The following is a 72,089-nucleotide window of genomic DNA, read 5'->3' as shown; positions in this document are numbered from 1 at the left end:
GTGAAAACAGGCTGCCTGGACAATGACTGATGGGAGAGAAGCGAACAGTCTCAAAACAGGAAACAGAGGCCCAGGCCGTTATTTGCAGTCATTGAGTGTGAAAATTATACTGAGGACAGAGGGTTTCAGCAGTCGCTTACTGAAGGAGAGTTAAAGAAAAAGAACTGTCCATGCCTGGGAGCTGACTCAAATATACTGCAGTGACACAGTAAGCGAATCATTTATTCCTCTCTGAGAGTGGGTTTGTCGATGGGCGAATTGTGGGAGCAGTGGGCGGGATATTGTTTCTCGGTTGGGGACATTGCTGAAGCTGCGTGTTTGCACGCAGTACAATGAGGTGGAGGAGAATAGTATGTTATAAAGCAGGAATAAGGGCAGGAATGTGATAGATTGGGAGAGATCACAAGAGGAAGTGAATTGAATGTGGTGTTACAGAGTAGAAGAGGTGGTGATTGAGAGAAGGGAGATATCTGTGCCTGGATTGCACTGCCATGAATTTACACAGTATATTATGTCTGATTTATTATTTCATAGGATGTGGGCATCACTGCCAAGGACAGCATTTGCTGCCCCCTTCCTCATTGCTCATGACCTGAGTGGCTTGTTTATCCATTTCACATCAGAATCAGTCACATTGCTGTGGATGTGGAGTCACATGTAGGCAAGAGCAGGTAAAGAGAGCAGATTCCCTTCCCTGAAGGGAAGTTGTGAACAAGATGGGTTTTTACAACTGTACAACAAAACCGTAACCAGCTTTTAATTCCAGATTTAACTCACTGAATTTGAGTTCCATCAGGTGCTGCAGTGCAATTTGGAGTCCATGTCCCCAGAGAATTAAAAACAGAAAATGCTGGAGAGACTCTGTATCTCAGATTTTAGATGTAAACTCTGTTCATCTTCCACAGATGCTGCCAGACCTACTGAGTTTCTTCAACACTTGCTGTTTTATTTCAGATTCCTGGCGTCTGTATTATTTTACTTTTCCTGCCCCAGCGAATTAGTCTGGACATCTAGATTACTAGTCAAGTGACATTATCACTCTGCCACTCTACCGGATGAGTTCAGGTGCTAGGAATCTCTCCTGGCTCCCCAAGGCCTGTCCACAATCGACATTGTTGATAAAGCGTGGTGCTAGAAAAGGCACAGCAGCTCAGGCAGCGTCCGAGGAGCAAGAGAGTCGACATTTTAAGCAGGACCCTTCTTCAGGACATAGCATAAGAACAAAGAACAGTGCAGCACAGGAACAGCCCCTTTGGCCCTCTAAGCCTGCTCTGACACACTTTGCCCTTTCACATTGAAACTATTTTCCCTTACAGGATCCATATTTCTCTACTCCCTTCCTATTCATGTATTTGTCCAGGTATTTCTTGAACGCTGCTGTTGTGTCTGCTTCCACCTCCTCCACTGGCAGTGCATGCCAAGCACTCACCACACTTTGTGTGAAAAATGTGCTTCACACATCTCTTTGAACCTTTCCCCACCCCCCCTGCCCCCAGCACCTTGAACCTTGTAATTGATCCCTCCACCTGGGAAAACGCCTCATGCTTTCCACTCTATCCATGCCATTCACAATCTTATAAACTTCTTTCAGGTCGCCTCTGAACTTCCTGCATTCCAGTGAAAACAAACCTTGTCATCCTTTCTTCATCGCTAAAATCCTCCATACGAGGCGACATCCTGTTAAGTCTTTTCTGTACCCTCTCTAAAGCATCCACATTCTTCTGGTAGTGTGGTGACCAGAACTGCACACAATATTCCAATTGTGTCCCAACTAAAGTTCAATAAAGCTACAGCCTGACTTGTCTATCCTGATACTCGATGCCCCTTCCAATGAAGGCACGAATGCCAATGGTCTTTTTAGCTACCTTGTCTACCTGCACTGCCACCTTTAGTGATTTGTGGACCTGTACACCCAGATCTCTCTGCATATCAATACTTCGAAGGGTTCTGCCATTCACTGTATAATTTCTACCTGTACGTGACCTTCCAAAATGTATCACCTCACATTTGTCTGGATTAAACTCCACCTGCCATTTTCTGCCCATGCCTCCAATTGATCTGTGTCCTGCTGTATCCTCTGACATATAAGAATGTGATAGAATACTTCCCATTGTCTGATAAGTGCAACTCTAGTGGCACTGAAAAAGCTCGACAGCATCCACGACAAAGCAAAATACTTAGCTGACACCACATTGCACCCTCTGCCTATGATGCACAATCGCAGCATCTACCACTGACAGGATGTACTGCAGAAATTCACCAAATGCTCCCTACGCAGCACATTCCAGATTCCACTTACTATCCTGGCTTAGGATTATATCCATTTTCCTTCAGTGTTGCTGGATCGGAATCCTAGAATTCCCTCATTAACACCATTATGGCTGCTGTATACCCAGAAATATCACCCTCTTTTTCTGGGCTATGGGAATGTTTCACTCATGACCGGACTTGAGAAATGGATAGAAATGGAATGCAATCATAAGAGAAAAGACAGGAGAGTAGCTGAAGACTTGTGCTCCAGAACTTGCCATTCCCCTAGCCAGGTTCTTCCAGTACAATTACATCACAAGAAGCTAGGTCAAAGTCAACCCAGCCCCAGCCTAATACTGCCCCATTAGTCTCCCCAATCATCAGTAAAATGATGGAAGTGTCACCAGTAGTGCTATCAAACAGTACCTTTGTAGCAATAACCTGCTCAGTGATGTCCAGTTTGGGTTTTGCCAGGGTCACTCAGCTCCTATCCTCGTTCATGTCTTGGCTCAAACACGGACAAAGGAACTGAATTCCAGAGGTGAGGTGAGAGTGGCAGCTGTTGCCATCAAGGCTGCATTTGACAGAGTGTGGCATCAAGGAGCCCGAGCAAAATTGGTATTAATGGGAATGAGGGGGTTAAATTCTCCACTGGTTGGAGTCATACTTGGCAGGTAAGAAGATGGTTGTGGTTGTTGGAGATCAATCATCTCAGCTCCAGGACATGTCAGCAGGACTTCCTCAAGATCGTGTCCTAACTCCAACCATCTTCAACTGCTTTATCAATGACTTCCCTCCATCATAAGGTCAGAAGTGAGGATGTTTGCCGATAATTGTACAATGTTCATTACCCCTCATAACTTCTCAGGCCCGCACCCCCCAGCAGCCCACACCCCACTCCTGGCACCTTTCCCTACCACCGGAGGAAGTACAAAATCTGTGCCCACACCACTCGCCTCACCTCCTTCCAAGGCCCCACGCTATCCTTCCACATCTATCAGAAATTTATCTGTACCTCTTCAATGTCATTTACTGCATCCGTTGCACCCGGTGTGGTCTTCTATATACTGGGGAGACAGGATGCTTTCTTGTAGATCGTTTCAGATACCCACACCCACCAACCCCACTGCCCTGTGGTTGAACACTTCAACACCCCCTTCCACTCCATCAAGGACATGCAGGTCCTGGGTCTCCTCCACCACCAAACCGTTACCACCCGACGCCTCATATTCCATCTTGGGACCCTGCAACCACACAGGGATAAATGTGGATTTCATCACCTTTGTCATTTCCCCTCCCCCCACATTATCCCAGTCCGAAGCTTCCAACTCGGCACCGCCCACCAGACCTGTCCATCACTCCCCCCTCTGACCTATCACCTTCTCCCTCTCCTTCATCCACCTATCACTTTTTCAGCTCCCTTCCCCCAAACCCCATCCCCTCCCATTTATCTCTCAGCCCTTACCCACAAGCCTCTTTCCTGATGAAGGGCTTCTGACCAAAACGCAATTCTCCTGCTCCTCAGATGCTGCCTGACCTGCTGGGCTTTTCCAGTACTCCACTCTTGACTCTGATCTCCAACATCTGCAGTCCTCACTTCCCTCTTGTTTAACAGCTCCAGACAGGGAACTGATATACTATGAGTTCCAGCTGACTGACCTCATTTTAAATCACAACATCCCTCCCCTTCTGAGTGCGAGGACATAAGTCAGTCTTTTTTTTTGTCGTGCCTCCTTGGGTGTTTGAGCACCGGGTTCAGTTCCTCCAACTCTGTATCAGATCTGAGTGCAGTGTGTAATGTTCAGGAACTCGCCTTTTTGCCCAGAGCACCTCGAGAGAATTCACTCTCTTCTTCTGACAGCAAAGTATTGATGGGGTGAGATCCACCGTGTCATCTCAGATTCAGAGGTCTCTTCAACATTCTCCTCATGGAGAGGGGGAATCTAAGGTTTCTGACAGTCTTCCTAACTGTTCTGAGGGAGTTCGTGGCTCAGATCCGTCACTCCTGCCTGAACTTTCTACATCATTGGTCCTGACCTTGTGGTTCCTACACTGAACTTCATCTCCTGTGGTAAACTATCTCTCTCACTTATTGGAGTCTGGCCCAGGATACTTGCATTCCTCCTGCTGCTTCACCATCCCCTACTAGTCCGGGAAGATCAGATTTAACCTGTTGTGGAGTCTTCTCCCTATTAGCAACTTTGCTGGTGTTATCCCTGTAGCTGCATGAGGGATGGTCCAGTAATAGGAACGGGGACAGTTTGGTATCCAGTGAAGCTGTAGGCTGTTTACTTAAGCCTGTATTCAAAGCTTGGACTGCTCTGTCCACCAGACCATTTGATGATCGATGGTATAGAGCTGTATGCCGAATGCCTTTCAACTTGAGGAAATACTTGAATTCCCTGCTGGTGAATGACAGCCCATTGTCTGTGATCAATACTTCGGGGAGCCTGTGTATTGCAAAAGCTGCTTGTGACATTTCAATCCTCTTCCCCATGGTTGACGAATGAACTCTGTTCACATCCAATCACTTTGAATGGGGCATTCACAATGATGAAGAACGTTGAGCCCATGAAAGGCATTGTTGACATGTAACTGAATTCAGAGTTTACCCGGCCATTCACATGAATGTGGGGGAGCTTCTGGGTGTAAACTTTGTCCTTGTTGGCATTCAAGGCACTGCCCACCAATTCAGCTATGTCTGCATCCATTCCTGGCCAGCAGATTCACCAACATCTTCATTGTAGACACCTCTGGAAGACCTTAGGGTTCAGCCAGCATTTGATGTTCCCTTTGCTCAGGACAATCACTGATGCTATCCATAATACAATGCTGTTCCCCATTATGATCTGGTCTCACCCCATATCTTGAAAGGTTTCAATGTTCGTTGTGTTTCCCCCATTTTCATCAGAAGTTTTAGCTTTGCCAGGAATGAATCTGTTTGAATCTACAGTCTAATATTGTCAGCGTTGACCAGACTGATATCCAGAAAGTCGGGGGCTCAAGGCATCTGTATTTGCTACTTGGCCTCCCAGTTGGTGTCCCAAATTTTAACTGTATACATTTAGAATGAAAACCCAGTACTGAATTCAACCTGAAGCAATGGGGAGCACAGCCTGGTCCCCACAAAAGTGAACCGATCCATTGGGTTTCATAATCGATATGACCGGTGCTGCCCATTCCACAAACTGGACTGGTTTGATGATTCCTTCGCTTTCCAACCTCCTGATTGTTGCACGTAAGGCAAATGGCACTGGCTAGGCCTTGCAAGTTTATGGGATTGCTTTTTGGTCAATATGCAAGATGGCCTTGGCTCCTTTCATAGTCCCTAGACAATCCTGAATTGTCTAGGGTATTAGAAGGGTTTCACGCAGGCAGCCATATTCTAATCAAAAAATATTGAATCAATCTGGGTGAATCTTTCTCAACCAATTTCACCCCATCAAGCTTGGGGACTGAGCTTTTTACTACAATCATCAGGAACTGAAGCAGCTGCTTCTCATAAGACACCGGAATGTAAGATATCCCCTTAATCTATAACGGTTCCCTTCTGCAGGTTCTCTGTATCACCGAGGTCATACATAACCTTAAGGGATGGAGGAGAGAGTGAATTTTGTTAAAGACTGCTTCTGCAATCACTGACACGGCTGTGCCAGTATCAACCTGCATTAGAACTGGGTGACCACTTCACCAGATGTTCATTTTGGTGAATCCTGATTTGGATGTTCCGAAGCAATTTAATTGTTCCAAGCCAGATGTAGGTGGACTTTCCAGGGTGTGCACTCTCCCAGGTATCATACAATGATTTCTCTTATTCAGTTCAGGCCATGTGGGACTCTTTTGCTGTCTTGAGTCTGTATGTTGGCAGCAAGGACAATAGCTTGCTAGCCCAGAATCTGAAGAAATCCACTTTCCAGTAAATATATTACTCAAGCAGCAAATTATACTTGCTTAAACAGGTCCTTGACCTGACTCACATGTATCACTTTATACCACAATATCATTTAAGGATGGCACGGTGACTCAGTGGTGAGCACAGCTGCCTCACAGTGCTGGGGACCCCGGATTCGATTCCATCCTCAGGTGACAGTCTGTGTGGAGTTTGCACATTCTCCGTGCGTCAACATGGATTTTCTCCACAGGATGTGTTTTCCTTCCATAGCAGGTTTGGGGTGGATTGTCTATGGGAAATGTTGGGTTACAGGGATAGTGTAAGTGGTTAGGTCTGGGTGGGAGATGCACTTGGAGGGTTGGTGTGGACTCAATGGGCCAAATGGACTGCTTCCACATTGTAGGGGTTCCATAATTCTAAATCTGGAGTTATGAACTTTAGCTCCAATTTGCTTCACGTGCCTCAGCAATGTAAACAGGGCATTAGATAAATCTTCAAGAGGACTGAGGGACTGTCAGTCTAATCAATGCAGGCTTCCAACCATAGACTTTGGTGTGAATCTGTCCTTGTGACAGCATTCACATTTCTATAATCTATCCACAAAGTCTAGCTAATCCATCCAGTTCAGGAAAGAACACTACTGGTTTGCTCTGATTCAGTTCAATCATGGGTTTTCCAGCATGTACTGAATCTCTGTTTCCATGTGAGCTTCTTTTTCTTGGTTCAAGGATGTAGTTTCACCAGTCCTGAATTTCCTGCACATCCATGTCATATCCAGCTATTGTGGTACATCTGGGTTGATCTCTACAAATTACCTCACACGTCATTAGCAATCTTAAAAGATTTCCCTGTTGTCTTGTCTGAAAATGTGATAATAAGCTCGTTCATTTGCAGGAGGTTTGATTTGAGAAATATCTCCTACTAATTTTATCATCTTCCACTATCCTTATTATCTGATACACTTGTTCCTCCTGTTTACATGTGGAGGTATGTCATCTACATAGAAAAATTCAGCGCAGTACAGGCCCTTCGGCCCTCGATGTTGCGCCGACCGAAGCCTACCTACCTAACTAGCTCAATAACCTCCATATGCTTGTCCAATGCCCGCTGAAATGACCATAAAGAGGGAGAGTCCACCACTGCTACTGGCAGGGCATTCCATGAACTCACAACCCGCTGAGTAAAAAATCTACCCCTAACACCTGTCCTATACCTACCACCCCTTAATTTAAAGCTGTGTCCCCTAGTAACAGCTGACTCCATACGCGGAAAAAGGTTCTCACTGTCAACCCTATCTAAACCCCTAATCATCTTGTACACCTCTATCAAATCTCCCCTAAACCTTCTTTTCTCCAATGAGAAAAGTCCCAAGTGCCTCAGCCTTTCCTCATACGATCTTCCTACCATGCCAGGCAACATCCTGGTAAACCTCCTCTGCACTCGTTCCAATGCCTCCACATCCTTCCTATAGTATGGCGACCAAAACTGCACACAATACTCCAGATGAGGCCGCACCAGAGTCTTATACAACTGCAACATGACCTCAGGACTCCGGAACTCAATTCCTCTACCAATAAAGCCCAGTACACCATATGCCTTCTTCACAGCACTATTTACCTGGGTGGCAACTTTCAAAGATCTGTGTACATGGAGATCCCTCTGCTCATCCACACTACCAAGTAGTCTACCATTAGCCCAAGTAATCTATCTTCTTGTTACTCCTACCAAAGTGAATGACTTCACACTTAGCTACATTGAATTCCATTTGCCATCTTACTGCCCAGCTCTGCAACTTATGTATATCCCGCTGTAACCTGCCACATCCTTCTTCGCTGCCCACAACTCCACCGACTTTCGTGTCATCCGCAAACTTGCTCACCCAGCCTTCAAGCCCCTCCTCCAGGTCATTTATAAAAATGACAAACAGCAATGGTCCCAAAACAGATCCTTGTGGAACACCGCTAGTAACTGCGCTCCAAGATGAACCTATACCATCAACTACTACCCTCTGTCTCCTTCCAGCCAGCCAATTCCTAATCCAAACCTCTAATGCACCCTCAATGCCATACCTCCGTATTTTGTGCAGTAGCCTACCATGGGGTACCTTATCGAACGCCTTGCTAAAATCCATATACACCACATCTACTGCTTTACCCTCGTCCACTTCCTTGGTCACCTTCTCAAAGAATTCAATAAGGCTTGTGAGGCACGACCTGCCCTTCACAAAACCATGCTGACTATCCTTGATCACATTATTCCTATCCAGATGTTCATAAATCCTATCCCTTACAATTCTCTCTAAGACTTTGCCCACAACAGAAGTGAGACTCACTGGCCTATAGTTACTCGGGCTATCCCTGCTCCCCTTCTTGAACAAGGGGATCACATTCGCTATCCTCCAGTCTTCTGGCACTATTCCCGTAGACAACGACGACATAAAAATCAAGGCCAATGGCTCCACTATCTCCTCCCTAGCTTCCCAGAGAATCCTAGGATAAATGCCATCAGGTCCAGGGGAGTTATCTATTTTCATCCTTTCCAGTATTCCCCAGGCCTGTTCCCTACGTACCTCAAGGCCATCCATTCTAATCACTAGTGACTCAATATTCACATCAGCAACAGTGTCCTGTTCCTGAGTGAATACTGCCGAGAAGTATTGATTTAGCGTCACACCAATCTCCTCCGCCTCCACACACAACTTCCCACTACTATCCTTGACTGGACCGATACCTACCACAGTCATCCTTTTATTCCTGACATACCTATAGAAAGCCTTTGGGTTTTCCCTAATCCTACCAACTAAGGACTTTTCATGTCCCCTTCTCGCTGCTCTTAGCTCTCTCTTTAGATCCTTCCTGGCTACCTTATAACACTCAATCGCCCCAACTGAACCTTCACGCCTCATCTTTACATAGGCCGCCCTCTTCCCTTTCACAAGGGATTCCAATTCCTTATTAAACCACGGCTCCCTCACAAGACCCTTTACTCCCTGCCTGACTGGTACATACTTATCAAGGACACCCATTAGCTGTTCCTTGAACAATCTCCACATATCATTTGTGTTCTTCCCTTGAAGCCTATTTTTCCAATCCACACATCCTAAGTCATGCCTCACCGCATCATAATTTCCCTGCCCCCAGCTATAACTGTTGCCCTGCAGTGCACACTTATCCCTCTCCATCACTAGAGTAAAAGTCACCGAGTTGTGATCACTGTCCCCGAAGTGCTCACCTACCTCCAAGTCTAACACCTGGCCTGGTTCATTACCTAGAACCAAATCCAGTATGGCCTCACCTCTTGTTGGCCTGTCTACATATTGTGTCAGGAAACCCTCCTGCACACATTGGACAAACACCGACCCATCTAACGAACTCGTGTTATAGCTTTCCCAGTCAATATCTGGGAAGTTAAAGTCCCCCACAACAACCACCCTGCTACTTTCACTCTTCCCCTGAACCATCCTCGCAATACTTTCCTCTACTTCTCTCGGACTATTAGGAGGCCTGTAGAAAACTCCTAACAGGGTGACCTCACCTTTCCTATTTCTAACCTCCGCCCACACTACCTCAGATGGCAAGTCTTCCTCCATCACCCTTTCTACTGCTGTAATACTATCCTTGACAAGCAATGCCACACCTCCCCCTCTTTTACCCCCTGACCCTACTAAAACATTTAAACCCTGGAACCTGCAACAGCCATTCCTGTCCCTGTTCTACCCACGTCTCTGTAATGGCCACAACATTGAAGTCCCAGGTACCAACCCATGCTGCAAGCTCACCTACCTTATTTCCTATACTTCTGGCATTGAAGTATGCACACTTCAAACCACCTTCCTGTTTACAGGCACCCTCCTTCGAGATCGATGCCATGTTCCTAATCTTCCTACACTCTAGGTCCTGTACCCTAAAGCTACAGTCCAGGTTCCCATGCCCCTGCAGAGTTAGTTTAAACCCTCTCTAGGAGCTCCTCCTCCCGAGGGGTATCGTGGAGTACCAGTTTCGTTGGGGGGTCTTCCGTGGTGACACTCGCTGCTGACACAGTCAGTAGCACCTTACAGCAGAGCTTTAAACACCTGAGGCCCACACAGAATACCAGTAAGTTTGCAATGAGGAGAACTATCCCATGTACCAAATTGGGTACCGAAGATTTACCTATCAACCAATTTAGCCAGCTGTCTGTAATTGTGGCTCCCTGTCGAAAATGTTCGAGCTGGTCTCGGATATTCTTGATGGTTTCTGTAATGTTCTAAGAAGCATCAATAACATGGGTGATACTTTGTCACCAATAATTGTACAAGCTCTCCCTTGCTTGTGGCCTTCATGACCTTGCCTATAAAATGCATCCCTTGGTCAGAGTTGCTCTGGAGGGATACCTCCTACCTCCTACCTCGGGATTACCTCTTCCGCTAATATTCTGGTTACAGTGGTCATAGTGCAGCTTTTGGTCAGGAATACCTCTACCCACCGGGTAAATTGGTCTGTGATGACCAGGCAGTATGTTTTTCCATGGGCATGTGGTAGTGGCCCTATCTGAAGGTCTCCCCAGGGTCCCCTAGGTCTGGGCTAGTGTCCCATCTTAACGTTTATGGGTCTCCCTGAGTTTCCATTGCTCGCTCTCTTTCTGCGGGGTGTCCTCCTGTAGCTGCTGAATTTGGATAGCGTCTTTTGCTAATTCAGTTGTGGCTATTGCAGCCTTGACAATGACTTCTTGTTTTAGGGCTTTCTGAGCTGCTCAGTCTGCTGCCTGGTTTCCTTTGAATTTTAGCCAACCAGGACTCGCTTTTGCTGGCTCCTTTTGATGGGCTTTTATTTTTATAACTGCAGCCTCTTCAGGCTGTTGACTGGCACGTAATAGTGCCTGAATTCTTAACTGGTGTCTGATAGGGGTTCTCCTACGGTGGTGAACCCTCTGCTACCTCATGCCACCATGTAGTCATGGGCTACACAGAAGGCACATTGATTGTCCATATGTATATTCACGATTTTTCCTTTTGCTAGTTCCTGTGCTTTGGTGAGTGCTATCAGTTCTGCTACCAGCACTGACTGACTTCCATCAATCCTCCTGGAAATAACTGTTTCTAACTGACCATTTACCACAGCCCATCCTATTTGGGGCGACCCTGCTACATATTTTCATGACCTGTCCACAAAGAGGGTCTCCCCCACTCTGTCTCGGGGGGGGGGGGGTATCCTTTATTCTACCCCTATCTTCATCCCCATCTATATCCCCACAGTTGTGCAGTTCCCCGATGTCTAGAATTCCCTCAGCTGGGTTTTCTCCCATATCCCTAAGTGTTACCACGGACTGACTTGGGGATAAAAGAACTGCCTCCCACTTTGCCCCTCTCATATTGGAGACGGCCCTCAGTTTCCCTGTGTTCAGCATCTCTACTAGGGTGTGTTTGGTGTGGAGGATGACATTCCCTGTCATTACGATAGGCTCACTAACCCTAATGGCCCAAGCAGCACAGTCGAAGGCTGCTATGCATCTGGGCAACTCGGTGACTGCTGGCCCTTCTGTATTTGAGTAATACCTGTTGTATGTATTGTTTATTTCTACGAGGGTAGTGTCACTTAGGTAAGCTGGTGTTTTATCCCCTCCTACCCCATTTTATTTGTGTTGGGGTAAGGGTAAGTTGGTGATGGATGCATCCGCTCCTGTGTCTTCTAGTATTTCATATTTCCTCCCTGCTATTACTGCGGGCACATAAATTTTCCCCTCTCCCTTATCCTCACAAATAGGGGCAGCTGGTTGTCAGCTCTGCTGACCTCGCAATCCCCATGGTTCTGCAGTGTTTTGGATGGTATTTGGGGGTGTCCCATTCTTTTCCTAGCACATTGCTGCTATGTGTCCTTTTCTGTTGCAGTGGCTGCAGTATTTTACATTATTCCCTGCTCTATTCCCTACTCGTGCGACCCTACATTCTCTAGCAAAGTGACCCTGTTGACCACAGTTGTGGCAGGATAGTTTTATTCTGCTCTTGCCTCCATTCCGGTCGGCTGCTTTGTCAGGTGTTGCCTTTATCATGAGCTTCTGCCTCCTGCACCCTGCTCGCCCACTCAACTAGATCATCATAATCCTAGGACATTATTACTCCCATTTTCAGGGAGTGGGGTGGACGTCGAGACCCTATCTCTAAAAGCTTCGATGAATACCTGGGCCCCCCGATCTGAGTTTGTTTACCCTGAGCATTCCTGATAGACCCTAAATAATCGTTCCCCATATTCAGAGACTCCTTCCCCTTTAAATTGCTCAGTGTTCGTGATCTTGCTCCAGTTTGTGGGAGCATTTCCTACCACCCTCTTGGATTTTTTAAATTAAAATTGGCGAAGAGGCCTGCTGGGCATCTACATCAGCTGTAAGGGAAGCGGCATGCGCCCACCATCTTCCCCTAAAGTCTCAGGTTGCTGTGGCATCAGGTCCACCAGTTACCTGACTCCACTTGTCTGCTGGGCAAGTTGTCCAGACCTGCTGGTGTATTTCTCTCAGGTGTAGTTGGTGCCCTACCCATACACTATTCAGCTCATCTCAGAACCTGGTGTTTGTGCTCCAGGGTTGTAAGTTGCCTTGGGAGGCCATAATTTGCTGCCTTTCCCCTGAAGTGAAGGGTTTATAATTCGCTTTGGGCTGTGAGTCTGTTCCTCCTCTGGTAACGGGCGCTAAGTTATACTCTTGCATGGTTCACAAAAAGGAGGGAGCAGTTGGTCCCTGCTGGATGGTTTTGTAGGAGGGGATAGAGTCAATCTCCCTTTCCTCCCGTACTCTTTCTAATCTTTGTTCTAGCTCCTTTATCCTGTCCTCCAGATCCTCAATTCGTTCTTGGCCTTTTCTCCACCTGCGAGTGAAGGCATCTCCTTGTTCAATTAGGCCTGTAATTGGTACACTAACATTACCCCTATCTTTTTAGTTTTGTTTTCTTTCTGTTTATCTATCCACTCTCTCTGTTATCCTAATGTTTGGGATGGATCCCAAACCCTTTTCTTCATTTGCTCTGTCAAACCCTTGTCTGTCTGCCTTGTATTTCTCAATAAGGGAAACTGCAGTATCCCCCTGAAAACTTTGATCTGCCATTTAGCAGATTGTGTAGCCCAGATAACACCAACAGTAAAGTGTTCCTAACCAGTGGGGACTTCTCTACCCCCTGGCCGATAATACTGTCCCAGTGCCGTCCGTACGGCTGTAACAGCCTCCTAGCAAGGTGTGCTCCCTATTGGTGGGACTTTTTACCCTCCCGGCCACCGTCACTATTCAAGCTCTGTTGTTCTACCATGGACTGACAGAGTATCATAATTACTCAGAGTGTCCATGTTCCTCAGCTTGGTAACATGGGCTCCACTGAGATTTGGCTCTTGGTCAGAGTGATCAGCTCCTCTTCCTCACCACATTGGAAATTGCAAATTTAAACAGCACCCAACTTTTAACTTAAACTCTAATTGGACTCTGCGTTGCTCGCCCCGACAGAGTCCAATGTTACCTGGATTTGCCACTTGTGCTTCACAACTCTGAGTACCTTTGACGCTACAATTCCCACTTCAAATCCCAATCTTCGTGTGGGGGAGGCTAGCCCTCGTAACAACTGGTTTAGTACGGGGTTTTTGAGACAGGCACTACCTTGTCCTCTGGCTGTTTCAGCACAAGCAGCAGGTTCTTATAACAGTTAATACAGTTACCACTTATTCTCCACAGACATGCACTTAATTTTGTTTTAACTCAGTACTGTAGCAAGTTAGACATTGCAATTGGTATACCTTTTAAACGGTGTCCTTGGCCCGGTCAGACTCTTCCTGTTTGCAGGTACAAATTGGTTCTTACCCTGGCTCCCTGATCGTGGCCTTTGACCAGGGCACCTGCTTGCAGCGCCCATTATTGTGGGGAAAATCACCAGCCTCAGAGTCAGAGTCAGGGTTCAACGACAGAGTTTATTGTACAAGGAAATACAGGAGCTCTGGGGAGAGAAAGACACCAACAGCACAGTGGTCAGCTGTGAGTCTTCTCTCAACCTGGAGCACATGTCAAGATACTTTTATATATTTTGTAATATAATAGGTCAGTGATGAGGTCCTTGTCTCTGTAACATAGTTTGTTTATTGTAAACATTGCAGAATCGTTGTCAGTTTCAGTACAGACATTGTCAGTTTCAATGTCTGAGCAGAAGTCCATTGCTGTAGTAATTGACACTAATTGCTCTTCCTGAGAAGGACAATTACTGCAGCCCTGGCTATTAGCACTTTGTCTTGAGTCTGTATCAAGCTGTTAGCATTTCTGTCAAAGGTGTTGGTGGACCCAGACACTTCTGTGGGCACTATACGCTACTCATGTGTATTCTGTCCCCACCCGCCTTAAACTAATCAGATAGGTTGTGAGTGCATTGTGCTGGCATTCTGGTGGCCCCAGGCAGTGTCTGTATTTGCTCTGCTGCCTCTCGCCATATTGTGGTTTAGCGGCCATCTTGTGTGTCAAGTGGCCAACTTATGGCTCAGCGGCCATCTTGTGTGTCCATGTGCCTAATGTCACACTGCACCGTGCCACCTCCCACTTCACTTTTTATCCTGTTCCTAATGATAATCCCATTTCAGAATGTTTGTGTAACATAACCAATTCTTCTTCCTTTGATCGGGATTATTTATCCAATCAATTACTTTCCTAATCCTCTGAACATTTTTATATGAACCACAGAATTTTGCTTTCAGTTGTTCATTTTGTAACAGCATCAATGCTAAACCTTCGCCATCCTTGAAACATTCCAATTGCTGAATGTTTCCTTGGCCATTCTTTCATTTTCACCTGTCAAACATTCAAATGCCTTTGTGCTACCCTACATGCTCTTGGGAGTCTTCCTTGAACCATAGACACATTAACCATTATTGAGGAATCATTTTATTTGTTCAAGAATTTCTCCCCAATTAACTTCAATAGACCTCTAATCTCATGACCAGAAACCAACCCAAACCAATTCAAAACCAGTGGATTGATCTGTGACCCTCTGGGAGCAAATAGCAAGAATCTAATTCTTTATCCTCCTCCTGTGGGTATCCATGACAGTATGCCTTGATTATGCTTTTGAGGGTCTGATTATCCCTCTCCAGAGCTCACTGTGTTTACAGATAATACACAAATGACTTCAATTATTTTATTCCCAAGCTGTTCATGATTTGCTGGAAAGGTTGAGACACAGAGTCATAGAGTCTTTGAGATGAACAGCACGGAAACAGACCCTTTGATCCAGCTCGTCCATGTCAACCAGTTATCCGAACGTAACTTAGTCCCATTTGCCAACACTTGGCCCATATCTATCTAAACCTTTCCTATTCATATGCCCATCCAATGCCTTTCAAATGCTGCATTTGTACCAGCTTCCATCACTTCCTTTGGCAGCTCCTTCCATACATGCACATTTATCTGCATGAAAACGTTGCCCCTCTCGGTCCTTTTTATATCTTTTCCCTCTCACCCTAAACCTATGCCCTTTAGTTCTGGACTCCCCCACTCCAGGGAAAAGACTTTGTCCATTTACCCTATCCATACCCCTCATGAATTTATGAACCTCTATACGGTCACCCCTCAGCCTCCAGGGAAAACAGCCCCAGCCTACTCAGCCTCTCCTCATAGCTCAAATCTTCCAACCCTGGCAATATCCTTGTAAATCTTTTCTGAACCTTTCAAGTTTCACAACATCCTTCGCATAGGAAGGAGACAAGAATTAACTCAGAACCTTGACTAGACTATGATAGTAATGATCCTACACAATCTATTGACACTTTATTGAAGTTCATCAAAATTGGTACAGGTATCAAAGGCATTTTCCTACCGTCTGACATATGAGATATGTTTTACAAAACTGCATTATGTCTTTCTGAAGTCCTGGTCATGTAAAATACCTGATTATTGATACCTGTGCTTTCCATATTCCTCTATGCCATGCCATAAGAACTCCATGTACTATTCACAATATCTCCTCATGATACCTGGGCAGTGCCATTATTTGATGAAGAACCATCAATTCTTCATCTGCAGGTCTGGTCATCAAACCTCTACTTTTAATACAATAATTCTCTTGAACTTCTTCAGCCTCAGCTGCAGCAACAGCAGTGGAATATCTGTTTACATTTCCATAAGCATCTCAATCTTCTTATATATCTCTTTCTTTGCCCTTTTCTGCCATCTCTCGTTTCTTCATTCACTTCTGATGCTCCCGCCACTGTAACTGAATATGTCCTGATACCAGTGTTTGATTGTGCAAAATACCCCACCTCCTCTGTATTTCCTTTCAACCTAAGAGCTTTTTGAGTACCTGAATTATTCTGCCATTCTTGCTCTGTCAAGTATTACGACCTCCAACGTATCCATCAGGTCAATCAACCTGGGTTTTGAAAGTCCCACAGACACTGCCGGGGCATGTCTGCCACCTGCTGGACATTCTTTGCCATTTCCAGTGCCCTGTCTGAAACACAGGCACAGAAACTGCTGTTTTCCTTCATCTTTCTATCTACCAATATCACACCCAAATCCTAATTGCCCAGTTTTAATTCCAGTCATGGCCAAGAGCCCTCAAACTTTATCACAACTCACTGTAGTGATGTACTAGAAACCAAACCCCCCCCCCCCCCTCCCTCCCACCATGTTCAGAAATCGCTGGTGCAACAGTTGTTAAAGAGAAGATAAACTAGGTTTCTTGATGTTTCAAGTGGTTTACTGCACAGAAATGAGAGAAGGAACTCCTGATTGCTGCAGACCTGGTAGTTTTCCTCCTGATCTGAACCAACTTCTCTCTGTCTTTTTCATCGTCCCAGTATGTTCAGCTAACGGACAACCAATCACATCGAGTCACAGTGAGTCATAGAGATGTACAGCATAGAAACAGATACTTTAGTCCAACATGTCTGTGCTGACCAGATATGCTAAATTAATCTTGTCCCATTTGCCAACACTTGGCCCATACCCCTCTAAAACTTCCTATTCATATATCCATTCAGGTACATTTTCAATGTCATCTTTCTCAATTGATTCACTAACCATGTGGTTTCTGACTTTCCCTCTCTCTTCCTCCTTTTTAAAATGCCGTTGTTTGATCTTTTTTGCCCCAAAGTTCCAAAGCAACACAACAGCTTATAGAATTGTAATTACTGCTCCTGGAATGTGAGGAAATCAGCTCCAACACTGAAAATACCTGAAAAAATGAACAGCTTCTGCAGCCACAATTTTTTTTCCCATCCTCCATCTTGGATTACCCAGAATCTGAAATTGGCTGGCAGAGGGCCTTTGTTACTCATCCATAATCCAGTCAGCTTCACTTGGGAACAAGTCCCTGGCTCCAGTTCATCTACACATTGCTGTAACCCACAGCTGCACAAACATGGTTCACAACTGATAGCAAATTACTTGCTTTCAAAACATGCAGCTTCCTCGCGGGTGACCTTATTAGATCTCAGCTGAAGTATTCTGTGCATCTTTGAGCACAATATTAGCATATACCATATGTTTTACAATGGAAACTCATTTTATGGAATGGCGTTTCGTTGTCTTCAGTGTTGAAACCTGGAAGCCTGTGAAGACCATGTATATTTTAATTTGTGTTTCTTTAATAACCATGGAGTGAAATGATCAAGAATTGTTCCAAAAACTAGGAATCACAGAATCAGAGATATGTTACTGTGCAGAACGAGGTCATTCAGTCCTTCATGCCTGTACCAGCTCACAAAATGATTATCATGCTCAAGTGCCAATCTCCTGCTATTTTTCCCATTCCTTCCACATTATATCTTTCCAATAAGTTACTCATTTCTCCCTTCAATGCCTCAATTTTCCCACACATGCAGCAAGTTCATTCTATTCCCCAACTACTTCCTGAGTGAAAGAAACTTCTCCTCACTTCACTTTTGCCTCGTTTGTAGATCTTTTTAATCTGTGCCCTTTCCCTTTTCTTGTCCCTTTTGCAAACTGGAACTTGTTCTCCCTATCTACTCTGTTGAGCTCATTCACGATTTTGAAATGCTCGACCTGATTTCCTCTGAACTTTCTTCTTTCGAAGGAGAACAGTCTCCTGAATCTATCCCCATAACTGAAGTTCCTCATCTCTGGAACCATTCTTGTAAAGCTGCATTCTCTCCAATGTGCTCACGTCTGTCCACACATGTGGCACACAGATCTGTATGCAGATCTCCAGCTGAGCTTTAAGAAGTGTCTTATACACATTGAAGATCACCTCCTTCATCATGTACACGATATCCCTATTAATAAAGTGAAGGATGATGCCTGCTTTCCTTTCTACTCTCTCCACCTGAGCTGCACTTTCAGTCTTCAGTGCATACATATACGCTGAGGTAATCCTGCTTCTGCACCCCCACAGAACTGTATCCCCGATTTTGTGTTGTCTTTTAATGTTCTTGCTTCACCTTACACTTCTCTGCATTGAAAGTCATCTGCCACCCATCTGCCCACTCCACTGACCTTTCCACGTCCTTTTCAAGTTCTACACTGTCCCCTTCACAGTTTACAATTCTTTCAGGTTTTGTGTTCTCTATAACCTTTGAAATTGCCCCCTGCACACCAAGATCTAGATCATTAATATATGTCAGGGAAAGCAAGTGTTCAAAATCAGACCCCTGGAAGATTCTATTACAAACATCCTCCAGCCTGAAACACATCTATTGACCATGACTCTCAGTTCCCTGTCACTCAGGCAAACATTGTCTCCGTGTTGTTCCTGACAATTTTATTGCATGACCTATAACTTTACTCATAGATCTGTCGTGTGTCACTGTATGAACTATCTTCCGAAAGAAAAAAACAGGAATTGTTGGGAAAGCTCAGAAGGTCTGGCAGCATTTGTGGAGAGAAATCAGAGCTAATGTTTCAGGTTGAGTGCCCCTTCCACAGAAGTGATAGTCGTGAGGAAAATGTTGGTTTATATGGCAAGGATAGAGTGGAGGGAGGGGGTAAGGAGTGTGCAATAAGTGGGTAGAGCGCCCAAAGAGAGAGAAGAACTGTAAGCCAGACAAAGGAGTTGATAACGATCTGGCTCGGAGGGTTTGTTCGTGGTTAACAATGGGTGGTGTGTAATAACAGGCTGTGTGATAAGGACATGGGAGAGTTAAAGCTGTAAATTTATTGAACACAATATTGAGTCCAGAAGGCTGCTGGGTCCCCATGTTCTTCTAACTTGCAGTGAGTTTAGCTGGAGCACTGCAGCAAGCCTGAGACAGAAATGTTGGCAATGCTACAGGGTGGTGTGTTGAAGTGGTTGGGTCTTTTTTGCAAGCAAAACGCCAGTATTCTTCAAAGCAGTCAGCTAGTCTATGCTTCACTCCCCCAAGACAGAGGAGACCACATTGTGATCAGTGAATGCAGTAGACTAGATTGTGTGAACTGCTGGTAAAGTGCTGCTTCAGCTGGAAGGTGTGTTTGAGCCTTTGGATACTGAGGAGAGAGGAAGTAAACCGACAGATATTACAGCTTCTGTGGATGCAGCAGAAGATGCCATGAGGCTGTGGAGGTGTGGTGGGAGTTTAAGAAGAGTAAACCAGGGTATCCCAGAGGGAACAGTCCCTGCAGAAAGCTGACAAGGGAGGGGAGGTGTGTATGTGTCTAAAACTCTCTTCTAAAAGTCTACGTACGTCACATCAACAGCATTACCCTTATCAAATCTTTCTGTTCCCTTTCCAAAACCTTTCCCTTCAGCAAGATAATTAAACAGGATTTTCCCTATGGGAATCCATGTTGACTGTTCTGGTCAACCCATGTTTTTCCATGTTTATTCCATTTTCCCAAATATCTCTATTTTGAGAAATTAGCTCTTTCATTTAACCAACTTGTCCCTGCTGCCCAGTTTTCACATTTCAACAAGTCCCATTTACTTGCTTTTGGTCCACATCCCTCCTTGCCTATCCCTTCCATGTCCTTGTCTAAATGTTTCTTAAATGATGAAATTGTATTCACTTCCACCACTGTCTCTGGCAGCCCATTCCAAACACTCTCCACCCTCCCTGTGAAAAAACTGTCCCTCTGGATCCATGTGTATCCCTCCTCTCTCAGCTTAAACCTTAGCTCTCTAGTTTTAGACTCCTGTAACCTGGGGAAATGCTGCTAGCTCTCTACCTTATCTGTGCATCTCATGATTTTCTCGACCACTACAAGGTCAACCATTAGTCTTCTCTGCCCCAGGGAAAATGCGTCCCAGACTATCCAACCTGTCCTTTTAACTCAAACCTTCCAGTCCAGGTAGCATCTGTGTAAATCTTATCTTCACTCTTTCGAGTTCAATAATATCCTTTCAATAGTAAGGTGACCAGAACTGCATGCAGTACTCCAAATGTGGCCTCACCAATGTTTGTACAGCTGCAACAGGATGTCCCAACCCCTACACTCAGTGCTCTGACCAATGAAAGCAAGCATACTGAGAGACTTCTTCACCACCCTATCTGCTTGTGACTCCACCATCAAGGAGTTATGAACCTGTACCCCAGATCTCTTTGTGCTATAATACGGCCCATGATATCTATTTCTTGATTATGTTCCTCCTGTCACACATAGATGAGATTTTCCCAGATTTTCTTCTGTTCCATAATGCCTACCAATACTTGGCCTTGAAGTGGGTGCCACAGACATCCAGATCTTGAGTCTAACTATCTGGACCAGACTAACTATCAGGACTCCATACAATCTAGTCGACTGTATTCGCTACTCACAATGTGGTCTACTCTACACTGGGGAAACAAAGCATAGACTGGGTGACTGCTTTGCAATACACCTGAGTCCTGTTGGTGAATAACACCCTGATACTGGATTCTTTTTCCCTGAGTTCATAGCTTTCCTGGTTCTCATTCTACCCTTAATTCTAGTGCCTGCCATGATAGGATTCAAACCCATATCCTCAGATATGGATTCTGGCTTAATACTCCAACGATAATACCACTGGGACAATACCTTCCCTCCTCATCAGCCATCTTCAACCTTCACTCCCTTCAGAACCAAGACACAGTGGCAGCAGTGTGTCCCTTCTACAAGAACCATTGTGGCAACCCACCAAGGCTCCTTTGACAGTCCCTTGTAAACTCACAATCTCTACCAGCTAGAGGTACAAAGGCAGCAGAAGCATGGCAGCGTCATCACCTGCAGTGCAGTGACCAAGGTGCACACCATCCTGATTTGGAGTCAAAGCACCTTTCCTTTACCGTCACTTTGTCCAAAACCTGGAACCGACTTACGAACAGCCCTGATACTCAAAGAATTCCAGTGATTCAAGACGATAATTCATCTGCACCTTCTCCAGAGCAATTAGTTCGGCAAAAAACACCGACCTAGTCAGCATCATCCATACCCCATTAACAAATGAATGAAGAATTCACCAAATATCTATTTCTGTGATATAACACTCCTGTGGTTATAAAACTGGTATTCCCATAGCTTTTCTTAACAGGGGTTTCCCGCCAATATCTTGCCCTGGTTTGTGTGACCTTGTTTACTGCATTAGACACAAACCCTCAGTCTGTCACCTACACTGTAGAATATTCACTCCTTCATCAGTTTGTTGGTCTCCGATATCTGGTTCTGGGGACTGTGTCCCTCAATAACTGGGGTATTTGCTCATACACGGGGTTTCAGTTCTCCTCCAACATCAAGTCCTTGGGTATATTTGCCCAGTGACTGTAGTCATTCAGTCCAGTACTTATTTCATTTCACCTTTCATTTTTATTGATTTCATTTCACATCAAAACTTTTACATCAATGAAAAGACTTTTTAAAAAGCTGCAGGCCGTAATCTGAATAACTTTTATTTCTACAATAATTTTCACAAGACCCAAGGGATCAGCCCTCCACCATCCATCCCATTCTTCCACTCCATCCTGATTCACCTTCCACTCTCCCCCCATTCCTCATTCCATGCTCCCAATCCCCATTCCCTCACCTTATCGTCAACTCTCCTATTTTCTCCCAATTCCCCTTTTCAATTCTCCTGAGTCCATTGAAGTTTTATCTCCCTGAATGAGCTGTTGCAGTGCAGTAGCTGAGTATTTTCCATTGAAAGTTGGAAAGCACCATTCTCAGACATGACAATGACATTTCTGGACTATTCACATCTTGAATTCGTCTGAATGTGAGTCTTATCCATCTGTTGGTCACTGCTGAACCTGTAATACAGACAGCAGGGTAAGGTACAATTGTGTGACACAGGCAGTCTGAGCCAAAAATACAGATAGACACAAAAACACAGGTGGACTTTCCTTACTGTGGGACACAGACCCCAAAAGTGAGATAGTCATTCCTTATTCTGGGAGATTGTCCCTAAAGGGACAGGTGGTCTTTCCTTATTCTGGGAGATGGACAAATTAGCCCACAAAAGGTTAGGTCATAAAATAAGTGCCCATCGTGTTGGAGATAGTAGATTAACATGGAACAATAAACTGCAAGTGGGGATAAAGGTTTCTTTTTCAGGTTGACAACTTGTGACCAGTGGGGTCCTGCAGGGGTCAGTGCTGGGACCACAACTGTTTACAATATATATTCATGACTTGGAGGGAGAAAGCAAATGTAATGTCGCAAAATTTGCAGGTGACACAAAAATGGGGAGAAAGGCAGGTTGCAAGGGGGTTACAAACAGTTTAAAGAAAAGTATTGATCAGTTGGTAAATGGGCAAATAGAGTATGATCTGACAAAATGTGAAGTTATTGTTTTGGAAGGGACAACAAAAGATCAAGCAAATGGAGAAAAACTGCAGAAAGCTGCAACAGTGAGGGACTTGGGGATATTTATGCATGAAACACAGAAAGCGAACACAGTCACTCCTGATGAAAGATCCCAACCCGAAACATCATCTCCCCTGCTCCTCCAATGCTGCCTGACCTGCTGTGCCTTTCCAACTCCACATTTCATTGACTCTGACTTCCAGCATCTGCAGTCCTTACTATCTCCAAACCACCACATAGGGTTCAGCAGGTAATCAGGATGGCAAATGAAATATTGGCCCTTATTTCAGGAGGGGGGGGTGTTAAAGTGTAAGGGTAGGGGCATCTTACTGCAACTGTACATGGTGCTGCTGAGGTCGCAGCAGGAGTAGTTTGAATGGTTTTACTCCCTTATTGAAGGAAAGAGATTATTTCATTGGAGGCCGTTCAGAGAAGGTTCACTTGGATGATTCTCTTCTGAGTAAAGTTTAAACAGTTGGGATTCTACTCGCAGGAGTTTAGAAGATTCAGAGGTGATCTTATTGAAACATGTAGCATTCTTCCGGGGCTTGACAGGGTAAATACTAAGAAGATATTTCCCCTCATGGGGCAGTCCAGGAGCAGTGGACACAGTCTCAGATTAAAGTAATGCCAATTCAAGACTGAGATGAAGAGTAAATTCTTCTGTCAGAGGGTTGTATGTCTTTGGCACTCCTTACTGCAGACAGCTATGGGGCCAGAGTCCTTGTATGTACTTAAGGCTGAGACCGATAGATTCTTGATCAATTGGGGAATTGAGGATTACGAGGAAAGGGCAGGAAAGTCAACGTGAGGGGTGTTGGATCAACTGTGATCATGTTGAACGGCAGAGCAGGTTTGAGGGACCAAATCCCTCGAGTTCACGAATGCTCTTTAGGAAAAGAAACTAGTATCCTGACCGGGTCTGGTATTAAAGTGAGTACAGGCCCACAGCATTGTGGTTGATATTTAAGTGCCCTCTGGGCATTTAGGAATAGTCTAGCCAGCGATGATCGGATCCATGAATTTTTTCTAAATGTCTGTCACTTCAAGAATTTGATGGATAAATTTGAGGCCATCTGCCCTTATCCGAAGAGATGATGGCTACAGAATAAGTTCTTGGTTGTGATCAGGGCCATAATTATGCAGAACTCTGTTGTTCAGGTACATAACTGCTGACTTATCTTTCAGATGATGGAATATGCTGTGTAACCCAACAGAACAAGCTGTCCTTATTCTCAGAGATGGGTCCTTTAGGTCAGATCATCTGACCTTATTGTGGGAGATAGACTTAAGTGCTTTGATGTCTGAGATTATTCTGGAACACAAGACCTATGGGCCTGACCCCCTTCTTTGGGGGGATGATGACCCACAGACCCAGTGATGAGAAAAACTTCAAAGTATGAAAGGATCAACATTCAACTCTGAGTTTGTTTCTAATGTGTGAGCTCGAATCTCAGAGTCAGGTGAGATATTATGGTGATAAACTGAACATAAACCTTACACATACAGGCAGGATATGTTATTGTTCATTTGGTAGTGAAAGTTCCAATTACCTTAACAACAGTAACAAAGGTGCTGTAGAGAAAACTTAGAATAAAGAGAATGGCAAAGGCAGCAACTGTTAGTGCGTTGTCATCTCCATCCATATCTTCCACTTCTTCCTTCCCTTCTTCTCCTTTCACATCCGGAGGGACTGCTAAAACAGAGAGATATTGTGGCTGTTAAAGTTGACTGTGAACATTTCATTAAGGTCACCAGCATCTCAATAATCTGAGGATAATACAATTAAGGAGGAAACCATGGTAGAGCTGCACTAGGGGCAGGAAACTTTTAGAAAAGCTTTCTCTCATTCTCAATCTGTCTGATTTTGTCTCGACCATTGGCTCTATCTTCCTCCCTCTTTCACTGTCTTCCATCTGGCCTTCGCTGATTCTCTCCCTTCTTTGTTTCATTGTCACTCTCATTGTTTCTCTCTCTCTCTCTCTCTCTCTCTTCGTCACATTCATTGTTTGTCCCAAAGGAATGCAGAAACAAACAACATGAACATTAAATTGTTTCCAAAATCTTAATCTTTCCAACTCTGTCAGTTCTCGGTTTCTCTGGTGCATTATCTAATCTACAGGCTGTAACACTCAAGTTTCTGCCTCCTTGGCACTAATAACACTCAATGACCAGCAAACAAACAAGTCTCTTGTGCAGCACTCTGAGATTATCCCCACAGTCAGGATGATATCCTTGAAAACTTCAAATACGTCTTTCTTTTTGATTCGAGAGAATGTTTTATTTGACCTAATATTATACGAGACACAAAACTACCTTGTAATATCAATTGTAGAATAGAACATCTGCTCAATGACACAAAGACTTGTCGGTGGTGATGTGAGGGATGAAATGAGTCTGAAAGCCTACAATTCATGAATCACCGTGATGTGGTTTGGTCGTGAGCACTTTTGCTTGTGGGTCACAGGACCGTGGGTTCAAGTTTCATCACTGATCCTTGTGATCCTCAGCTAAGTTGACACTCCAATGTAAGATTGAGAAAGTGTTGCGAGTGGAGAAGAAGGTACCTCCTGATGAGGTTGATGTCTATGATCTCATGGCCATTTCAAAAGAGTTGGGCGATTCTCTTCAGTGTCTCAGCCAGTCATCATTTATCTCTCAGCCAACAGCAAAAAGCAGATGATCTGGTTATTATCAAGCTTTTATTGTAGAAACTTACTGTCTGCAATTTGAAATGGAGAAATCAAGAGACTAAAGGCAAGTACTGCTATGACATGATGATAATCAAAGTGTGGACTAATCACAGCAATTGTTCACATCAATTCGTCTAAAATCAACCAAGATGTAAGGTAAGGAAATCACAGTGGAGTGGGAGAGCTTTGTCAAGTAAAGATTCAAAAATACCTTTCACTCTGAACATGCTGCATTCACCACAGCTCATGTCCCAAGTTATTGATTTATTTTCTCCCAAACCCATCAACAATGATCACTTTAAACTAACACTGAAACTTTTCATGTCAGGTTTATTGAAATTTGATCAGTACATTGACATACAATTAACATTCTGCGGAGATTCACAGATATTTCATACATAATCAGGGGCAGCACACAAAACATTTCAAAAAAACCTGAGGATCTCAGGTATTTGGAGAAAACAATGTTGGCTGATTTAAAGATTTATTTTTACTCTCAAGTTCTGAGCAATGTTGGAATTTGTTCATGTTTGAAGCACATTGCTACCAGAAGAGAGGTTTCAAAGTGCTCACAACAGTTTTCTGGTTGTGTTAACCATCCATTTACAGGGATTATATAAATGGGTGATTGTATAAATCAGCAGATGTTATGAACAGGAGTTATAGCTATCAGTTAGAACAAGTGAGACATTAACCAGGTTGGGTTTACTGTGAGATTTATTAATGCTTCTGAACACATTTGCTGTAACTGACTCGTGTCCCACCACACAGGAATACGTGGTGCCGCTGTTCCACTCCTCTGCAGAGACCGTCAAGTGACTGCCTGAATTCCAGCCACCTCTGCTGTCCTCAGTCACTGGCTGATGCATGAACCCTGTCTTCAGAAGGGTATCATTGGCCATCCAAACCAGGTCGATCTCTGCGGGAGAGAATCCAGTGACCAGGCAAACCAGGGTCGCAGTGTGAGCAGACTCCATCTCATCCAGTGAAGGGGGCAGGAGAAAGACTTGAGGCTGAGTCTTAACATCAACTGTAAACAGAGAAAATGGAGGTGAGACTTCATATTTCACTCAGTCTGTATTTACCTGACACGTTTGTGTATTAACACAAAACTCAGCAATTTCTGCATCCCCAGGAATTCCTCTGAGATCAGGAACTAAAAGCATTTCTTTTCCTGTTGATTTTTCGGGGAGGTTGTGCAAGGATGGGATCTTCAATCTTGTTCATTGTCTCATCATGAGTGAGGATCACCTTTTCAGAAAGAGTGTCCAAATCATTAATGGAGCTGTGCTGTTCTTCAAATTAATTAAATTCCTTCAAACCATGAGTGATTTAAATGGATTAAACATGGAGAAACTGTTTCCAGTGACAAGCGAGTCAGAACAGACATTTCAGAGGAATGGCAAATGAACTGGTGGGGTATTAATTGAATTTGATTTGTTCTGTTCTTTATGATAACTTGGAATGCACAGTGTGAAAGAGGGTACAAGCAAATTAAAGAGTAACATTCACCAGGGAATTGGACAGAAAATTGAAAAGTTGTGAATGATAAGGTTGCTGAGATGGGGCTGATGATTCATGGGATCATTTGAAGAGCTATTTCAAAGAGCTGGCAGTGACAAGATAGAGCAAATGGCATCTTTTCAAAGTGTACTGTTTCTGAGATAAACCATGGAGAACCACGTCCTGAGGTCAACAGGGAGGTTTCAGACATTATTCTCATGTGGTGCTCTCTGCTCTTTCTCCTTTTCCTCAACGTGGATTCGCTCAGATCCAGCCTACACCTCAGACTGACCAATCTCCCTTACAGTCCAGTGTTGGATTGATGGGATGTTAATGTTGAAAATGCTGCTTATCCCTCTCTGTCTATCCTATTGCCATCAATCCATTCCCTAGGAGCTAGTGTGATTCACACCAAGGCTGCTGTGGTGATTTCAGGTTTCATCTATTCAGTTTCTTGATGGAGCTCGCACACATCGCTGGGCTTGTAACATAGTCTGACAACCAGAGTTAGGCTGCTCAGCATTCTGGAATTAAATCACTTCATTTACTAGGATTAGATGCACAGTTCCATGAACACGTACCTTGGGCTTTCCTGATTGACCTCTTCTCTGGCGTTGGCAAACTTCTGTCCTCCACCAAACACATACACTCTACCCCACTCTCCCATTCTGCAGCAGGGACTGTAAGTCTACTGAAGATGATCTCTTTATGTCCATTCTTCTTGGGACTCTGGGTCTTCACTCCATCTTGTCTCATGATTCCATCGACTTTCCAGGTTACCCTGACTCCCTCTAAATCAGTGTGAAGTACCTCACAAAGAATGGTTGCTGTTCTGTTCCTCCAGATCTCTTCAAATGGAGGCTTGCTTATGGTGACCGAGATTCTGGAATCCAAACATTCATCTGGGAGGAGAACGACAATTATTATCCTAACTCCCCAGTGGGATGTGTGTGCCACTTGTAAAGATGACAATTCATGCTCACCACCAGACATACAACTAATAACTTCCTCAACTCTTTCAGAGGGCAGTTATGAATCAGTGACATTGTTGTGTACATTTTACCTTTCTTGTCCTTTTAAAATCTCTCTCCTCTCATCTTAAATATACACCACACTCTTGAAATCCCCCATTATTGGGAAAAGATAACTATCATTAACTCTGTCTGTTCCCCTCATTATTTTATAAACTTCTATCAGGTCGCCTCTCAACTTCCGACAGTGGAAAAAGTTCCTGCTGATCCAGTCTTCTTTGTAACTCAAATCTTCCAGACCCAGCAATATCCTGGTAAATCTCTTCTGAACCCTCTCCAGCTGAATAATACCCTTCCTCTAACTGGGCAACCAGAACTGGACAGGGATTTCAGAAGTGGTCTCATGAATGTCCCATACAACCTCAACATGGCTTCCCAACTCTGAGACTCAAAGGGCTGAGTAATGAAGGCAAGTATGCTAAATATCTTTTTAACCGACCTGTCTCATGTGATGCAAACATCAAAGAATTATGTACCTGGACTCTTCAGTTCCTCTTTTCTACAACATTACCCAAGGCCCTCCCATTCATTGCATCAGCCCTACCATTATTTGTTGTACCAAAGTGTAATAGCTCGTATTTATCCACATTGAACTCCAGCCATTTTTTCAGCCCATTGACCTATTTGATAAAGATCCCTTTGAAACCTTAGCAAACCTTCTTCACTGTCTGATGTACTACTAATTTTACTAACCATGCTTTCCATGTTCTCATCTCGATCTTTTATGTAAATGTCAAACAGAAGAGGACTCAGAACCGGTGCCCTTGGGAACACCGATGGTGACAAGCCTCCTACAGGGCTGAAGGAGTACGAACAGCTAGTATCTGTCTCTAAAGAAAGAACTACAAACCAATTCGGTTTTTCTCAAATTCCCACAGCTTCACGGTTAATTTTTCTAATTCTGACATTTTATTTCCAATCTTTAGTTGAATTCAAATTCTGAAACTGCCTGAAATTTGAACCATATTCTCTGGATTACTAACTGTACTTACTGGATTAGTGGTGCTGGAAGAGCACAGCAGTTCAGGCAGCATCCAATGAGCAGCGAAATCGACGTTTCGGGCTGTACTTGTGTACCTTTGAACATTGTCAGGGATTTCTCCTTTCTCAACAAAGGTTTTATTTTCAAACCCCACTCAAAAGACCTGAGCTCATCATCCCGACAGGTCTCCCCAATACCAGTCCTGAGGGATGTTGTGCTGCCAGACATGCCGTCTTTTACACAAAACATTAATCAGAAGGCCCCTCATCACACAGACCAAAGAGATCTCCTGGCTGCAAGTTCAGACAAGAGAAAGGGAGGTCTCCTCTGTGGCCACTCTCCCCCCATCTCTGGTTATTATTATATTGCTGTTTGTGGGCCCTTATTGTGCAGAAATTAGTTCATATATTTCTTACATTGGAACAATAACTGCACTGCTAAAAACACATTTGATCAACAGTGAAGTATTTTGGAACATATTGACTTTGTGAAAGGCACGACAAACCCAGTATGACTATGACATGTACATTGTTCATGTTGAAGCTGAATGATCCTAATAGAGTTTACAGCAGTGAGGATAAATGATTTCCATGTTGGAATTACGCCCAACACCCTACCTTCGATGTTCTTCAGTGTGGCACTGATGGTGGAGTTGGAGGGGGGATGAAACACTGTACAGACGACAGCTGAGCCTTTCCTCCACTCCTCTGCACTCACAGTCAGGTAATGTCTGACACGAAATGTCTGTGCCTGTTCTAGAGCAGTCAGTCCAGCGCTGGTGTTGGAGGAGATCAGAGTGCTGTCTTTCTCCCAGGAGACGTATACGAGGTCTGGGTAGAACTCAGTGATCACACACTCAAATGTGACTGTGTTTTTATTCTTGCTCTCTTGCGATGGTACAAGCAGCAGTCTGACCTTGGGACTTTTTGGCTCAACTGGAACAGATGGGCAAACGAGAAAGCTATTTCATCATTTCTCACGGGATTAACAAGTTCAGGTATTTAAGTTCTGATCTGATTGCCTACCTTTTACTCCACGTATTTGCTTTGACATTGGTGAGGATGAGGAAGCACTTTGGGCAGAGCAGACAAAATCGACCCCACTCTCCCACTCCTCAACACTGGTTTGGAGTTGACTGATGACCGTGGGTAAGCTTCCTTCTTGTATTAGCCGCTGAGTCTTAATCACTTCATGTCTCTTCTTACCGCTCACTTCCCAGGAGATCTGAACCTGGCTTGGATCAGAACAGACCACTGCACACTCCACAGTAGCAGTCTTATTGATCCAAATCTCCACAATAGAAGGATTTCGGAGAAATATAGACATTTCTGGGAATAAGAAAGGAAAAACCTCAGAAGAATGGCTATTGGTTGTTGTCAGTAACCCTCACAATTTTATTTAAGACAGTTTTGCATTGATCATGATCAATATGAAGTAAGGACAAGACGGAATTTAACTTTGAATCCTTTTTAACCTGTAAAATCTCCATCTGACATTGAATGAAGCTACACTGCAGCTAGAACGTTAAAAATAGAAACTTGGAGCAGGAACATGCCATTTGGTTCATTCAGTCTGATCATGCTGATCCTCTATCTCAATGCCATTTCCCTTCTCTCTTCCCATTCCCATTTATACCCTTAACCTCTATTTTCTTGTTAACCATGTTCAGTGACACGACCTCCCCAGCTTTCTGAGGATTCTGAGAACTCCACAGGTTCACCAGCCTCTGAAGAAAGTTCTTCTCAGTTCAGTCCAAAATGGCCTACCCTGTAGCTGAGACCATGACCCCTTGCTCTCCTACAATTCAGCAGTGGGTGTGAGTAACTTTTCGAACCTACACTCCAAGGTCTCTTTGTTCAGCAACACTCCCTAGGACCTTACCATGAAGTGTATAAGTCCTGCTAAGTTTTGTTTTCCCAAAATGCAGCACCTCACATTTATCTAAATTAAATTCCATCTGCCACTTCTCAGTCCATTAGCCCATCTGGTCAAGATCCTGTTGTAATCTGAGGAAACCTTCTTTGCTGTCCACTACACCTCCAATTTTGGTGTCTTCTGTAAACGTACTAACCGTACCTCTTATGCTCACATCCAAATGACTTATATAAATGAAGAAAGGTTGTGGACCCAGCACCAATCCTTGTGGCACTCCACTCGTCACAGGCCTCCAGTCTGAAAAGCAACCCTGCACCACCTCCCTCTGTTTTCTACCTTTGAGCCAGTTCTGTATCCAAATGGCTAGTTCTTTCTGTATTCCATGAGATCTAACCTTGCTCACCAGTCTCCCATGAGGAACCTTGTTGGACGCCTTCCTGAAGTCCATATAGATCACACATACCGTTCTGCCCTCATCAATCCTCTTTGTTAAATCTTCAAAAAACTCAATCAAGTTTGTGAGGCATGAATTCCCACGCACAAAATCATGTTGACTATCCCTAATCAGTCCTTGCCTATCCAAAAATATGTACATCTTGTCCCCCAGGATTCCATCCAACAACTGGCCCACCAACAAAGTCATGCTCACCATCTATAGTTCCCTGGCTTGTCCTTACCACCTTTCTTAAATAGTAGCACCACGTTAACCAACCTCCAATCTTCCAGCACCTCACCTGTGACTATCGATCATATAACACCTGATCAGGTCCTGGGAATTTATCCATTTTATGCATTTCAAGACATCCAGCACTTCCTCTTCTGTAATATTGACATTTTTCAATATGTCACCATCTATTTCCCTACATTCTATGTCTTCTGTGTCCTTTTCTACAATGAACACTGATGCAAAATACTCGTTTAGTATCTCCCACATCTCCTGCGACTCCACACAAAGGCTGACTTGCTGATCTTTGAGAGGTCCTATTGTCTCCCTCGTTACCCTTTTGTCCTTAATGTATTCATAAAAACCCCTTGGATTCTCCTTAAACCTATTTGCCAAAGCTATCTCATGTCCCCTTTTTGCCCTCCTGATTTCCCTCTTTAGTATACTCCAACTGCCTTTCTATTCATCTGAGGATTCACTCGATCTATCCTGTCTATATCTGACATACGCTTCCTTCTTTTTCTCAACCAAACCCTGAATCCAGCATTCCCTACATCTACCAGCCTTGCCTTTTACCCTAACAGGAATATACTGTTTCTGGACTCTTGTGATCTCATTTCTGAAGGCTTCCCATTTTCCAGCCATCCCTTTACCTTCGAACATCTGTCCCAATCAGCTTTTGAAAGTTCTTGCCTAATACCATCAAAATTAGCTTTCCTCCATTTTAGAACTTCAACTTCTTTACCCTTTTCCATCACGATTTTAAAACTAATAGAATTATGGCCGCTGGCCCCAAAGTGCTTCCCCACTGACACCTCAGTCATCTGCCCTACCTTATTTCCTAAGAGTAGGTCAAGTTTTGCACCTTCTCTTGTTGATACATCTACATACTGAATCAGAAGATTTTCTTGTACACACTTAATAAATTCTTCTCCATCTCAACCCTTAAAAAATGGCAGTTCCAGTCTTTGTTTGGAAAGTTAAAATCCCCTACCATAACCACCCTATTATTCTTACAGATAACTGAGATCTCCTTACAAATTTGTTTCTCAATTTCCCGCTAACTATGAGGGGTTCCATAATACAATCCCAATATGGTGATCATCCCTTTCTTATTTCTCCGTTCAATCCAATTAACTTCCCAGGATGTAGTTGTGGGAATATCCACCCGCGTACAGCTGTAATGCTATCCCTTATCAAAAACACCACTCCCCCTCCTCTCTTGCCTCCCTTTCGGTCCTTCCTATAATGTTTTTATCCTGGAATGTGAAGCTGCCAGTCCTGTCCATCCCTGAGCCATGTTTCTGTAATTGCTATGATATCCCAGTCCCATGTTCCTAACCATGCCCGGAGTTCATCTGCCTTCCCTATTCGGCCTCTTCCATTGAAATAAATGCAGTTTAATTTATCAGTCCTACCTTGTTCTCTGCTTTGTCCCTGCCTGCCCTTACTGTTTGACTCGCTTCTGTTCTCAACTGTACCAATCTCAGATTGATCTGTTTCCTCACTATCTCCCTGGTCGCAACCCCCCACCTTACGAGTTTAAATCCGCCCAAGAAGCTCTAGCAAATCACCCTGCCAGTATATTATCCCCCTTCCAATTCAGGTTGAATCCGTCCTTCTTGTACAGGTCACTTCTACCCCAGAAGAGATTCCAATGTCCCAAAAATGTGACTCCTTCTCCCATGCACCAGCTCTTCAGCCAAGCATTCATCTGCTCTATCCTCCTATTCCTATCCTCACTAGCTCATAGCACAGAAGTAATCCAGATATTACGACTCTTGAGGACCTCCTTTTTACATTCCTGCCTAACTCTCTATATTCTCTCTTCAGAATTTCATCCATTTCCCTTCCTATGTCGTTGGTTCCAATGTGTACAATGACCTCCTACTGGGCCCTCTCCCCCTTAAGAACATTCTGTATCCTCCCTGAGACATCCTTGATCCTGGCACCAGGGAGGCAACACACCATTCTGATGTTTTGCTCCTGGCCACAGAAACATCTGTCCGAGCCTCAGACTAGAGAATCTCCGTACACAATTGATCGCTTGGAACCCGATGTACCCCTCATTGCATTAGAGCCAGTCTCAATACCAGAAACTTGCTGTTTGTGCTACAATCCCCTGAAAATCCATCACCCCTTACATTTTCCAAAACAGCATACTTATTTGAAATGGAGATAGCCACAAAAGACCCATGCATTACCTGCTTATCTCTCTTACCTTTCCTGGAGTTAACCCATCTATGTGACTGTATTTGCAACTTTTCTCCCTTCCTATAATGGCTATCCATCACACCCTCTTGATCTTATTAATTCCTCATTGCCTCTAACTGTCTCTCCAACCGATCCATTCGATCTGATACGATTTGCAACCAACAGCATTTATTGCAGATATAATCCTCAGTAACAGGTAAACTCTCCGTAAACTCCCACATCCGACAAGAAAAGCACATCACTCTACTAAAGGCCATTTTTGCTTTTTTCTATCTACAGATCCAGAAAATAACTTTGTCTTATTCCTCTACAAAACACTGCTCCAGGCTAACTTAATACTTATGGCTTCTATGTTTAAGTTTAATCAAGAGACATATCTCAATAAAACATATAATCAAGAAAGAACCCACTCTTACTCATAACTGAAGACTTACTGTAAGACCACGCTTAAATCTATTTACTTACCTGTTTCTGTGCTGTCACCTCTCCCAAACAGGTTCCTCCAAGATCAGTTGTACATCTCACCGTTTGTTAATTCAAACAGCAAAGACAGTAACTGCGCAGTTTCACTGCTGTCTCACTGAGTGGTGAGGGTTTTTCTCTCTCTCTCTCTCTGTCTCTCTCCTGCACTGCCTGACCATGTGCTGCCTTTGTCTGTTCCTCTCCCTTTGAAAACTGCTGTTGTTTTGACTTTTCTTCTCTCCAAAGTTCCAAAACAATCCAACAGCATATCAAACAGCCACTGCTGCTCCTGGAATTCGAGGAAATCACCTCTAACACCTAAAACACCTCAAAAAAGGAGCAGCCTGTTACAGCCAGAAATTTTTCCCATCCTCCATCTTGGATGCTGAATCAATGTGAATGTCTCTTTTCCAGGTACTGGGATTACTTCAATTTTAAATGTGGTATCCTTGTTCAAATGTCTCTGTCGTCTCACGTCCTTCTATCTCTGTAACCTTTGCCAGACCTAAAACTCTCTCTTTTTCCAAGTCAGTGATGTAAATTGTAAATAGCTACAGCCAACTGGTATTTCTCTTATCCCTGCACCTTGCTTCCTGTCCATTCAACAATGCCTTTTGTATACAGAACACACTGCTGACACTGTGTCTTGGTCCAACATTTTTATCCTCTCTTTTTGAAATGAAGCATTTTGCTAAACTTCATTCTATTCAACGCGCTATTTAAATGCAAACTCAAGTTTTCACGCCTTGAGCAGAATAGTCAGACTAGAGGACTTGCCCTGGATGTGGGTCAGGGGTCAATTCAGAACTAAAATGGGGAACCAATATTTTGATGAGTGGTCAACTTCTGGAGCAGGTTCTCATGGGAAATTACAAAAGCAGATCATGGCAACAATGTAAGTAGATGCTGAAAGATTTCTTGCACAAGTCAACATTTTGGAGGCAGTAGGAAAGGAACAAGTAGCAGCTGACTTGAACTTTGGACACTATCATGTGCTGCTACAGTTTCATACCATGACCCATTTCCTGCAGTCACAGAGAGTCTAGTCACGTAAGAGTTAAAGTAAACTTCCCAGTCTATTTTACTGATGTCAACTTTTTCATTTCCAAACTTAATATGAATTCAGATTGTCAAAATGTCTTGGAGAGCATTCATATCAGTTCTCTGGATTATTAGCTGAACATTTCAGCTTTAACTCCTTGGTCGGACGTTCTCATCCAGATTACTAGGTTATATGTGTCCAAAGACCACTCTCAATCTGTACAACACATCGGTATCAATACTAAGGCAATGCTGCACTGCTGGATGTGGCAATGCTATGTCTGCCCAATCAAGTGGAACAAGAAGATCCCACAACCACTAACTTGAAGACAAGAACTGGGAGATCTCATCCATATCTTAGATAATACAACACTCTTCAAACAAAAGCAATAAAGCTTTCTTTCCTGATTGTCTGAACATTGCTGGGTGCAAAGTAATTGACTGTACCATGCATTAGAAGAGTCATTATACTTCCAAAGTACTAGGATTGGCTGGATTGTCAAGTGCTTTGGAGTTCTGAACTTGTGGAAGGAGTTACACAAAGGGCAATTGTGTTTTTCTTTCTTCAGTTGCCCTGATCTTAAGATTAGTTTCCCATTCACATAACTACAATAATGTACATCATTACTGTTAGCATTAAACATGACTGGCCCAATTACAGGTTATAGTAATGAAGAGACAAGTGTGTCAATGTTGGAGTCAGGTCCAGCACCTACCTTGAACATTCTTCACCTCCTTCCTGCTGTTAAAGTTGGAGGGTGGATGACTCACTGCACAGGTGAAGACTGAGCCTTTCCACCACTCCTCTGTGCTCACACTCAGGTAGTGCCTGACACTGAATGTCTCTGTCTGCTCCAGAGCAGTGGGGCCAGCACGGGTGTTGGAGGAGATCAGGCTGCCATCCTTCTCCCAGGAGACCTGTATGCTGTCTGGGTAAAATCCAGTGATCACACACTCGAGTGTAACTCTGCTGTGATTCTTGATCTCTTGGGCTGAAGGAGGCAGCAGTCTGACTTTGGGACTTTTTGGTGGAGCTGGAACCAACAGACAAAAGAAGGTATTAAACTCTTTCCTTTGAGGTTAACCAGGTCATGTAATTTTTTTAGTTTCTTACTGACCTTTTAAGCTCCTTGTTCGTTTTGACACAGTGGAGGAGGAGGGAGCACTTTGGGCAGAGCAGACAAAATCGACCCCACTCTCCCACTCCTCAACACTGGTTTGGAGTTGACTGATGACCGTGGGTAAGCTTCCTTCTTGTATTAGCCGCTGAGTCTTAATCACTTCATGTCTCTTCTTACCGCTCACTTCCCAGGAGATCTGAACCTGGCTTGGATCAGAACAGACCACTGCACACTCCACAGTAGCAGTCTTATTGATCCAAATCTCCACAATAGAAGGATTTTGGATAAATATAGACATTTCTGGGAATAAGAAAGGAAAAACCTCAGAAGAATGGCTATTGGTTGTTGTCAGTAACCCTCACAATTTTACTTAAGACAGTTTTGCATTGATCATGATCAATATGAAGTAAGGACAAGACGGAATTTAATTTTGAATCCTTTTTAACCTGTAAAATCTCCAGCTGATATTGAATGAATCTGAACTGAAGCTGAAATATAAGAAATAGAAACTTGGAGCAGAATCAGGCCATTTTGGTCATTCAGTCTGATCATGCTGATCCTCTATCTCAATGTCATTCCCCTTCTCTTCTAATACCCATTTACACCTTTAGCCCCCAGAAATCGATCTATTTCCTTGTTAACTGTATTCAGTGAAAATGACCTCTCCAATCTTTGGGGCAGAGAATTCCACAGGTCTCCCTCCCTCTGAGGAAAGTTCTTCTGATCTCAGTCCAAAATGGCCGAGCCTGTATCCTGAGACCATGACCCTTTGGTCTCCTTCAGAACAGTTCATCCCAGACTGGAAACATTAATTCTGTTTCTTTCTCTGCGGTTGCTGCCTGAACTACAGAGTTGCTCCAGAATTCTCTGTCCAGCTTGTCTGAATTGTATATGTTGCAATGAGATCATTCTTCGTGGGAGTAAATCAACATTAAAAATTCCCAGGACAGTTGAAACATTATCTTGCATTTCTTTGATTTTACATCTTGATCAAGAAAACATTGTGCAGGCAAAAAGAACACGGCAGAAATCATTGTAATCTGTTCCCTGTAAGTACGGTCAGTGCATTCACAGTGGGGACTGCAATTGAGCTGTGGGTGTGATTGACCTTTTGATGTGACGATGTTAATACAAGGCATCTGTGATTTATGAAGGGCAGTAAGAGAGACAGATATGAAATCATTAGATAAAGGAACAATTGAATCAAGACTTGTTTGAAGGGCTTATGCCCAAAACGTCGATACTCCTCAGATAGTGCCTGACCTGCTGTGCTTTTCTAGCACCACACTCTTGACTGTGATCTTCAGCATCTACAGTCCTCACTTTCTCCTTGTTTATTCACAGGCTTCTTGTGATTCTGTGCATCATGTTGTGACGTAGAACATACTGAATCAATGTTTCTTTTCCAGTTGCACTGAGCTAGGATTGCCTCAATTTTATGTGGTGTATCTTTGTCCAAATGTCTCTGTTGTCTCACATCCTCCTATCTCGGGAATCTTTTGCAGGCCTACAACTCTCTCTTCATCTATGTCAGTGATACAGATCGTGAATAGCTGCAGCAACCTGGTTTTTCTCTTATCCCTTTGCTTTCTGTCCATTAACCACACCTCCATCCATGCTGGTATATGAGAGTGCTTTTTCAGCATTTGCTTCCCATCCTTAACTGTCCTGGAAGGTGTGGTGGTAAGCTGCAGTGCATCTGGGGTAGGTCGAGCTCCAGTCTAGTTGTTATGAAATGAGTTCCTGAATTGTGACTGTGCAACATTTATGAAGTTTCAATGTAGTTGGAGGTCAGACGGTGTGTGGCTGGGAGGGGAATTGACGGGGCACTGTTCTTTGACCTTCCAGCTGGTAGACATTTCTGGGATGGAGGCTTGTTGAGATGTTGCAGTGTACTTTGGACACAGAACACACTGCTGTCACTGCGTCGTGACCTAACATTTTTCTTCTGTATGTTTGAAGTGAAGCAGATTGATACACTTCACTGTATTCAAGGCACTATTTAAATACAATTAATACTTGGGTCTGGGCCAAAACTATCAGGGAACACTGGGATCCATTGGATTTCTTCAGTTGATGTTCAGCACACAGTGTCAGCCTGACAGGAATAAGCACGTTTTGAATTTACAAGGTTCTTGCTTCTCCCCCTGGCCTTTTATTAAACCAGATGGTGAACATTTATTGGTTCAGAAGATATTTATAAGGATGTTGCCAGGGTTGGAGGGTTTGAGCTATAGGGAGCAGCTGAATGGGCTGGGGCTGTTTTCAGTGGAGCATCAGAGGCTTATGGAGGTTGATAAAATCATGAGGGGCATGGATAGAGTCAATAGTCAAGTCTTTTTCCTGGGGTGGGGGAGTACAGAACTAGAGGGAAAATATTCATAAGGGATCTGAGTGGTAACTTTTTCACGGAGAGGGTGGTGCTTGTAAGGAATGAGCTTCCAGAGGAATTGGTGGAGACTGGTACAATTACAGCATTTAAAAAGCAACTAGATGGTCATATGTGCAAGAAGGCTGCTTACAATTACCAAGGACAATTAGGATTAAGCTACAAAGGCTGGCTTTAACAGGCAATGGTCACATCCTGTCATAGAATAAAAACTAATTTCCTTTCAACTGACTGATGGATTGAGATTGATTGTGTTCAGGCCTGTCATAGGATATCGTCAAAAGCTTTAAAAACATATTTTGATGTGCAGTCAATGATTTTAGACTGAGTTTTGTTTTGCACTGTGTTGAATTCAAACATTCTAATGTTTATGAGTTGCTCATCCCTGCCTTCTACGATTGGCCATGTCTGAACATGTCACAGTCCCCCCATTACAGGTTACCTCCAATAATAAAGCCTCAATGAGTGAAATTGAGAAATGCTGATATTATTGGGTGATTGTAACTAATTCAATATATCATTCCTAAAAATTATTTTAAAAAAGGATTCCACCAGCATCTTTCTTGTGGACACGGAGTGCCCTGTCATTGACTAATATTGTTCCAGGAGACGGACAAACGATATTATTTTCATTTCGACTGCACAGGAATCTCATCCTACACTTGCTGAATTTGAATTTCTGTGTTCTGCTTCTTTAACCTTTCTCAGCACCACATCAGTGAAAGGGTTGAACCTACTGGTTCAATTGAAGATATCTGGCTGCTGTATCCCTGTCCATCCCTTTCACCCATTTCCAATTCTGCAGTCTTTCTGAGTCAGATGATACATTGTAAGTCTTGGCTACTAGAATCAGACCAGAGAGGTAATGGTCAAGCTGTGAGGCTGAATCTAATCCAAACTGGTCTGGTCAAGGTTACAAAACAAAATGACTGTATCGATAAGGATTGGATTGGTTGGGAGAATTTCAGATAGGTCTGTATCTCTTCCATGTTTGCATACTTTAATTAAGACAGTCACCACAGACTGATTTGCAATCCAAACAATTTGCAATAAAATTCAACGGACCATTTGATTCATGATCAATCACTTTATTTCACAGATTTGTTGGTGGCATTTATATTGGTGTTGTGCACCATCAGGGAGGGTCAGGTTTAAATTAGTCTGAAACAGGAACCTTGGCATACACCCAGAACAAGAGCAAGGAGGGCAAGAGCAAGCAGCATTTCCACCTGGAACGGGAAGATTTGTATTTCCACCTGGAACACGAAGAGTTGCAGATTTAAGATTTGTACATTTTCACCTCCCAATCCCTGTGCTGGGAATGTGGGAGCTCCACCCAGCCCCTGAATTCTGCAACACCCTGTTTATTTAGGAAATTCAAGGCACACCACCATGTAAACCATGGCAAGCTTTTGGACATTGACCAGAATAGTCAGATTAGAGGAGATGCCCTGCACTTTACGTGGGTCAGGGGTCAATTCAGAACTAAAATGGGGAACCAATATTTCACTGAGAAATCAAACTGTGGAGCTGGTTCTCTCGGGAGGCTGTGGAAGCAGATCAGGGCAGTTCAATGAAATGCAATATTCACAAATCAATATTTGGAAGGTATGAGAAAAGGAACAAGTAGGAGCTGAGTTAAACTTTAGACGCTCCCCATATGGCACCACAGTTTTAGGCCATGCCCCATTACCTTTCCTGCAGTCACAAAGGGTCTTGGTAGGCAAGAGTTCAAGTAAACTTCCCAGTCCCTTTCACTGATGTTAACGTTTTATTTCCAGACTTTATATAAAGCCAGACTATCAAAGTACTTTGGAGGGAGTTGATCTCAGTTCTGTGGCTAATTAGCTAACATTTCAGCTTTACCTTCTTGGTGGGACTTTCTCATCTAGATCAGAAAGTTGTGTGTGTCCAAAGCCCACTCTGTGTCATTGAGTGTATAATCAATGCAACACATCAGTGTCAACACTGAGGCAGTGCTGTTGGATGTGACAATGCCCTGTCTGTCCTGTCAAGTGAAACAAGAAGATCCCACAGCCACTAACTTGAAGATGACAACTGGGAGATCCCATTTATGCCCTGGATAATACTACAGCAGTAAAACTCCCTTTCCTGTTCACCTGAACATTGTGTGTGCAATTAAATGGCAGGTATCATGCACCACAATATTCATTAAACTTCAAAAAATTCCTTGTTGGCTGCATTGTAAAGTGCTTTGGAATCGGAAATTGTGGAAGGAGTTACACAAAGAACAATTGTGTTTTTCTTTCTTCAGTTGCCCTGATCTTAAGATTAGTTTCCCATTCACGTAACTACAATAATGTACATCATTACTGTTAGCATTAAACATGACTGGCCCAATTACAGGTTATAGTAATGAAGAGACAAGTGTGTCAATGTTGGAGTCAGGTCCAGCACCTACCTTGAACATTCTTCACCTCCTTCCTGCTGTTAAAGTTGGAGGGTGGATGACTCACTGCACAGGTGAAGACTGAGCCTTTCCACCACTCCTCTGTGCTCACACTCAGGTAGTGCCTGACACTGAATGTCTCTGTCTGCTCCAGAGCAGTGGGGCCAGAACGGGTGTTGGAGGAGATCAGGCTGCCATCCTTCTCCCAGGAGACCTGTATGCTGTCTGGGTAAAATCCAGTGATCACACACTCGAGTGTAACTCTGCTGTGATTCTTGATCTCTTGGGCTGAAGGAGGCAGCAGTCTGACTTTGGGACTTTTTGGCTGAACTGGAACCAATGAACAAAACAAAGATGGTGTTAAACATTTTCCTTTGAGGTTGGCACTGTCAGTGATATAATTTTTCATTCTCTTGCCTACCTTTTATGCTCCTTGTTCGTTTTGACACGGGAGAAGAGGAGGAACCACTTTGAGCAGAGCACACAACCTCCATCCCGTTCTCCCACTCCTCTGCTGTGGTTCGGAGATGGCTGATGACCATGTATTGGGTGCCTTCCTCTTTCTGCTGCTGCGTTGTAATTCCTTCACTTCTCTGCTTCCCATTCACATTCCAGGTGATGCGGACCTGGCTGGGATCAGAACAGACTGCTGTACACAACACAGTAGCAGTCCGGTTGATCCAAACCTCTTCCTTAGAAGGATTGCGAATAAAAACTGATATTTCTGGGAATGGGAAAGGAAAAGTTCAGAAGAATTGAAATTGTTTTGTGTCGGGAGTGACATGCCAGGATAGCAAATGTGGTAGGAGACGGACAACAGGAGGTGTCAGGAGGATTCAGAATGTTAATAGAGATTTTGCTGTTGATGAGAAATGGTGACAGATCAGCACAGAGGAGAATTTTGTCTTCAGTACTTTATAATGTGCAAAATCATCAGCTGATACTGGATGAAATCAAACACCAGTTAATCTCACATTGAATTGAACATTAGATAATCTCAAGATTGTTTAAACGTTGTCACATAGTCCTTGGCTTGCACTCTGACTGCGAAAACATAATCAGAGCATCAAGATCCTGCTACGTCCTCTTTGAATGCATTTGCTATGACTCTGACCAATAGATTCACAATGAGGACTGTGATTGAGTTGTGGGTTTGAACAACATGTAACTGTCACAATGTTAATAAAATGGAAACTCTGTGAAATGCAGTGAGATAAATGCAGATGCTTCGCAAAAGATACGACTTATAAATGGCTTATTCACTGAAAGCACCTCCAGCCCAGTCCCTGATTTGTGACATTGAGCAGATTGAAGCAATGAGGACCTCTCACCTCTTTTAGAAACAGCCTTGGAATGTCTCAATTTTAAAATGCTTATCCTTGTGTTTATGCCTTTCCTTAGTCTCCCATCTCCTTATGTCTGTCACACTTATCAGCTGCACATGTGTCAATGAACTTTACATTCCTGCAAATCTGACCCTTTCGACATCTCCCACGCCTTTCACTCCAGCACTGGTAGTTGTTCCTTCAGGCACCGAGGCCCTGACTTCGAGAAATCCATCCCTGAATCATGATTACATGTCCAACTCTCAGTCCTGTAAGGTGCTCCTTAAAAAACTATTCCTTCTCCCTGATATCTGCTCCATTGGCTGAGTGTCAATTTCTGATTGATAACTCTCCAGTGCAATACCTTAGGATCTTTTCCTGAATGGCAGCTTATTGTAGGTAACACTCTGTGAAGGAAGATGATTTGTTTGCAACAAACAGAACAGCCCATAAATTCAGAGGGAGTGTCAAAGATCCCCCTTTTGCTACTGTTTGGGGGTCATTTGGATAAAGCATGTACATCCTGCCCTACACTGGCATGTCTGAGTTGTGGGAGTAGGAAGTGGATGGTTTACGAAATGCTTCACACATTTTCCCCATTGCTACTAAATTTCCAAATGCTCGTTGTCATTTCAGATATCCCACACTCAGCACGTGTTCTGAACACTTTCCAGGCACATTGCACCCAAAAATCACAACTCCCTTATATATTATGATGTTAACTGTTGAATGCAATCTAAACATAACATCAAGACGAAGTCCTCAATAAGCTTTGAGAATCAACTCCCCGGCTGCATTTTCGAATGATATTCAACACACGGTGTCCAACAAGAACATGATTTTTATTCCCTTGAGATGGCTTTGGTTTCTCTCCCCTCCTCACTTTTCACATATGATACTGAACAGTTCCAAGACAAAAATATTGACAAATTGAGAGATTGATTACATTGAAGTTAATCACAGTCTGTTGTCAGTAAGTTGTAATCATTGGTTTAACATACACAATCCATAGGCAGTGTGTATAAACATTGGGTGTGGTCAGCAATTTGACAGCTTGGATTTAATATTCACATTGGTAATGAGAAATATTCTGATATTTGTAAACTGCTTAACCCTGCCTTCATAAATGACCAAATGTCACCATCTAACCGTCCCTAATGATCAGTGATCTCTCAGCATATAAGCTCTCAGAGTAGTGGAGAAGACGCCTTATTGTTGTAAAATCCTGATACTGTTCAGCAAACGAGGTTCAATTTCATTTGCTCCTCAAAACCCATAAACTTTCTGAGCTGGGTATTTTGTGAGGATTGAAGTGTAATGGACTGCGGTCAATAACTGGGTAATGGGGTACATCGGCAAGATGGCAGCAGAGTGGACACTCCAGCTGGAGCTCCTCTGCTCCACCAGTTCCTTTTCTCTTTCCCTTCTCTTTGCTGCAGTTTTTGTTTCTTCCAAAACTTTTAACTTCTGAACTTACCCAGACAAATGGAGAAGATGATTCCCAGACTGGAGGGCGTCGTTGGCAAGACCTGGAGGTGAGTTTGAGACCAGGACGGCACAGGGGTAGAGTCTGAGACCAGGACGGCACGGGAAGCAAGTCCTTCTGTGAGTTCTAGACCAGAGGTCATCAGGCGAAGGTGACTCCTGGACTGGAGGCTGTCATGGGGAGATGAGTCCTGGACTGGAGGGCATCATGGGGAGATGGGTCCTGGACTGGAGGGCATCATGGGGAGATGAGTCCTGGACTGGAGGGTATCATGGGGAGATGAGTCCTGGACTGGAGGGCATCATGGGGAGATGAGTCCTGGACTGGAGGGCATCATGGGGAGATGAGTCCTGGACTGGGGGGCATCATGGGGAGATGAGTCCTGGACTGGAGGGCATCATGGGGAGATGACTCCTGGACTGGGGGGCATCATGGGGAGATGAGTCCTGGACTGGAGGGCATCATGGGGAGATGGGTCCTGGACTGGAGGGCATCATGGGGAGATGAGTCCTGGACTGGAGGGTATCATGGGGAGATGAGTCCTGGACTCGAGGGCATCATGGGGAGATGAGTCCTGGACTGGAGGGCATCATGGGGAGATGAGTCCTGGACTGGAGGGCATCATGGGGAGATGGGTCCTGGACTGGAGGGCATCATGGGGAGATGGGTCCTGGACTGGAGACCGTCATGGGGAGATGAGTCCTGGACTGGAGGGCATCATGGGGAGATGGGTCCTGGACTGGAGACCGTCATGGGGAGATGAGTCCTGGACTGGAGGGCATCATGGGGAGATGAGACCTGGACTGGAGGGCATCATGGGGAGATGAGTCCTGGACTGGAGACCGTCATGGGGAGATGAGTCCTGGACTGGAGGGCATCATGGGGAGATGGGTCCTGGACTGGAGGGCATCATGGGGAGATGAGTCCTGGACTGGAGGGCATCCTGGGGAGATGAGTCCTGGACTGGAGACCATCATGGGGAGATGAGTCCTGGACTGGAGGGCATCATGGGGAGATGAGTCCTGGACTGGAGGGCATCATGGGGAGATGAGTCCTGGACTGGAGGGCATCATGGGGAGATGAGTCCTGGACTGGAGGGCATCATGGGGAGATGAGTCCTGGACTGGAGGCCAAGATTACTGGACGCAGGTCCCAGGGGCAAGCCCTTGACTGGAGACCAGAGGGAGAAGGCAAGTCCCACGAGCAAGTCCTGGACTTCAGGTCACCACCGGGGGTGGGGGGGGAGGTTGAGTCCCTTGCAGACCGGAAGCCCAGTGTGGTCTGGAGGCTGACTTGGAGAAAAGTAGCTTGGGTAATTTTTAAAAACTTTTTATTCTTATGCTGGACATTGAGTAATGCGAGTATTTTTCAGAACATAGAACAGAATATTACAGTACAGTACAGGCCTTTTGGCCCTCAATGTTGCGCTGGTCTGTGAGATCCATCTGAAGCCCCTCTAACCTCCACTATTCCATTCTCAAAACCTTTCCCTTCCTCTGGTAGACTTTATTTATTCATCTTTCAATTCTATAACAAAGACTTAAGTATCTGTACCTAGGTCTCCTGTATATAAGATGGCGGCATAAGCAGCTACATTGCAAATTTTTCACTGTACTCGTTCGAGTGCACGTGTCAATAAAACCAACTCGAATTCTAATTCCAATTTGAATACAATACTTCACATTTCAACAGTCAAACTGTTCTCAAAGTTTACTTGACCGTATTGGGCCCAGTCGATTTCTCGTGTTCTCTCTCAGCAATTCCACTGACAACCAACATCTTTACAATAGAACAACCGTCTTTTACCAGATCAATGTGATTCATTCACAACCAACCCATCAATGGATTCCAGACATTTGTTGGTCACATTTATATTGCCTTCAGAGAGAGTGATGTCAAAGTTAGCTTCACACAGGAACCTCACCATGTAGTGAGAACAAATGCAGGAAGGGTTCTGTTCCGAAATCAAACTGGAAGACTGAATGATTTAGGTGGCATACATTTTCACCGTCATTGCCCTGCGATGGGAAATATGGAACTACACCCAGGGACAGAATTTTATCTTTTTGAACTGGCAGAAGGAGAGTTTGTATGAGGATGAATTATGTCAATCTTGCCATCAGGCTGAGGTCTTACCTTGAACAATCTTCACCTCCTTCCTGCTGTTAAAGTTGGAGGGTGGATGACTCACTGCACAGGTGAAGACTGAGCCTTTCCACCACTCCTCTGTGCTCACACTCAGGTAGTGCCTGACACTGAATGTCTCTGTCTGCTCCAGAGCAGTGAGGCCAGCACGGGTGTTGGAGGAGATCAGGCTGCCATCCTTCTCCCAGGAGACCTGTATGCTGTCTGGGTAAAATCCAGTGATCACACACTCGAGTGTAACTCTGCTGTGATTCTTGATCTCTTGGGCTGAAGGAGGCAGCAGTCTGACTTTGGGACTTTTTGGCTGAACTGGAACCAATGAACAAAACAAAGATGGTGTTAAATATTTTCCTTTGTGGTTGGCAATGTCAGTGATATAACTTTTCATTCACTTGCCTACCTTTTATGCTCCTTGTTCGTTTTGACACGGGAGAAGAGGAGGAACCACTTTGAGCAGAGCACACAACCTCCATCCCGTTCTCCCACTGCTCTGCTGTTGTTCGGAGTTGGCTGATGACCATGTATTGGGCACCTTCCTCTTTCTGTGCTTGAGCTATAACCCCTTCACTTCTCTGCTTCCCATTCACATTCCAGGTGATCCGGACCTGGCTGGGATTAGAAAAGAATGCTGTACACACCAGGGTGGCAGTCTTGTTGATCCAAACCTCTTGCATGGAAGGATTTTGGAGAAATAGAGACACTTCTGGGAAAGGGAAAGGAAAAATTTCAGAAGAATTGGCATTTTCCGGTATCAGCAGGTGTCAGATGTTTAAGGAAGGCTCAGCTGTCATGAGAAACAAGAAATATAGGGACAGAAGTGGCCTGGAACTGGAATTGTTTTTAATCCAGGACATCTGGAGCAGATACCTGATCATTAGAAAATCTAAGGGTTATTTCAAACATGTTTTGTGGTTCTCAGTTTGTAAGTTTTGACCAAGAATGTACAATCAGTGCATTAAGAAAGAGCCAGATCCATTTTGAATGTGTTTACCAAGTGATCAAGAATCCACTGCGAGGACTGTAATTGAGTTGTGGGCTGAGCAGTTTTCAGAGACAACACTATTAATAAATGTAATCTCTGATTTGTGAAATGGAGTGAGACAGAGATACAAACTGCTCAGCAAAATGAACAACTGAACAAATTTGTTTTTACATGGGTGTGACAGTGGATTGATTCCTGATGTCGAGTACACCAAATCAAAAAGAAGCTCATTTCTTTCAACCAAACACTGTTGCTGGCACCTCTGTGTTGGCATTGTTGGCTCATATCCCACTTGGGTACAAATCTCAAAGCTGGCAATTCAGGGCAGACCAGAGGGAGTGCTGCACTGTCAGAGGTGTTGTCTTTGGATGAGAAATGAAAATGAGGTCCTGACTGCTGTGTCAAGTGGAAGGTACATATGGCAGAGCACTATTCTGCAGAAAAGCAGGAAGGTTACTGCTGATGTTCTGGTCAATTTTATCACTCACTCACTGGGTCATTCTGTACAGGTTGGCTGCTGTGTTTCCTACATTATAAGAGTGACTTCACATTAAAATACTTAACTGGCTGTGAAGCACTTAATGATGTCATGTGGTTATGAAAACGATATATTAATGCAAATCATTCTTTACTTTTCCTCTCATTCAGGTCAGCACTGGAAGTTTCTGTTTTATGATTCCCATCGTAATGTTCCATTGCCTTGGCCTTTCCTCTATCTGTAATCTTCTTCAGCTCGACAATAATCTGGAAACTCTGTACAACTCGGGGTGTGAATCCTCTGTTCCCTTTGTCCAAACATTGGTGGCCAGATCCGAATCTGTGGAACTCACTGCCCCGGCCTCAGTGACCTGTTCTCTCTCTTTCTCTCTCCCCCTTCAAGACACTGTTAAAAACCACCTTACTGGCCAAGCTTTTGGTCACATCCTAATTCCACCATTTTTTGGCTCAGTACCAATTCCTCTCTGGCTTTTTACCAGCTTGGGCTGTTTTATCACATTGGAGGATATGTAAGTGCAACATGTCACTGATGATCATGCCTGTGAAGGAGGTTGGTTCATTTTTGCATTGGGACAGTAAACCCGGTGTATCATAGGAAGTAATAAAAGTCCTCTCTTGTTGGAGGTTGGTGATCATTTATACATAATATGTTCCCCATCCTCTCTAATTTCATTCAAGAGCTATTAGACTGGGAGAATAATGATTCATTGAATTTGTCATCTGTCCTTCTTCTTAGTTGCCTGTCATAGGATCACCATCACTTCAGATATCCTGCAGAATCAGTGTACAAACACATTCACTGTGCAAACCCCCACAACTGGGGTATCTGCTTTGATCCACACTGATTATTCTCTGTCTATATCATATTGAGTTAATACTTGCAGAGAGAATGATGACTCTGTCTGTGTCCTGGTCAAAACCATTCATGAACACTGTGTACCGACTCGTCTGGCTGCAGTTTGAGCTGATGTTCAGGACAGTGTCTGACAGGGTCACGCCTGTTATTAGCTTCAGATGTTCTGCTTCCCTCACCCACCTTTCAGACAAGATGTTGAGCAATTTCCTTCCAGGTTATCATTGATCATTCTATTAGTAACCAAGTCTTAATGTTTGCTTTCCCACAATCATTCCTCACAGGGTCAGAAGCACTCCCCATACCATTGTAAAATGGTGAAATCACAGGGTAAGGAGCAGTTCACTCCACATTCCCTCATGGAGACATTAAAAGGAACTTTGTCAATTTGAATTCCTTGTCAACATTGAGAACCTTTCATTGACCATTGTCAGTCTCCAGGATCGAAGGGAACTTCTCCAATTTTACTGTCCTGTGTTTCCACCCAAAACCTATCGGATTGTACAGGGCACCAGATAAGTCCTTATGGCCTGAATTACCAACTTGCCTCAGGACCAACATCATTGAAGTTAGAGACCAAATCCTACTTTATTGGATCAAGGTGGTGGCCCCCATGGGTGACAAATAATCGTCAAATTCTTCTCAACTTGGTGGTGAGGGTCAAACTGTGAGATCAGGACATTTCAACCTAAACCAGTCCAGGTCACCAAACAGTGACCATTTCAATAAGGAGTGGGAAACATTAACCAGGGCTGTCACTTCTCACAGTCTTTCCACTATCATTCTGACAGACTCCATGGGCTGGGGATTTGAACCTGCCAGATGACTTGTAATAAAATTCAACAGTCAATTCCATTCACAATGAGCTCACAACTTTATTTGACACCTTTGTTGGGCACAGTTATATTGGTGCTTTTCACCGTTTTTGAGGGTCACATTAAGGTTAGTGTGGTAGAGCAGTACTGGCACAAAGTCAGAACAAGAGCAAGGAGGACAACTGTGGCATGTCGGTTTTTCACCTGGAATTGGAAGAAATACAAATTTAAGTGTTATACATGTTGACCTCTCCTTCCCTATGTTATGGACAAGCTCCCTCAAGAGATCTTCGAAACAGATCATGGTAATTCATTCAAATTCAGCATTGGAAAGATTTCTGTGATGAAACAGCACTTGGGTAGCACTGGGAGGAAACAGAAGGTGATTTGGACTGTGGATGGTTTCAGAAGACCATTTGATATCTCGTCTGATTTTCTTTCTACTGCAGTTACGTCGAGTAGCATGGAATGAGGGTTTTAATAGGCAGGCAACCCCACCCAGGTGGTCTTCCTGTTTCATACATTACATTACAATACTCCACTCAGATGTGACTTTAATATCAAAACAGAAAATACTGAACATCTCACCTCTCCCTGCAATGAAGGACAGTAATTCAAGTGTTCAGGCATTCAGTCAATAGGAGATTGGATTTCTAACAGGGTATTCTTTCTCCCCGTCAGACTCTACTTACCCTCTTGGTACTTCATGTTGATCCTGGTACTGAAGCTTGTAGCCTCATGGATCACTTCACAAGTGTATTCATCCCCTTTCTTCCAATCTGCCACCTGTATAGTCAGGTAAGAGATTGTTTCAAACAGATTGCCTTTTCCCTTTTTGGAAGGGAGTTTGGTACCCGATTGGTGCACTCCAGCTTTAAACCAGGAAACCTGGACACTGTCAGGATAGAATCCAGATAGCATGCACCCCAGGGCAGCAGTAGTTTGATTGTAGACACCCTCCGGCGATGGAACAACAGAGAAGACATGGGGAGCCTGAGCTGTGGAAAGATACAATATTTCAGATGATGTGATTGTTTTGGAAACAGACTTCCCCCAACATCAAAAGAAACCATCACATATTGATTTTGATTCACTTGGGAATAAACAGCCTGATGAGAATGACCATGAATGTGAAGTGAGCTGGGTTAGAGAGTGCTAGCAGCATATCTACGGTCTCCCAAGTGAAGTATCACATTTTACTGGGACCTGGAACAAAGGCAGGTAACTGGAAGTTGAGGTGGAGGTCACCCATGATCTAATGAAATGGTGGAGCAGTCTTAAGGAGCTGACTGGACTCCCCCTGTTCATGTGCCATGGCTCGGCAGCTCCTTCAATGCCATGCTCATATTATCTAGATATCTCTTGATGTCAAGAGCATCTCGAAATCTATGAATCTCTGTTTTGATCTGAATAACTGAGCTTCCACACTGAAAGATTTTGGGAGTGTGTGTGAAATCAGGTAAACAACCAGTAAAGGATGGAGAGGAATTGTTTCCATTTCCAGGGAGATCACTCGTAATAAGTGATACAATAAACCCAGGTTGGCATGAGGACGTTTTCCTTTGGAAATATAACAATTTGTTTGAATTTTCCTGAAAGGGGCCGGTGAAGCAGATTCAACTGTATTTTCCGAAAGAGAAACAAATTATTATTGAGAATACAAAACATTGGGAGGATCATGGATAAAGAGCAGAGCAGTGAAACAATTTTACATCTTTGATAATGCAGGCACAGATTTATTGGGCTAAATGACCTCCTTTCCTGTATGATTTTCTAAATCAGGATCTTGTTGGTGATATGTTAAAGGGTGGGTGCAGGGCTCTAATATTGGAGCTGGATCAGAAAGTGGACAAAGTTATGGGATTTGTTTCCTGTGTGTCACAACCCCACCACCCCAGCCCTCCCCCCTTTGCCCCAGTCCCGATATTCAGTTTCACTGACTTGAGCAGAACTAAATGCTGGGATTGGGACATCACAGGCGATGACATTGTTGCCCTGCCTTGGGTCGTTTGGGGTGATTTCTCATGGCTCTTTACTTAGCTCCCAGCAGCACTGCTGTTAAGTCAGGATAGACTCTGTGGCTACAAGAATTCATTTGTGGTCTATTTGGCAGAAACCTCCTTCACTGGTTGCTGAAGGTTCCTTTCCAACTTCATCCCCTGATCCTAGTACAGTTTAGAATGGTATGTAAGCTCTTGTACTAACGTGTCGGCTTTTTGACCTCGGCTGTCACCATTTCATCTGACTTGTAACCCGCTTTGCAATGGTAGACCTTGTTGGCATTCCAATCCGATGCAGAGACTTTGAGCACACTGCTCATTGTGTACGTCATATTTTGCCCCAAGACTGCTGGATAGTTATTTACTCCAGTTGTGATCACTCTATTGTCACTGGACCAATTCTGATTGATGCTCTTGGGCTGAAAATCCTTGACTAGACAGAGGAGGCTGATCTCATCTTGGTTGGAGCTTGTCTCACAGTAAGTACTGGAAGCATAAACTGCAGGTTTGATCTGGACATCTGAAACAGAAATAGATAGACCCAGTAAATAAATTCATGGAAATTAGATGAAACTGGAGAGATTGTGTTAAAGCTACAACCAGCTACTTCTGAAAACAATTACACTCTTACACAGAGAGTTTACACATTTATAGATCAGCTGTGGCTCAGTTGGTCTCACGGTCACATCAAAATCAAAAGGTCATGTGTTCAAGCTCATTTCAGAGTTGAGCTGATACTGTTGGAGTGTTCCACTGTTTGAACCACCATCCTCCAGATGAGAAATTGAACTGGAAACACAAACTAATTAATTAATCGATTAATTTAATATAGAACTGACAGCACCAGATGGTACTTCACATAAATGGAAGAATCTAGCTCCAAAATTATGGTGATAGTAATAATTGTTTTGAGGTGATATTGATTGAGAGATTAAAATACCATAGATTCAAAACAAGTGACATTTCTAACCTGGAGGCAATAGCAATATGGGCAAGAAAGGATTCAGGACTCGTGGAAATATATTGTCTAACAGGCCGTGAGTTCAAAACCTGCCCTGATTGAGATGGTTAAAGCTGTTGACTTGCATGGACTGGCACCAGATCACACAATCTGGAGAAGCTGACAGATTGTGATACAAGAGGCAAATGTGAGAACTGCAGATGCTGGAAACCAGAGTTTAGATCAGAGTGGTGCTGGAAAAGCACAGCAGGTCAGGCAGCATCCGAGGAGCAGGAATATCGACCTTTTGGACAAAAGCCCTTCATCAGGAATAGAGGGAAGGAAGCCTCCAGGATGGAGAGATAAATGGGGTTGTGGGTGGGGGGGGGGGGGGGGGGAATGGTGGTTGCTGGGGAGATGGTAGCAAAGAGTATAATGGGTGAATGGGGGTGGGGATGGATGTGATAGGTCAGAGAGGAGGGTGGGGGAAGGTAGCAAAGAGTACAGTAGGTGAATGGAGGTGGGGATGGAGGTGATATGTCAGAGAGGAGGGTGGAGGAAGGTAGCAAAGAGTACAATAGGTGAATGGAGGTGGGGATGGAGGTGATAGGTCAGAGAGGAGGGTGGGGGAAGGTCACAGAGAGTACAATAGGTGAATGGAGGTGGGGATGGATGTGATAGGTCAGAGAGGAGGGTGGGGGAAGGTCACAAAGAGTACAATAGGTGAATGGAGGTGGGGATGGATGTGATAGGTCAGAGAGGAGGGTGGGGGAAGGTAGCAAAGAGTACAATAGGTGAATGGAGGTGGGGATGGAGGTGATAGGTCAGAGAGGAGGATGGGGGAAGGTCACAAAGAGTACAGTAGGTGAATGGAGGTGGGGATGGAGGTGATAGGTCAGAGAGGAGGGTGGGGGAAGGTCACAGAGAGTACAATAGGTGAATGGGGTGGGGATGGAGGTGATAGGTCAGAGAGGAGGGTGGGGGAAGGTCACAGAGAGTACAATAGGTGAATGGGGTGGGGATGGATGTGATAGGTCAGAGAGGAGGATGGGGGAAGGTAGCAAAGATTACAATAGGTGAATGGGGGTGGGGATGGATGTGATAGGTCAGAGAGGAGGATGGGGGAAGGTCGCAAAGATTACAATAGGTGAATGGGGGTGGGGATGGAGGTGATAGGTCAGAGAGGAGGGTGGGGGAAGGTCACAAAGAGTACAATAGGTGAATGGAGGTGGGGATGGAGGTGATAGGTCAGAGAGGAGGATGGGGGAAGGTCACAAAGAGTACAATAGGTGAATGGGGGTGGGGATGGAGGTGATAGGTCAGAGAGGAGGGTGGGGGAAGGTCACAAAGAGTTCAACAGGTGAATGGAGGTGGGGATGGATGTGATAGGTCAGAGAGGAGGATGGGGGGAAGGTCACAGAGAGTACAATAGGTGAATGGAGGTGGGGATGGAGGTGATAGGTCAGAGAGGAGGGTGGGGGAAGGTCACAAAGAGTTCAACAGGTGAATGGAGGTGGGGATGGATGTGATAGGTCAGAGAGGAGGATGGAGGGAAGGTCACAGAGAGTACAATAGGTGAATGGAGGTGGGGATGGAGGTGATAGGTCAGCGGGGAGGGTGGAGTGGATAAGTGGGAAGGGAGATTGGCAGGTAGGAATGGTCATGAGGACAACGCTGAGCTGGAATGTTGGAACTGGGGTAAGGTGGGAGGAAGGGAAATGAGGAAACTGGTGAAGTCCACATTGATGCCCTGGGGTTGACGTGTTCCGAAGTGGAAGATGAGGCGTTCCTCCTCCAGACGTCAGGTGGTGAGGGAGCGGCGGTGGATGCAAACCCTTCAGGTTTTTCATGGAATTGAATCTGTCACACTAGGGACAGGCCAAGGATAGGAAGGGTAATATTTCAATTGTACAGAGAAATATGTACAACCACAGACTGTCAATCTTATGATTCAGTCTTTTAGATTTTCACCTCCTTCAATGACATATTGATATTATCTCCATATCTCTTGATGTCAAGAGTAACTCATTGTCTATGAATCTCTGTCTTGAGTTAAAGATTGAGCTTCTATGCTGCAAGATTTTGGGAATGTGTGTGAAATCAGGGAAACAACCAGTAAAAGCCAATGGATAGTTGGTGATTGTCAGAGGAAAGGGAGAGCTCATGCTGGGTAAGGGATTACATAATGAAATTATTCTTGAAGTTACCTTGGGAAAACACTGGACAGCTGGGAATTGGAGGACAAAGCAGAGACGGTCCACATTATCAAGCAGGAATCTTGCATTATTCAGGGGAACAGCAGATTGACATCAACCCCACAGGCTTGAATAGACTGGAATATTGTTTGGGTGTGAAGTCAATGTTGTGTCTGATTCACTCAGTTTGAAAATGGTTAATTATCTTGTGATCTTATTGCTGTTTTTTAAAATATTGGCTGCTGTGTTCCTGACATTCCACTGATCATGACCCTTCAACTGTAGTTCTTTGGCTGTGAAAAGTTTTACCAAAGACACAATGTAAATTCAAGCATTTTGAGAAAATAGAGAAATTAAATTAATCCACTGTGGGCTTCAGAAATCTGAGTATTAATTCTATTTCTATCTCCACAGATGCTGATAGAGCTGCTGAACTTTTCCAGTGTGGGTGACAGGATCATATCAGTCAACATCGTTTCGAGGTGACAGTCTTTCACATCCTGCAACCAGTGGGCAGTAAGTCTAGTTCATGATGGATCAGTGGATCAAACAGTGTTGGGAAGTGGGGGTCAGGAGATGGATCTGGGGATAACTTTGATAAATTCCTGAGACTGTCAGCATTGTGCTGAAGGACAGCAGTAATGAGGAGAATGATGAGCGTAACTGTATCGGCTGCAGAGAGCTGGAATTGATAAAATTCAGGGTGAACCTGGCCTTGAGTGATTCTGGTGAGAGTGAATCTCAGCCCAGGTTACAATCTGCCCTGGTCTCTTTCTGACTGTACTCAATGGGATTGAAAATCTGAGCAGCTGTAAAACACACAGATGCTTCACTGTAACCTGATGTGTTCTACAGCCAAGACCAAATTCACCCTCAGTGTATCCTCGGTGACACCTCTGTCAGGTCTGTGGGTAATTCTGACTCAGCCAGAGGCAAAGGACTCTCTGGTCCATGAGAGCTCAAGGTGCAACAGATCCAGGATGGTTCAGAGTTTTAGGAAATGAAGTCGGGGGGGGAGGTGAGGTGGGGGGGAGATTAAGCAGCCTGGGGTTATTTTCTTTGGAAGAGTTGATTACGGTAATGTTCCCTTATGGCCCTGGTGTAAAGCAGACAATAGCTGTTCACTCAGCAGTGGCTCAGTGGTCACAGTGTCACTTTAAACCTGAAGGTTGAGGGTTTAGCTGATTCTTGGAGCACAACATCTAGGTTGATATTACTGAGGGAGTGCGACACTGTTGGAGGGGCTGGTCTTTTAGATCAGACATTAAACTGACTTCTCAAAGTGTCGTCCAGTATTGATCCCCCCCCCTCCATCATCATTATAAACTGTCAGTATCTTATTGGTCTTGGGGTCCTGGTTTAATGACGTATTCACTGCTTCCCAAAACTGACAGCACTTCAAATCTATTCAAAAACTATAAACTGGTCAGGTATGTCCTGAACTCATGGAAGGTGCAATAAAAATACAAGTTATTTCCTTCGCAACTACTTTGAGCACATGACAATGAGTATTGGCTAATATAATAAAGGAGCTTTGATAGCTAGACAGAATATGCAGCACAGGATGTGTCCATTCAGCCCAACCAGTCCATGCTGGTATTACTGGTCCACTCAAGCCTCCTTTTATTATATTCATTCCTGGAGTGAGGGGGTCACTGTCTGAGGCAGCATTAATTACCTCTCCCTAATTGCCCCAGAGAACATGAGGGTGAGATGTTTCTTGAACCCCTGCTGACCATTTAAGCATGGACACCCATGCATGTTCGAAAAGGTGTTGCAGCATTTGAGGCCAGTGACAGTAAAGATCCAATAATATAGCTCCAGGTCAAGATGCTGTGTGGATTGGAAGGGAACATGTAGGTGGAGATGTTCCAAAGTATTTGCTGCCGTTGTCCTTCTAGATGGTGGTGGTTGTAGGTTTGAAAGGTGCTATTGAAGGAACCTTAGTGAGTTGTTGCAGTAGATAGTACACACTGCTGTCACTAAGTATTGATGGTGGAGGGAGCAGATGTTGAGGGGTTTCGATGGGATGCTAATCAGTTCTGTCATATTTCCTCATCTGAACCATCATAACCATCCATTCCCTTTCTCCTCACAGCCTTGTCTAGCTTCCCTTTAAATCCATCTCCACTCTTCACTTCAATGACTCCATCCTTTAACAATTTCACATTCTCACCACTCTTCGGCTGAAGAGGTTCCAATTGGATTCCTTGGGAACAGTCTCATACTGATGGCCTCAAGATATGCCGTTTAAGATAAAGATGAGGAGAAATTTTGTCTCATAGATTAAATTCCCTACAGTGTAGAAACAGGCCATTTGACCCAATAAGTGCACACCGACCGTCCGAAGAGGAACCCACCAAGATTCATTTCCCTCTGACTGTGCACCTAAGACTATGGGCAATTTGCCAATCCACCTGACCTGCAAATCTTTGGATTGTGGGAGGAAACCGGAGCACCCGGAGGAAACCCAAGCAGACATGGAGAGAGTGTGCAAACTCCACACAGACAGTTGCCCAAGAATGAAATCGAACCCGGGTCCCTGGCGCTGTGAGGCTGCAGTGTTAACCATTGAGCCACAATGCCGCCAAGAAGGTAGTGAATCTGTGAAATGTTTTCCTGCAAAGGACTGTCGAGGGTCTGTCATTACGTATATTCAATATTGGCATAGACAGATTTTTAATCACAAAGGGAATCAAGGATTATGGAAAAAAGGCAGGAAAATGGAGTGGAGGATGATCAGATCAGTCATGATCTCATTGAATGGTGGAACAGAATCAATGGGCTGAATGGTCTACTCTGTCTTAGATCTTCCCCACAAGGTGAAACCTTCTCCTTCTACTCCATTCGATCAAAACCTTTCAGAACATTAACAATCTTGATTTAGTCACCCCTCAGCCTTCTCTATCCAAGAGAGAAGACACCCGGTGGCCTGTCAATCCTTTCACTGTGTGTCAGTCACACACAGGAACTTAGGAACAGGAGTGGGCTACTGAGCCTCTCAAGCCTGACCTGCCATTCTAGATCATGGCTGACCATCCCCTCAATTCCATTCTCCTGCTTTATCTCCATTTCCCATAATGTCATCAGTCTCCAGATCCATACTGATTTCTGTCTTGAACCTGATCAATGATCGTACTTCCACAGCCCTCTGGGTAGAGAGTTCCAAAAGATTCACCATCCTCTGAAAGAGGTAGTTCCTCCTCATCTCAATTGGAAATGGCCTGCCTCTCATCCTAAGTCTTTTGGTTCCCCCGACTCTAATCGCCAGCCAAGGGAAACATCCTGTTCACATCAGCCCCTGTAAGAATTTTGTTTATTCAGTCAGATCACCTCTCATTCTTCAAAACTCTAGAGAATACAGACACAGTTTCCACAGTTTCCTCAATCCCTCTTCATTAAACAACCCTGCCAGGGATTAGTCTGGTAAACAACCATTGCACTGCCTGCACAGCAAGTATTATCTGTTCTTGGATAAGGAGACCAAAGCTGTACACAATGTTCTGGGTGTGGTCTCACCAAGGCCCTATACAACTGCAGTAAGGCACCTTTCCTTGTGGACTCATATTCCCATGTAATTAATCCCAACATCCTGTTTGCTTTCTTTGGTAATTGTGGCACCCACCTGCTAGGTTTGAGTGACTCATGAACAAGGACACCCAGATCCCTTTGGACACTCGCACTTCCAAATCAGACTTTCTGTTTTTTCCTGTCAAAGTGAATAACTTCAGACTTCTATATAATATATTTTAAAAGTCCAATTCTAGCCCATTCACAAAGCCAGTCCAAATCTTCCTGAAGCCTGTTTGGACCCTCCTCACAAATAATGTTCCCAGCCAGTTTGATGTTATCAGCAAATTTATAAACATCCCCATTGGTCCCCACATCCTTGTCATTTATACGGATTGTGAGCATTTGTGGAACTAGCATTGACCCTTGGAGTATCTCACCAGTAACAGTCTGCTGTCCTGAGAATGATCCATTTATTCCAACTCTCTGCTTCTGTCTCCATCCAGACTTATACATTCCCCCAAGTCTAATTTATTATCCCCAGTATGGGAATTTAAAGGCAGAGAGTCACAGAGATGTACCGCACAGAAACAGACCTTTTGGTCCAACTCGTTCATGCCAACCAGATATCCCAAACTAATCTCATCTCTGACACTCCGGGGAAAACAGCCCCAGTCTCTTCAGCCTCTCCCTGTAAATCAAATCCTTCAACCTTGGCAATATCCTTGTAAATTTTTTCTGAACTTTATCAAATTTCACAACATTCTTCTGATAGGAGGGAGACCAAAATTGCACACAGTATTCCACAACTGGCCTAACCAATGTCCTGTACAGCCGCAGCATGACCTCTCAACTCCGAAACTGGATGCTTTCACCAATTGCCTTCTTCACTATCTTACCTACTTTCAACTCCACTTTAAAGGAGCTCTTAACCTGCACCCCAAAGTCTCTTTGTTCAGCAACTCTCCCCTTACCATTAAGTCGATAAGTCCTGCCCTGATTGGCCTTTCCAAAATGCTCTGAAAAGTTTTCTGAAAATCCAGATGCCACATCCACTGTCACCCCTCTGTCTATGCTGCGTGTATCAGTGTATGGTGGCTCTTTGGTGGAACAAACCACTCAATCCACCCCCCTGTTACTGTCCCAGAGGGCTGTCAAATGTTTTCCTTTCAATATTAATCTGATGTTGATCTTTACAATAGAATCTGATTCTTCTGTCCTTTCAGCCAGAATATAACAGATCACAGAAACTCCCTGAGTAAATGAGGTTGCCTTAAATTTTATCCTGAATTACTAACTGTAAAAATTTTCTCAACTCCACCATCAGACTGACTGGACTGTGTCAGTGATAAGTTTGCTTTTAATTTATTCCCTTTTACCCTTATATCCTCCATCCACTTTCTCAGTGTCATTGAGAATTTTAAACACCTTTTCCCACCACTGAGCCAATCAGATTAAAAGCTCCGAGATCCTCAATAATAAATGCTGAGAGATTTGAAATGTCTGTTCAATGCTGACAGGATCTCACACCATACAGTGTACTGGGTCTCATCCAGTATATTACAGTCCAGTATCAACATCCTACTGCAGACCTCACCCCCTCACACTGAACTGATCCTTTCAGCATCTTTCCAGAATGTTCCAGCTTTAACCCCAGTGATGGGGGGAGGTGGGGGGGGGGCACTGTTCTATTGGCATTGTAGGTCACAGAGAGAGAGAGAGAGAGGAGAAAGGTAAAGGCTAAGGAATGAAAACAGGGAAAGAAGAGAAATAGAGACCAAAGAAAAGGGAAGGAACTGACAACAAAGGAAGAAAAGGTAGTGGAATACAAAAAGAAAGATGAGAAAGGAGGTAGAGCGCACTCAGTGAGTAAATTCAGACAAGAGGTTGAACAACGACAACTGCAGAAACACACCTAAAACTACCCAAGTACAAGAAATATTTGTTCAGTGTTTTATATTTTCCCGGTGAGGAAGAATAGGAATTGCAATCAAACAGACTGAGGTGTTTCACTCCAGTGACACTGACCCCTCACTCAGTGTTTGTGGTCAGAGATGTTCCCACTGCATACACCTTGTTACAATCAGACACTACAACGTAGAAATTCCTCCAGGGGGTGGGGGTGGGGGTGGGGTGGGTTCAGGGAGAACTGAGGGAATCGGATCACTTGCCTGTTCCACACAGTGCCCGGTATTCAATTCCAGGTCAGTCCCTGAAATTCAGGATCAGGCTCTGGGCAGGAGGAGTGACAAGTCGGAAACTGCCTGATCTGTCTCACTCCCCGGGAGGAATTTCTCTCCCAGTGAATCCAGGGAGATCGAGGAAACTTTACTGTGTGCTTTTTGTAAAATTCATCTTTTTAGGTAAATGTCCTCAGGGGGACATGTTGAAATCATCATTGTCCTTCCTGTTAATTTAGTTAACAATGTTATTAAAATAAATTCATTTTAAAAGAATGAAGAAAACTCATTGTAAAAAGCACACAGGAGAATATCATCGTGCTCAGGAATAATGATAGAATCCGTTTCCTTCACAAAACTCTTGTCCCACAGGAAAGTTGTGAAATATCAATTCAAGCTCCTTGATCTCGGGTGGATATAAACCTGTCCCTGAAAAAGGATCATCCCCTTCCTTTCCCATAAGCCTTACTTCCATTTGAGGGACCATCTCCACTAAAAGGAGCAGTGGTCAGAACTGGCTGAATATTAATAACCTTGTTCCACTGACACTAAACCCTTTGGACTTAGACTCACGGTGAGGTTTAATCACTGTCCAGCTCATATATTAGGGTGAAGTTTCCTTGTCAAATGTTTTAATCCAATGATTGTAAACATTGAAACAGTGAAGAGAAAAATATGATATCCATGAATTTAAAAATAATCAATTCCATGCTATTATTGTCCAAGAACGATTTCAACCAAGCAGAAACTCTTCTGTTCTCAACCTTTCAGCGTGGGTCTAGTTAGAGATTTCAGAGTGAGAGAGGGTTTAAAATCTCACAGCTAATGAAACCATTCATGTCAAAGCACACCCTAAATCCTGTCTCAATCAGACACAACTTCATTCCACACCCACAGCCTGTTTGCTGTCTGTCTGGACAGCTCAGTGGAATATGCTGCAAATTTGTTGGGATGAGGGATTTTTAATAAACACTCATCCCTGTATCTCACTCTGTCCAAATAATTTCTCTCAGTTCGCAAAATTATCAAGTGAAATCAGGAACTTAACACTTTTAAAGCTGTTCAACAAGGTATGAACTATAAAAAAAACAAAAATGGAAACCACTGTAACACCAACTATTAAATCACAACCCAATTGGATCCTGTCTTTTAACTGAGATTATAACAAAATCCCAATCTGCCTCCAAATATCCAACAGTCAAAAATCATTAAACCTACCCCAATCCAGCGAGTATCCTAAATAATGTAATCTGGATCAAGCTGAGCATGTTAAACAGATCCCAGAACCTTCATTCGGTTTTCTGAGGTTTAATATTAACGATTGAGAATAAATCTAGTCTCAGGTTTCAGCTCCAGTTACTGGGTATATTCTTGACTCTGCAGAAATTCACCTCTCTGGGATGGAATCATGTAATTGTCCAAAATATCTCACTGATTTTACTGCATTATCAAATTCACGAAACACACATTAAATACAAGAAATAGTCGAAAATAGTAGAATTGAGAAGTTTGTCTTACCTGAAGTCACTTCCAGGAAGGTTCCGCTCCCCCAGTAGTCAAGATAATACCACTGTGCTCTGTCTCTTCATTCACCTAATACAATAACTGACCCTGAGCTCAATATATAATAATCCCCAGGGAATTAACCATAAACTGTGTTTTAACCCAGAGCAGCAACTTCCTGTATTTTCATCTGAAATTCCATCCTGATCCTGTCCCAAATGTATCTATAAATGAGGTGTTTTTACAGTTTTCCTGTCTGTGGTACACCAACTCCTGCAAGTTATCCATAAAAAGAATCGCCTCCTCTTTGTCTTGTTTTCTCCCAGGAATCGACATTTTCCCTGACAATCCCAGTCAGTGTTTAGATATTTCACTCTGGGAAACAGGAATGTGAAATCCATGGATACACACTGTCATTAGGAGCGAGGCAGTTTGTGTCAGGTTTTGTGCTGCTGTGGTAGTATATCCATCACAGTGTTTCAGCCGGGCTCAGAAACCACAGCTACAGGATCCAGCCCGAAATCAAATGTCCCAAACAACTCTCCAGTCTGTATCCGAGTGTCTCCCACACTCCAGGAGTCAATGCTGGGGTTTTCAGGACTGTATGGGAAGCTGGGGGAATCCACAAGGAGTTTTCATTCTCCATCATCCTCTCTCTGTTCCTCACTGTTCTGTCCATCTTTCAAATGATATCTTCACAGAAAGTTGTTCCCATACCCAGATTATTGAATTGGATCTGATTTATTTCCACAGCTCAGGAAGTAAAGCCAGTGATAGCACCCGGAGAGAGCAGTTTAAATAGATTTCCAGTGGCAGGTTTTTGAATGGGGAGACCCCCGCTCTCTCTCACTGTGTCACTCCAGTATGTATACACTGTGATAGGGAGCCGTACATGAACCTCCTCCCCTTTCCCTGACACTGAGTCCGGTCAGATTTCACATTTAACCCGATCACACTGACACTGCTCCAAGTGAGCAATGCTGTTCTGATTTTCCCTGCCCAGGGACTGCCCTTTTCGTGTTTCAGTCCAGAGAGATCTTTGTTCATGTCCCGAACTCCTTTTCTCATCATATCACCTGTGCCAGGAATCAGCAGTGAATAATCCCATTTCCCCATTCCCAGGACCAGCAGATCCCAACACAGTCAGGATGGGAATGAAGCTGTGCTGGTAGCTGGGGGGAGTGTGTGTGATAGTTCCTCCCTTTTCACTGATTCCCCAGACTGTCGATTCTCTCAGTGAGTTTTTGTCCCAGTCCAGCCCCATTTCGTCTCACTGTGTCTCTCGCACAGTAATACACGGCGGTGTCATCCACTCTCAACTGGCTGATGTCGAGGTAGGCAACTGTGGTGGAGCCTCTTGAAGGGACGAATCTGCCTCGAATTCCAGGCGCGTAGCTACTGGTGCCACCTTGCTTGTAATTAAGTAACCATTCCAGCCCTTTTCCAGGGACCTGTCTCACCCAGTTTATCCAATTGCTATCCAGGCTGATCCCACTCACTGTACAGGTCAGTCTGACAGACTCCCCCGGCTTTTTCACAACTGACTCAGGCTGTGTCAGCACGATCTGAGAGCGGACACCTGTGAATAACAGAGAAACAGAAGAGAGCTCACTTTAATAAACTGGTCAGATAAACAGAGAGTCCCAGAATCTGGGAAGAAGCAGCCTCACTGTGTGGGGAGAAAGCCCCGGGAACTCTCACCTGTCAGACAGAGCAGGAGGACACAGAGATAAGGAGTAATCCCCATTGCCGTGTGGAAGCAGAGACAGAGTCAGACACTCCAGAGATCCGGCTGCTTCAGGGCACCTTTGTCTGGAGCTGGAGTCAGTGCTGTTTAAATAGGGGAGTGAAGTGAGTGAAGGTTCACCAACTTCCCCAGCAGCTCCACCCACTGAACCAGAAACAGAGCTTCCTGTCCACGTCTCCAGCAGAGATTTCACTTCTCTCCAACAGGCAACAGATCCACAGCAATAATCAGGTTAAAGATCCTGTCACACATTGTCCTGGTTCATTATTTCAAAATTAAAGAGCTTGTGAACAACCAACAAACTGAGAGGCACCAGTCAGTGCACAGATATCCCCCTGAGAGAGTGAGAGAGAGAGAGGACTGAGAGACACCAGTCAGTGTACAGATATCTCCATGAGAGAGAGAGGGGACTGAGGGACACCAGTCAGTGTACAGATATCTCCCTGAGAGAGGGGGGGACTGAGAGACACCAGTCAGTGTACAGAAATCTCCCTGAGAGACGGGGGACTGAGAGACACCAGTCAGTGTACAGATATCTCCCTGAGAGAGAGAGGGGACTGAGAGACACCAGTCAGTGTACAGGTATCCCCCTGAGAGAGAGGGGACTGAGAGACACCAGTCAGTGTACAGATATCTCCCTGTGAGAGAGGGGACTGAGAGACACCAGTCAGTGTACAGATATACCCCTGAGAGAGAGGGGACTGAGAGACACCAGTCAGTGTACAGATATCTCCCTGAGAGAGAGAGGGGGGACTGAGAGACACCAGACAGTGTACAGGTATCCCCCTGAGAAAGAGAGGACTGAGAGACACCAGTGTACAGATATCCCCCTGAGAAAGAGAGGACTGAGAGACACCAGTCAGTGTACAGATATCTCCCTGAGAGAGAGAGGGGGGACTGAGAGACACCAGTCAGTGTACAGATATCCCCCGAGAAAGAGAGGACTGAGAGACACCAGTCAGTGTACAGATATCCCCCTGAGAAAGAGAGGACTGAGCGACACCAGTCAGTGTACAGATATCCCCCTGAGAAAGAGAGGACTGAGAGACACCAGTCAGTGTACAGATATCCCCCTGAGAAAGAGAGGACTGAGAGACACCAGTCAGTGTACAGATATCTCCCTGAGAGAGAGGGGGGACTGAGAGACACCAGTCAGTGGACAGATATCCCCCTGAGAGAGAGGAGACTGAGAGACACCAGTCAGTTTACACATATCTCCCTGAGAGAGAGAGGCAGCAGAGAAAAGTGGCCGAGCAGAGGCTGATAACTAAGTTCGGTACCCATAAGGGAGGGCCTCAATCGGGACTTTGGGTTCATGTCACATTACAGGTGATCACCATTACACTACACACACACACACACACACACACACACACACACAGATATTCCGACACACACACACTCTCACATACACACGGACACAGGTACACACAGACGTGCATACAGACCCACACACACCCTTATAGACACACACACTCCCACACTCACACATACACCCCCTCACAGACTTAAGACACTCTGCACTCACTACACACACACACACATTCTCTCACTCACACACTTTCTCACACTCACAACCCCCACCCCAGATAGACACACACACACACACACACACACAGACAAAGACCCACATGCACACATATATTTTGTGGGGTGAATTTGTACTTGCAGAGTTACATTGTACTTTGCTCAAAAACTGCATACATTCATGTAGAACTCTGAGCTCAAAAACTGCATGAATTTATGTAAAACTCCGTTATCTCACTTGTTAGATTAGAATCAATTTAAACATCATGGCATAGACAGAGGACACGGGGGCCAACACCTTCAACATGTTGTCTAGCTACCACCATTGTTAACAGCTAACCTGAGAATGCAACTTTAAAAAAAAGGTTTTGTGATTTGCACATGAAAGAAGTGAAACTATCACTGTATTCTAACAGATGAAAGGCTTAACAGACAATCAATTTTTTCAATGTATAATTTCAGTTACATCACACTGTAAATTTTTGCTAGAAATTCAGTGTTACGATCGAGCCCTCCACTATCACCTGATGAAGGAGCGCTGCTCCGAAAGCTAGTGTGCTTCCAATTAAACCTGTTGGACTATAACCTGGTGTTGTGTGATTTTTAACTTGAGAGAGAGAGGGGGGACTGAGAGACACCAGTCAGTGTGCAGATATCTCCCTGAGAGAGAGGGGACTGAGAGACACAAGTCAGTGTACAGATATCTCCCTGAGAGAGAGGGGACTGAGAGACACCAGTCAGTGGACAGATATCTCCCTGAGAGAGAGAGGGGGCTGAGACACCAGTCAGTGTACAGATATCTCCCTGAGAGAGGGGGGGGACTGAGAGACACCAGTCAGTGTACAGGTATCTCCCTGAGAGAGAGGGGACTGAGAGACACAAGTCAGTGTACAGATATCTCCCTGAGAGAGAGGGGACTGAGAGACACCAGTCAGTGGACAGATATCTCCCTGAGAGAGGGGGGGGACTGAGAGACACCAGTCAGTGTACAGATATCTCCCTGAGAGAGAGAGGCGACTGAGAGACACCAGTCAGTGGACAGATATCTCCCTGAGAGAGAGGGGACTGAGAGACACCAGTCAGTGGACAGATATCCCCCTGAGAGAGAGGGGGGACTGAGAGACACCAGTCAGTGTACAGACATGTCCCTGAGAGAGGGGGGACTGAGAGACACCAGTCAGTGTACAGATATCTCCCTGAGAGAGAGGGAGGGGGAACTGAGGGACACCAGTCAGTGTACAGATATCTCCTTGAGAGAGAGAGGGGGGACTGAGAGACACCAGTCAGTGTACGGATATCTCCTTGAGAGAGAGAGAGAGGGGACTGAGAGACACCAGTCAGTGTACAGATATCTCCTTGAGAGAGAGAGAGGGGACTGAGAGACACCAGTCAGTGTACAGACATGTCCCTGAGAGAGGGGGGACTGAGAGACACCAGTCAGTGTACAGATATCTCCCTGAGAGAGAGGGAGGGGGAACTGAGGGACACCAGTCAGTGTACAGATATCTCCTTGAGAGAGAGAGGGGGGACTGAGAGACACCAGTCAGTGTACGGATATCTCCTTGAGAGAGAAAGAGGGGGGACTGAGAGACACCAGTCAGTGTACAGATATGTCCCTGAGAGAGGGGGGACTGAGAGACACCAGTCAGTGTACAGATATGTCCCTGAGAGAGGGGGGACTGAGAGACACCAGTCAGTGTACAGATATCTCCCTGACAGAAAGAGAGGGGACTGAGAGACACCAGTCAGTGTACAGATATCTCCTTGAGAGAGAGAGAGGGGACTGAGAGACACCAGTCAGTGTACAGATATCTCCCTGAGAGAGAGAGAGGGGACTGAGAGACACCAGTCAGTGTACAGATATGTCCCTGAGAGAGGGGGGACTGAGAGACACCAGTCAGTGTACAGATATGTCCCTGAGAGAGGGGGGACTGAGAGACACCAGTCAGTGTACAGATATCTCCCTGACAGAAAGAGGGGGGACTGAGAGACACCAGTCAGTGTACAGATATCTCCTTGAGAGAGAGAGAGGGGACTGAGAGACACCAGTCAGTGTACAGATATCTCCCTGAGAGAGAGGGGACTGAGAGACACCAGTCAGTGTACAGATATCTCCTTGAGAGAGAGAACGGGGACTGAGAGACACCAGTCAGTGTACAGATATCTCCCTGAGAGAGAGGGGACTGAGAGACACCAGTCAGTGTACAGATATCTCCTTGAGAGAGAGAGAGGGGACTGAGAGACACCAGTCAGTGTACAGATATGTCCCTGAGAGAGGGGGGACTGAGAGACACCAGTCAGTGTACAGATATCTCCTTGAGAGAGAGAGAGGGGACTGAGAGACACCAGTCAGTGTACAGATATGTCCCTGAGAGAGGGGGGACTGAGAGACACCAGTCAGTGTACAGATATCTCCCTGAGAGAGAGGGGACTCAGAGACACCAGTCAGTGTACAGATATCTCCCTCAGAGAGAGAGAGGGGGGCTGAGAGACACCAGTCAGTGTACAGATATCTCCCTCAGAGAGAGGGAGGGGGAACTGAGGGACAATAGTCAGCTGCAGATATTTCCCTGAGAGAGAGAGGAGTGGGTGGGGTGACTAAGAGACACAAGTCAGTGTCCTGGTATCTTCCTGAGAGAGAGAGGACTGAGAGATGCCAGTTCGTGTACAAATAACTCCTTTATGAAGCTTGGCACCATCCAGGACAAAGCAGCTGGGTTGTTCGGCACCTATCCACCACCATTAATATTCAACACATCCACAATGGCAGCAATGTGTACCATTCACAAGATCAACTGTATCAATTCACCACGGCTCATTCGACAGCCCCTTCTCAACCCATGACCCCTACCACATGGATGGACAGGGGCCGCTTCTGTATGGGATCACCATCACCTACAAGTTCCCCCGGTAACTCACACACCATCCTGAGTTGGAATGACATCACTGTTCCTGCATCATCACTGAGTTAAAATGCTGCAAGTCTCTCCCTAATAGTTTCGACTGCAGCAGTTCAAAAAGACAGATCACCCCACTTTCTCAAGGGCATTTTTGCTTATGAACAATAGTCCAGCTGATGATGCTCACATTCCATGACCAAGCAGTAAAATACAGAGCAATAATCACAAATTGTCTTTCCTGGGATCGAGACAATAGTGTGTTACATTTCTGGGCAATGGGAAAGACCCCTCAGCCCATGCCATTAAAATAATCCCTTTTTGATTTCTGTCAGTTTGTGAGAGGCAGCACTGACTGACTCTGTATCCTCACCACCTTGTTACCCTCTCTAATAACACTGTACTGACATCACTAACAGCACTGAGTGTCTGTATATCACCCTCACCAGTAACACTGTCTGAACTATTAGGGCTGACCTTGTATGAGTGAATCACTCTGTCTGTCAATATCTCTGTCTTGTCCTTTCTATGTATTTACTAATGTATATATACATCCATGAATGAATTCACAACATGTGAACTTGTTTATTTCTATCTCAATCAATATATACAATATATGTGTCTTTACTTCGGCTTAATCATGATGGTGAACATTCACAATTTCAGCTTCACAGTTGAATGGCCAATCCTTGTTTATGATTTGCAGAGCTGAGCAGTGGATGAGGCCAGAGCGATCATCTACTTTTTACTGACCACCCCCTCCCCCATACCCCACAACCCCATCCCCAACCCCAACACCTATCCAGCACAGGTCAGTGGCTTGCTCACAGAACTGGCCCACTGCTGCACTCGAGTTAAACAACGGAAATGGCTTTTTAGACGGAGCCCTTATCAACAAGGAGCAGTGTTACACACACCCAAAAGTAACCTCACCCTATCAGCAATGATTGATGGAAACCACACTCTAAATGTTTCACTGACTGTGTCAGATCCACATGCAGCAAATTGTTTCTGAGCTGAGAACGTTGTCCAGCCTTGAATGTCCCCCTCCTGTGTTTTCCCTCCTGTTTTCTCCTTCACTGTTTATCCCTCAGACCTCACTCAGTAAGACCCTGTTGTGGAACCTCACCCAGGGCTCACCAAGGCCACACTGACCTTGACTGACTCAGTCACTGATGGGATTGAAGGAGTTGTTCAGTCACTGATGGGATTGAAGGAGTGTGGGGGAGTTCAGTCACTGATGGGATTGAAGGAGTGTGGGGGAGTTGTTCAGTCACTGATGGGATTGAAGGAGTGTGAGGGAGTTGTTCAGTCACTGATGGGATTGAAGGAGTGTGAGGGAGTTGTTCAGTTACTGATGGGATTGAAGGAGTGTGAGGGAGTTGTTCAGTTGCAGATGGGATTGAAGGAGTGTGGGGGAGTCGTTCAGTCACTGAAGGGATTGAAGGAGTGTAAGGGAGTTGTTCAGTCACTGATGGGATTGAAGGAGTGTGAGGGAGTTGTTCAGTCACTGATGGGATTGAAGGAGTGTGAGGGAGTTGTTCAGTCACTGATGGGATTGAAGGAGTGTGGGGGAGTTGTTCAGTCACTGATGGGATTGAAGGAGTGTGGGGGAGTTGTTCAGTCACTGATGGGATTGACGGAGTGTGAGGGAGTTGTTCAGTCACTGATGTGATTGAAGGAGTGTGGGGGTGTTGTTCAGTCACTGATGGGATTGAAGGAGTGTGAGGGTGTTGTTCAGTCACTGATGGGATTGAAGGAGTGTGTGGGAGTTGTTCAGTCACTGATGGGATTGAAGGAGTGTGGGGGAGTTGTTCAGTGACTGATGGGATTGAAGGAGTGTGGGAGTGTTGTTCAGTCACTGATGGGATTGAAGGAGTGTGGGGGAGTTGTTCAGTCACTGATGGGATTGAAGGAGTGTGAGGGAGTTGTTCAGTCACTGATGGGATTGAAGGAGTGTGAGGGAGTTGTTCAGTCACTGATGGGATTGAAGGAGTGTGAGGGAGTTGTTCAGTCACTGATGGGATTGAAGGAGTGTGGTGGAGTTGTTCAGTCACTGATGGGATTGAAGGAGTGTGGGGGAGTTGTTCAGTCACTGATGGGATTGAAGGAGTGTAAGGGAGTTGTTCAGTCACTGATGGGATTGAAGGAGTGTGGTGGAGTGGTTCAGTGACCACTCTTTCCCAAGTATGTTTCCCAAGATTACATCCTGCTTGACAATCTCCCTGACAGCAAGACCCAGTGATGGAGGGGTTCTGTTACTGCACTCATAATCCAGAATCCTGGATTCACAAATCCCACCAGTTTGAGAACTTGAAATCCATTTCACAACGTCAGCATTTAAAAGTAAGCAATCGAGTCAGGAAGGAATCCAGTTGTCCTTTCCTGGTTTGCACATTGGTTCAGAGCAGGTTCTGATCGAGAGAATCAATACTACAGGGAATAGAATGGTAGGGTGGGGGATCCAGGCATAGTCTTGTTGATGGAGATGTGAGCATTGATGAAAATTCAGGAGATTTCTTCACTTGTCTTTCATATCCAGAGAGTATTCCCCAATAGATTTTCCTCAGGAGATTAAATGGTGTTGATAAACTTTTTGGATAAGGGAGTGTGTCCATAAAATGTGGAAGGAGATTAAATCCCAGGACAGTGTGGGTTGTAAATGGGCTGTGAATGACCCAGAGTTATTGGTTGTCTGATGATTCAATTGTTCTCCATCACAAGGTTAATTCACTTTGTTGTTCACCAGTTAATCACCATCCCCAATCTGAGACAAACTCTGTTTTATTGGAACATAGAATATAGAACAATACAGCGCAGAACAGGCCCTTCAGCCCTTGACGTTGCACTGACCTGTGTACTAATCTCAGTCCATCCCCCTCCACTATCCCATCATCATCCATGTGCTTATCCAAGGATTGTTAAATCTCCCTAATGTGGCTGAGTTCACTACATTGGCAGGCAGGGCATTCCATGCCCTTCCCACTCTCTGGTTAAAGCATTTCATTTGGTGTCTTTGTTTAAAATCTTGATCAAGGTCTTCAAGTTTAGGGTGAAGATTATCTACTTTAGAGACAATTTTGTCTGATATGGAAGGTGCTAGCTATGAAGAGAGGTCGAGTAGGTTAAGATTATTTTCATTAGCAAAGTGGAGATTGAGGGGGGACTTGATTGAGGTCTACAAAATCATGAAGGGTATCGACAGGGTAGATAGAGATAAGCTTTTTCCCAGGGTGAGGGATTCAATAACGAGAGGTCATGCGTTCAAGGTGAGAGGTGAAAAGTTTAAGGGGAATACACGCAGAAAGTACTTTCCACAGAGGGTGGTAGGAGCCTGGAACGCGTTGCCATCAGAGCTCGTAGAGACAGACATTGTAGATTCATTTAAGATGCAACTGAACAGACACTGTGGGGAACAGAGGGATACAGCTGCTTAGGAATCGGGCGATAGGTTTAGACAATGGATTTGGATCGGCTCAGGCTTGGAGGGCTGAAGGGCCTGTTCCTGGGCTGTGAATTATCTTTGTTCTTTGTGCTGTTTCTGTCCAAGGGATAGGTTGTTCTCCACTCATACAGGGAGATTCATTTTTGACCCTCTTTACCCTTCACATTCTCAGACCTCTTTTCAGTAAATATAAGAATGAAGAATTGGTGTCAGTCACTAAATCAGAACCTTATTTCCATATGTAAAACACAGTGCTTATTCTTTTTAGTAACTTTATTCCCTCTGGGAGGGCCCCTGTTCAGTTTCAGTGGTGCTGCCTACTCCGACAGGAAACGTTAAGAGAAGGAAATAGCCCTGAGGTTGTTGCCAAGTTTCACACATCTGACAGCTCTGAATTAAAATATCAAACCTGTTTCTCATAACACGACAGCTGCACACTGTGAGATTCTGTTCAAATACAGAGGAAAATCAGACCTGGAGGAGACCGTTCAGCCCCTCGATGTTGTTCCATTATTCACAGGCAGATCATAACTGAGGTGTACTGACCTGTCTCAGTTCTAGATCCTTCAATGCTTCTTTCAGAAAATTGCTGTCAGTCTCAATGTTGAATTTTTCACTGGATTCTCCGGCTTCATCAGCTTCTCAGGGGAGAGAGTTTGAGATTTCCCCCACCCTTTGTGTGGAGGAATATTTAATAGCATCCCTGAATGACCTGGTTTGAATTTAAAGATCTGCACCCCCACCACCACTGGAGAAATCATTTCTCTATATTTATCCTATTGAATCTTTAATCAGCTTGAACCTCTCAATTCAATCACTCTTTCATCTCCT

At 44.5% G+C, this 72,089-nt stretch overlaps 1 protein-coding gene and 1 gene segment (V, D, J or C); both read right to left on the bottom strand.

Annotated features, from left to right (window-relative positions):
- Nucleotides 1-25,828: 25,828 nt before the first annotated feature.
- LOC140461071 (uncharacterized) lies at nt 25,829-63,445 on the bottom strand. Its single transcript, XM_072555855.1, has 12 exons — nt 63,344-63,445; nt 62,852-63,221; nt 54,462-54,481; nt 46,158-46,475; nt 41,632-41,934; nt 41,223-41,540; nt 36,409-36,768; nt 36,007-36,324; nt 30,060-30,362; nt 29,652-29,969; nt 27,603-27,923; nt 25,829-26,548 (listed from the first exon to the last, which is right to left on the bottom strand). The coding sequence occupies exons 1-12, from the start codon at nt 63,387-63,389 to the stop codon at nt 26,166-26,168; spliced, it is 3,378 nt and encodes a 1,125-aa protein (XP_072411956.1). The 5' UTR covers nt 63,390-63,445; the 3' UTR covers nt 25,829-26,165.
- Nucleotides 49,355-62,843, bottom strand: LOC140460164 (igW chain C region, secreted form 1/3-like). The segment is given in 4 exon segments: nt 49,355-49,518; nt 50,007-50,312; nt 51,520-51,834; nt 61,658-62,843. Coding segments are annotated over 3 exon segments (585 nt in total).
- Nucleotides 63,446-72,089: the final 8,644 nt, after the last annotated feature.

Source organism: Chiloscyllium punctatum, chromosome 36, assembly GCF_047496795.1.
Source record: "Chiloscyllium punctatum isolate Juve2018m chromosome 36, sChiPun1.3, whole genome shotgun sequence".
NCBI lineage: Eukaryota > Metazoa > Chordata > Chondrichthyes > Orectolobiformes > Hemiscylliidae > Chiloscyllium > Chiloscyllium punctatum.
Note: the sequence above shows the minus strand (reverse complement) of the source record. Positions and strands in the feature narration are given on the sequence as shown.

What these genes read in the sequence shown, in the direction of transcription:
- LOC140461071 (XM_072555855.1), bottom strand. Translation starts at nt 63,389, where the DNA reads ATGGGGATTACTCCTTATCTCTGTGTCCTCCTGCTCTGTCTGACAG. An exon ending in CCTCCTGCTCTGTCTGACAG is followed by an intron (nt 63,222 to 63,343) that starts GTGAGAGTTCCC and finishes TGTTATTCACAG; the next exon opens with GTGTCCGCTCTCAGATCGTG. An exon ending in ATCGACAGTCTGGGGAATCA is followed by an intron (nt 54,482 to 62,851) that starts GTGAAAAGGGAG and finishes TCCAATTCCCAG; the next exon opens with CTGTCCAGTGTTTTCCCAAG.